A 71,801-nucleotide genomic window follows, 5' to 3' on the forward strand; every position below is an offset into this window, starting at 1 on the left:
CGGTTACCATCTCCATCACCGGTGCCGCCAATGCCGCTCGCTGAGTTGCAAGAACCGGGAGCTTGGAGTCCTGATGACGGCGGGGGAGGAGCAGGAGGCCGCCGACGACTCCATGGTCTCCGACGCGTCCTCCGGCCCGCCGCCGAGCCTGCGAGGCCGGTGTGATGATGATGAGGAGGAGGAGGAGCTGCGAGATCAGGCGAGGCAGCGGCAGCAACGCCTCCTGAACCGACGACGTCACCTCCATGGTTGCCACGGCAGCTATTGCGACGCCGGTAGCACCGGCGTGGGCTCCCGGTCGACGCCGTCGTCTCACAGCTTGGCCGAGGCGAAGTCATGGGGCCGCCGGAAGAGGAGCGCCGTTGACGTCGACGCGGCGGCGATAGTAGTCGTACTGCGCCACGGCGAGCACGACGCCCGCGGTGACGACGACCTCGACGACACGGCGAGCTCGTCCGCCGTCTCCAGCGGCCTGCAGCCGAGCTGTGTCTTCTCGGCGATACGCTTGCAGCAGTGGTCGTCGTCGCCGGCGGCGGTTCAGGGCACGAGCGTACTGCACGGCAGCTATGCAATGCTGCACCGTAACTGACACTGGACGATCGATCGAGCCCTACAGATTTTGTTAATGTTTTCCGTCTGATGATGGATCGACTCTCATGAACATCCATGGCTAGCTAGTTAATTAGTTTTTTGGTCTACTGAATTTTCTTTCGTTGTCTCCTCTCCCCCCATGTGTATGTGCATGCATGCAGATAAATACAGCACTTTGATCAGTGATAGTTTTGACTAGATGATATGCCTGCTCCAGTGCCTAACTCTCAGCGGCTATGTTTATCTCTGAACATTCTGAAAATGCACGAAATGAATATCTGAAAAAGTTCGTTAATTTAGTTATTAAGATTGTGTCTATTCTCTTCTCTGCTTTTGCTCAGAATCGTCCCTATAGCTACAAGACAATAGTGGCGCATAACTAAGTGTTACTGTAGAGAATATATATATGTTCTGTAGTCAGCTCGGATTCAGTAGTGCTTGCACTACGACGAAGTGAAATGTAGTACAATTTTTTACATAAAACTTTGTATTTAATAAGTGCAGTGCCTTAGAGACATCAGTCTACGCAGTGACACTGACACTCATGCATGTGTATTTCTTCGATAAAGTTATGTAACTCGTTTGATCAGTTTACTGAAATTATCTGTTCGAATTTCACAGAAGTTGTGCAACTCGTTTGAGCTGTTTATAAATTATAAATTGTGTAACTGGTGTTGCCACCTAGTACATTTTAGCGCATTTTTTTGTCTTAATTAATGGAAAACAATAACAGACACCACAATATTAATGGGGACGATTGTTTGGGTGTTTAATGGAAAAATCAAACGATAAATAAAAATTAATTTGTAGATAAAAGTTTTATATATGTATTCTTGACGATCTAATAGCCAAGGCTGAAAAATAAACTTTAGTAAAAAAAATCTGAAAATCAACTCCGAATTTATGGTTAATAATTTAAATTTTAGTTTATAGGTATAAGCATAAGTGAAAAGATTAAGGAAATGAAAGCTAGCCATCTCTCTGCGAGATATATACATGATGAAGCATGCATGTGTGGAAGCGTAGTAGTGTTGTTTTGTTTAAAAAAATAGATATTTTTTGAATTTTGTTAGTTATTTAGTATTCAGTATATGTTTTTGTATATGACACCGTTGACATTTTATATTAAACGTTCGTGTTATTCAAAAAATTTATTCAAATATGTAAAATTATAAATTACACCTAAAGTTCCTATAATAATAAATCAAATTATAACAAAATAATTATTAATTATATATTTCTTAAATAAAACAAATGGTTAAACGTAAACATAATAGACAATAACGTCATATAAAAAAATGTGTCTCGGGGGAGTAATATATAAAATGATAAAATTAGCTAGCGAAAAGTTAAAAATATAGTTTAGAAATATAAGACGATGGATAATAAAGACTTTTTTCTTACGAACACCATTTAGTTGTTAAAAAAAACAATGATCCAGGATAAAACTGACGACAACACGAAGGGCGAGAAGAAAAGGATGCACCCGTAGCGATGCGGAATCGGTGATCGCAGTGCGCGCGCGCAACTGCAAGGATGCTTCCTGCCCAGCGGCTATATATATGGCTGGGTTGACCAGGTCGTCGTCCTACCTCCTCCTCCTCCTCACTCGCGCGCGTAGGTGGGCATGTGCGCGCCCGCCCACGCCGCGCACATCGGCAACAGCGACGGCACGCCACGCCTCGCCATGCGCGCACGCACATGACAAAGCTAAGCTAAGGGCCGCGCCGCGAGATCGAAGATGCACGCATCATGCATGTGGCAAATTGGGCGGAGGATCACATGGCGACCCGCTCGCGTGCGTGCAGGCTGCGCACGCCGGCGCGCCGTCCGTCCAGCGAAACCTTGGCCGGCTCGCGCGCCCTGCCCGCCCCGAACGCCGTGCTGCTGCGCCTGCGCCTGCGCGTTGCGTGCGGTATCCCTCCCTCCCGGCCCGGTGCGCATGCATGCAATATGCAAGCACGTGAAGCGGGCGGCATGTACGTACGGCAAGCACCGACCGCTACTACCACCTGACCAGTCGGCCGGCGGGCCTCTCTCTCTCTCCGCACGCACGCACACTTAATATTGTGTCACTCGAGATGAGGAAGGAAAAGGAGGAAGGCGCGTCGTCGCGGGTGTCGATCATATGCACGGCCGGGTACGCCGGGACGGACGGGGGCTGTCGATCGATCGGCTGTACGTACTTCTGCGTGCTCGCTCCTCACGTGGATGCATGCCTGCCTACCAGCAACCATGCCTGCCACCCGCGCGAGAACTGGTTGAAGCTCATCGGCACAGGAGGGAGAATAGTCCGTCGTAGTGCTGTCAAAAAAAGCTCGAGAGATGCTCGAGCTCAGCTTGAGCTTCTAACCAGCCGAGCCCGAGCCTGATCGGAAGCTCGCGAGTTTTCTCGAGCCGAGCTCGAGCTTACCTATACATGTTATTTTTATTTTTTATTCGATAAAATAGTAGATTAATAATAAATTGTTATATTTAAATGATAAATTAATTTGTTTTAGTATTATATGTTAATTTTAAATTTTATTTATAATTTATTTAATATAGTTCACTTAAAACTATTATTTTTATTTACAAATATCATCAATATATATATATATATATATATCATATACTTAAATCGAGCTCGAGCCAAGTCTGTCTAAGAGCTCGAAGGTTTGCTAGGCTCGATTCGAGCTCGGCTCGAGCCTGGACAAACCAGCTCGCTCAAGTTCAGCTCGTTGACAGCCCTAGTCCGTCGCCTCAGAGCAGCTCCAATGTTGTTGTTAAGGAGGTGCATAGAGGAAAGAGAAACTAAAAGAAGAGGTGCTATACATTAGAGTATAGGTGCTAAGCTAGAAATTTTAAGCACCTGCTGGTTATTTGGGCAACTGGTGCTAAGGTTAAAAAATAATTTAGCATTTGGTTGGCTCATTGGCTCATGTTGAAAAAAGTTGAGGAATATACTATTTTTGTAACATAGTAGTACCCATCTTAGTATGAGTTAGTATGAGTTATATAAATTAAATATTAGAGCATATTTAGTCAAATTAAAATTTTACGACGTGTTAAGATTCGTATATTTTTAAGAAAATATATATTGATGTTGCATTTTGTCCCCAACTTTTTGACGCCTCGCTCGGCTGGACACACTGACTCGAGAGATCGCTCGGCTCGGCTCTAAGACCGCTGCTCGCGAAACGCTACTTGTCCCTACACTGGCTATTCTTTTTTTTTTAAGGTAATTTATAGAAATCCAGCCTCTATATCCATAAGTGTATATACACAACTAAAAATTTTATGAACGCATACAGTACTATAAATCTCATAACTGATATAAATATATAAAGACCTATGGAAAAACTAGAAGACATTCTACAAGCTTTTTTCTAGTTACTTTGAGGCATATATGCGATGTCGCCATGGTGGTGTTTTTTTTTTACTTTTCTTGTCTTGATTATAGGCTACATTCTAATTCAATTATAGATTTTGGATTTTTGGGAGCACAATTTTTAAACTCCTGAATGGTGTGTTCTGTATAAAAATTATATGAGTGATTGTTTGGCTTTTTATTTGCAAACAAAAAATAATTTATAAATAAAACTTTTATGTATATTTGAGCAGTTTAAATTATAAAATGTGTCACTGATGTAGTGATGTTGCCTCCTAGTACATATTAGCGCTTTTTTTTTGTCTTAATGGAAAACAAGAAAAGACACCACCGTATAATGGAAGCTGTCCATCGTTATGACGAGATATATACATGATGAAGCATGCATGCGCTGTTGCGTAGTAGCTTTGTTCTGTCGACAAAAGATTAAATATTTTCTGAATTTTTTATAGCTATTTAAGTAATATAAAATATACAATTATCTAGTAAAAGGTTAAAAAAGTACATCATGTGGCAAATTGGGGCGGATCACGTGGCGACCCGGCCGCTCGCGTGCGTCCAGCTAGCTGCGCACGCCGGCGCGTCCGTCCAGCAAAATCTCGGGCGGGTTCGGTTCTATTGCGTCGACCGGACCAATCTGGCCGGCTTGCCCCCCCCTCCCCCCCCCCCCCCCCCCCCCCCCCCCCGAACGCCGTGCTGCGCGCGTTGCGTTGCGTGCGGTGTCCCTCCCCGGCATGGCAAGCAACACCACTACTACCTGATCGGTTGGTCTCTCCACGCGCACGATTAATACGCATTTTATTATCTTTCATAAGTATTCTGAGGTTTTAAAATTTTAAGTACAAAATTCTTATATCTTACCCTATATTTTGGCTTAAAAATACTAAATTTTTATACCAAAAAAAATGTTATCATTAAGATATTTTTTAAAGAGGGTAAAAAATTCATGACTAATATTTATGTCACTAGAGATGATCAGATGGAATTAAGATCGTCTACAGTACTAACCTGCGATATTATAGACTGACATACGAACCCACAGTTCAAAACTTATTTATCAACGGATACAGTTCTACAGAGGATATACATCTCGCCAGATGAGGCATGCCGGTCAAATTGAACGAAGGAGAGTACGTGCAAGTGGTGCCGTGTCGTGGCGGCCGGGAGGGAATCCGGGTGTCATATGCACGGGCACGCCGGGACTGTCGGCTGCACTGGCGTGCTAGCTCCTCACTTGGATGCATGGCTAGCAGCAACCTGGCCTGCACCTGCGCGAGAAACAACTGAAACTCGCCAGCACAGCAGGGAGAACAGAATAGTCCGTCGCCTTCTTGTTGACGGCTCGCTCGAGCTTCTTTCGCTGCTAGCTCTCGGCTGGACACAATGACTCGACAGATCACTCGGCTCAAGACTGCTGCTCGCGAAACGCTACTTGTCTCTACACCAAAACATACCCTCAATTACAAGTTCCAATCCATCTTGTATTTCTGCCTAAACCTTACCTACCTTCAGCCCCTAAAGTCGGTATGTTAGCCCGTTTTAGTTCCTAAAAAAGTTTTTTTAAAAACATCGAATGAATGTTTGAACACCTAAATAAATCATTAAATAGATGAAATAAAAAACTACTAATTACACAGTTATAGAAAAAATTTTGAGATAAATCTTATGAGCCTAATTAGTCTATGATTAGTCATAAATACTATAGTAACCAACATGTGCTAATAACAAATTAATTAGACTCAAAAAGGATTCGTCTCACGGTTTTTAGACTGGCCGTAAACTTTTTTCTCATTCGTATCAAAAACCCATTCCAACATATGATAAAACATCAACATGACAATATTTTTTATCTAAACGGGCACCAAGTCATTTCTACTTGTCTCCTGCGATCCACTGCCTCGGCTCCTAAACATAGTTTTGTCCCAAAATATTGTCATAACTTAGGTCAAAATATCTGTCCGGGCATAAAGATTTCGTGTAAATACTCACACAAATGCTTTTAGCATTTAGCAGTAGAGACGAGAACAAACACCAGCAACAGTCCAAAATGTCGTTACGGTATATTTGCTCTTAACACCACAATAAAATCACAGCATCAGATGACGGCAACTACACCGCTGAGCAGATATGGGTGGAAAGTTGCGGCATTGCAACTAACAAGCAAAGGGCAAATTAACACCATAGTAAGTCCATTAATACTCATAAGACCAGTAGTAGTACACGGTAGGACAAGCAGTAACCAGGTTCAGAAAAGAAAGCAGAGCTATCCTTAGGCAGCGCTGTCAATGGCCATTGGCTGTGCCTCCTGCTTTCCCGGCACCTTCTGCAGTTGTTCAACAAATAACTGTGGTCAAGAAACAGTTGCATCTGAAGTAAAGAGTGACAGCAAAATACTCAAAGTTGGTAGTGATTTGATTAACCTACCTTGTTCTCCATGTGTTCCAGCTTCCTCCACTTCGCAAACATGTTGCCGTAGAACTTGGCATCTCTCTTGTTGTACTCCTTGATCTTCTCCTTCAGTGTCTTGTACACCATCTTCACATCCCTGAGGCGGAAAAATAGCAGCAACAGTGAGACACAAAATTATGGAAGTTAACATCTTCTGATTAAACATAAATTTCCGAGACTGATTGCTTTACCTATTGTCAGGATCAATCTCCAGTGCTTTCTTGACATCCAACTCTGCTAGTTCCAGATCGGCAAGCTGAATGTATGCCTGTGCCCTTCTGTACAAGGCTTTCACATTTGTGCACTCCAGTTCCAGAACCTGGACGCCATTGTTTGTACATTGTCAATTCAGCAAACTAGGCCATAGAGAACATCACTATTAACAAGACAACAAAAGAAGGTTTACAGTACCTTAGTGCAGAGTTTCTCTGCTTCCTTGTATTCCTTCAGCTTCAGTTTGCAAGCAGCATTGTTGAGCTTGGTGCTAACCTTGAGTGCTTTAGATTGCTTCTTCTCATCATCACTGAAGGAGCTATCATATTCAACGAACTTGGCCGCCTAATCAAGGGAAAATAGAGTATAAGCAAATAAATCAATGCCGGTGGTCAAGAGTTTCTTTTATAAATATTGAGAGCTTAAATTTCTTTACCTTTTCATATCTCTTGGATGCCTTAGCATACTTTCCCATCTTGAACCACACATTCCCTTCGTCTTTCTTCTTGGCAGCTGCTTCAATCTTCTCAGCATTGTCCTTCAAATCCCATGATTCTTTCTCCTGAGAGAAAGAAAGAATTTTTAATCCCTTTCAGGTCAAAAAAAATTTAAAATAAGAGTATTTTTTCCATCCTCGAAGAGATATAGATACCACTGTTTTCTATATAAAATTTGGTACCACTTAGATATTAGTACCAAATTTTACATAAAAAACGGTGATACCTCATGGTTCCTCCCTAAGATGGTAAAATTAGCCAAGCAGGGGTTAAGCTGACGGATTACCTTCTCGAAGGAGCCAAGCTCCACTTCATACCAGACAGTGGAGTTTGCAGGAACCACGGCAAGATCCTGCTTCGTTTCAGTGGATCCAAACGCATGTTGAGGTGGTACTCTCACCAATGCAACCTCTCCTTTCTTCATGGTGACAACCGTTCTGTCGAGCCCTTCGATGACTTGCTCCTCATCTGTCTTGAACTCAAATGGCTCATCACCATCATGGCCTCTCTTGGCAAACACGGTGCCGTCCTCCAACTTGCCGATAAATCTCACTGTAAAATGCACAGCACATGTTTTATACTTATCCTACATTGCAAGTTTTCAGGTTACAGCTATTTAGCAGGTAGGATAAACCAAATGCATGAATTAGCAGCAGAAAACACACACCTCTGACTATTGCTCCATCGTTAGGGCGCTCATAGCCTTCTCCTTCCTTGAGGACTTTCTTCAGGATTCGCTTATCGTCGCCGATCAGAGTGACAATCTTCCAGGACACCAACTCAAGATCAATGTGGAGGATAGCATTTGGGGGCACTGCACCTTCGTCTCCAGAAGCCGGTCTGCCTTGTTCACCGAAGCCATCTGCAGACCACAAAAGAAACACCATTTCTAAAGATAATCGAAAGAGCAATTTTATAATACTTGAGAAGGTACCTCAGGCACCTCAAAGAGAAATTTTGATACCTCTTGGTACCTAGGTACTAGAAGATATCAAATTTTACGCTAAAATTTTGGTACCTCTCAGTACATACTTAAGACTGTAAAATTACTCTAATCGGAATGTACCACCCAAGAACAGAGACTGGATGCAAATCTCTGAAGATAAATCGACAACTCACACTGTGGCTTGACAGTGAGGAGGGCCTTCTCGCCCTTTTTCATCGTCTTGACAGCCTTGGAAAGCGCCGGGCAGAAGTAGCCTGACGGTACAGAATTTTGTGCATTAGAGAGGTGACATTGTTTCAGAGGTAAATACTGATTGAATTGCAGAAGCTTAAAGCTGAAAGATGTACTAACCATCTTTGACTGCAAACTCGACACCATCTGATTTCGATACCACAGTTCCATCCTCGAGCCTCGCTTCGTATTTGACTGCGAGCACGAACAAATTCATCAACCGTGTCAGTAGGAGAATTCGCGCCTCATGTTACCAAACTATTCCCTCCCTCCTTTTCGTGTTATACCAAAGTCAAACTACCAAATTTATAGGAAAATGTTGTTATATCTATGACATTAAATTTTGAATTCTATTTGATGAAAAATATTTTTAAATATAAAACGGAGTAAGTACATAACAGAGTTTGCAAATTTAGAATTAACCCATTTCTGTATTGAATCTGGTACAGATTCCATGAAAATAAATTTCACCCCATATTTTGGCTGTTATATGCTTATAAGTCGAATTTTAAAATTTTAGCTTAAAATTAAAGTTAATTTTTATGTTTTTTTATGTTAGTTTATTTTCCAAACTATGTTTTTGGATCACTAAAAACACGTATATAAAAATTTTATTTACAAATTATTTTTATTTATAAATATACAATTTGGTTTTTCCACAGTATGCGAAAATATGACACTTTTAGAAACGGTCTTCATATCTGACAATTTTGAATTCCGTTTGAATTTGAAAATTGCTTGAACAATTTTGAAACGTACCGAGCACCTCATCGAGGTCCTTGGGGTTGTCCCATTTCTGGCCCTCGGCGAGCACCTTCTTGAAGACGCCGCCGTCCTTGCAGATGTCCTTGACGCTGGCCCACGACAGCAGCTCGACGTCGAACTGCAGCGTGGCGTTGGCCGGGATAGCCGGCGGGGAGCCCGCCTCGCCGTACGCCAGCTCTGGCGGGACGGTGAGCACCGCCTGCTCGCCCTTCCTCATCGTCTTGATGCCCTGATCCCACCCCTTGATCACCTCGCCTGCAGATTCATTCATTCAGGTTTCAGATCCAGAAGAAAATTCGAAAGCAACAACGAAATTATGTAATAAAAATTAATCTGACGAGATGAGGCGATCGATTGTTCTTGGTGGTGACTGGTGAGACTAATCCGGCTCACCTTGGCCGAGCTTGAACGTGAAGGGGGTTCCCCGATCGCGGCTGGAATCGAACTTGGTTCCGTCGAGGAGAGTGCCCGTGTAGTGAACTGCAAGACAACAAGAGGATTCAAACTCAGATCGTTTCCACGCTCTTCATCCGATTCGAACCAACGGGAGGGACGAATGATCGCATCGTCGCCGGCGGTGGTGGTGGGCGCGCGTCGCGAGCCGCGTCGTCGTACCTTGGACCTCGTCGCCGGTCTCCGGTCGGTCCCACCCCTCCCCCTCCCTGAGGAGCTTCTTCCTCAGCCCCTGCTTCCCGATCTCCTTCTCCTCCCCGACCTTCATCGCCGCGGGGGAGTAAACCGCCTCCTCCTCCTCGGCAAGGCCGCCATCGTCGTCGAGTCCCTCCATCACATCGCCCACCTCCTCGTCGCCGGCTACCGGAGGAAAGTCGTACGCGTCGTCCGCCGCCATTGCGAGCCGATCACCACCACCTCTCGCAGAGAGCAATTTGGGAGTAGGAGGCAGAATCGAAAGCCAGAAGAACTTAAGCTGGAGTCCGTCGATGTGCGCGAGCTTGGAGCGGGGCTGTTATAGCGGGAGCTCGGTATATAAGGAGGTTCTAGAGTGTTCGAGGAGGGTGGAGACGGCGGAGGATGGAGGGGAAGATGGTTCCGGAGAAGACGAGGATGGGGGGTGGCGGGAGGAGTTTGGAAGGCCGTCGATGGTTCCAGAACGTCTGGGGCTTTTTAAATTTAGAATAATATATATGCTGCCTACTCCCAAATTGCAATTTGGGAGTGTAATTAATGTTTATTATATTTAGAATAATATATATTTTATATTGGTTTTTGAGAACACGGTCGATTTTTGTGATGTGAATATAGTTGTGCATATTTGGAAATAAAGTATACTTTTGGAGAGGATTGGTTATTTATATTTTTTATGTATTCTTACAATTTATGTTTTAAAAATAGGACGAAATAAATTTTAAAATAGGGCTATTTTATGATTAACAGTCACGAGGAGCACGTGTAACTCCACAGTTGGACAAGGTTTAGATCAAAGTTCTAAAATTTTGATTAATAATAACTTTTAAAATATTTAGTTTGAATGCATTATGACAACATATATAGATAAGACTTAAAAAGTATTTTTTTAAAAAAATAAATATTTATTTTATTTATTGTATCTATTTTAACAGAGATTCATAATTAAAGATCTATTTTGGAGACCATGTTATTGTTCAAACGGCAATAATTATCTGGAAGGAGTATTTGATGAAGACCAGTTCTTAAAAACTTGGCCTAACAGTTGTGTCAATATACCTCGCAGGAAACGAAATCTATACAGTACTAATTGCATTCGACTTGCATGTAGCTGGAAAAAAAAGGTCATCAGAATAACCTATCGGTGACCCCTTTCTTCGGGAGAAGAGGAGCCTAATGATTCAGGCTCAATATGGGCCATATAAACCATCATCAGTTTCCGAACACAACGATATATTGTAAACTAAATCTTCTAGCATTAGGTAGATCTCTTCTCTCTCTGGATGAGTCTTGTCTTCCACAAGGAATACATGAACCATATCCTTCACCTCAATCCAACTACACCCTGGCTCCTTTTTTGCGTTGATACGCCTCAATCTTGTTCTTACCTTCACAACATCTTCCCATTTCCCCAGCTTAGCATAGATGTTTGACATAGCGATGTAGGCAGATTTGTGCTTTGTGCCCATGAGAAACAGCTTTTCAGCAACTTCCTCACCCATCTCCAAGTCCATGGAATACCAACAGGCAGTAAGCAACGCTCCCCACACGACGCCATCTGCTGGTATAGGCATTTTGGAGATGAAATTCTCAGCTTCTCTCACGCGGCTTGCTCGGCCAAGAAGATCAACAGCACATGTATAATGCTCGACAGTTGGAACTACTCCATTGCTTTCCATGGAATGGAAAAATCTCATCCCCTTATCAACCCAACCAGCGCGAGCACAAGCCATCATGAGGCCCAGAAAGGTGATTTCATTGGGATAAACATTGTGCTTCAGCATCCTCCCAAATTGTACTATAGCTTCCATCCAATGACCATTTTGTGCAAGCCCATTGATGAGTGATGTCCAAGAAGCAACATTGGGTGCTGTAATGCAACCAAATGCAGTCCGTGCATCACTCACACAACCACATTTTGAGTACATATCAACTAGAGCTGTCCCAACATAGCCATTGGACTCAAATGGAGTCTTGCATAGGTGAGCATGAACCATTTTGCCTTGCTCGATGGTACCAATAGTTGCACATGCATGCAGTAGAGCAGGGAATGTACAAGCACTGCATTCAATAGACGTTCGACACATGACTGCAAACAGTTTTAGAGCTTCTGAAAACTGATCATTTTGGACGTACCCTGAAATCATAGAATTCCATGTTACTGTGTTCTTTTCATCCTTTATCTGTTCAAACAACTTCTGCCCCTCCTCCAACTTCCCATTCTGGAGAAGCACTGACATCATGGAGTTCAAGGTTACCATATTCCTCCGAGGCATCATCTCAAACATTCTCTGACAATCTTCAAGCCTCCCCTCATTAGCATACGCTTTTATCATCAGATTATAGGAGCCTGAATCATGCTCCGCCATCCGTGAAAAAACCAACTTGGCATCCTCTGTCCTACCCATTGATATAAACCCTGCAATGAGTGTATTGGATGTGATCAGGGATGGCATTTGCAAGTCATTGTAAACCAGCAGAGCATCATCCACAGCACCAGACCTGCAGTAAAGATCAACAAGAGCGCTCGTGATTAACTGCTCCGACTCAAACCCATTTCGAACCAAACATCCGTGTACCGATCGCCCGAACACCAATGCTCCCAGCTTCACACAAGCCCTCAGAACACTGTCATAAGTGAACTCATTGGGCATGACGCTGTCGTCGGCCAGCAGCTGCACAAACAGCTCCAGTGCCTTGCAACAGTACTCAATTGCGCCCCGTGCGTAGCCCGAGATGACGGCGGTCCACGCAAACACATCACGAGGTGGTGGCATCCGACGAAGAAAATCCAGGGCGTCGCTCAGCAAGTTGAACCTCACGAGCGCGACGACCATGGGGCTCCAAAGCAGCGCATTCCTGGCATGGAGGGAGACGAAGAGCGCGCGAGACGCATTGAGATCAAGGCACGAGGAGTAGAAGTCGAGAAGGGAGGCCCCGACGATGGGGACGTCCTCGGACCCGGACTTCACCACCTGGCCGTGCACCTGCCGCCCCATGTGGAGGCAGCGGCCGCGGGCGCAGGCGCCGAGCGCCGACGCGAAGGCGGCCTCGTCGAACCCCGCCGCGGCGCGGTGCATCCGCGCGGCCGTCTCGAGCGCGTCGCGGACGCACCCGCGCCTGGCGTGGCCCGACACCACGGCGTTCCAGGACACCACCGCCCGGCGCCGCATTCCGTCGAACACCCGCGGTGTGTCGCCCCGGCCTCCGCCGGGCAACGCGCTGCGCCGCATGTCGAGGTGCCCCACGGACGCCGCCGCGGCGTCGTGGGATGCATCTTGGCCAGCCTCGGGCTCAGCCGCCGGAGACGGTAGCCGAGGTGGTGGCCGCGGCGAGAGCCTTCTTGCGTGGTGGGTGGGCGGCGGTGCGGGCTTCCAGAAGGCGGAAGGTCTTGCCCTGGAGAGCATGCAGCGGAGACGCGGGACGCGAGGGCGAGCCGCGGAGGACGGTTGTGCGGGGGCAAGGAAGGCGCCGGGCGCCGGCGACGAGTTCTTGGGGGAGAAATTCCCCGGCGGCCGACTGACTTGCGCGCGTAGTACCAAATTTTTATAAATATGGCATTATCAAAATTTGACAGTGTTAGATGCTTTTAGGTTAAACTGTTAAAAGGCTTTGCAAAATTTGTTATCGTTTTTGAAGAGCGAAACCTTCTAGGTCTTCAAAATATAGCATCGTCTGTGTTAGTGAAAGAATATCATATCTTAATATACAATCAAAAATATACAATCAAAAAAAGAGAAGGCCGGTTGATACAACATCGACGTGGGCTAAGGCAGGGGACCCAATATCCCCCTATCTCTTTATCCTAGCTATAGAACCTCTGCAGCGCATACTAGAAGTAGCTACTGAGCGAGGAAGGTTAGTCCCGATCAGATCCAGATTCACAAGGTTCAGAATCTCGCTTTATGCCGATGATGCAGCAGTTTTTCTGAAACCGACAAAGGAAGATGTACAATGCCTGTTACAGACCTTAGCAGATTTTGGAGAAACAACAGGATTAAAGGTCAACCTACAGAAAAGCACGGTGACACCCATACAATGTAACAACATAAATATTCAGGACATGTTACAATGTTTCAATGGAGAGATTGCCAACTTCCCGATAACATATCTGGGACTGCCTTTGCTGCCGGGTGCAATCAAGAAAATACACCTACAATACATAAAAGACAAAGTGAAAGCTAAGCTTGCAGGATGGAAAGGGAAGTGGATAACACAAGCTGGGAGAAGGCAATTAGTGGTGTCAGTCCTATCCTCAATACCAGTATACCTCCTAACAGCAATCAAAATACCAAAGGATTTCATCAGCGACTTGGATAAAATTAGAAGGAAATTTCTCTAGGCTGATGAAGGAGACCTAACAGGAGGGAAATGCAAGGTAAATTGAGAAGGGGTATGCTCACCCAAGAAGCTAGGGGGCTGGGTGTTGTGAACCTAGAAAAGTTTGCAAGAGCTCTACGGTTGCACTGGTACTGGTACCAATGGGTAGACCAGACAAGACCTTGGATGGGGATGACCTTGTCGGTAGATAGCAAAGATGCTAACCTGTTCAGTGCCCTAATAAGAGTGCAGATAGGTGACGGTAGGAGAGCAAGCTTCTGGACGGACAATTGGCTTAGCCACGCAATGCTCAGCCAAATAGCGCCCACGTTGTTTGCAAAATGTAAACACAAGCGCATGTCTGTCAGAGAAGTGTTGACACAGGATAGATGGGTACAAAGCATACAACACAGCATAAATATTGAGCTGGTCGAAGAGTATTACGGTATTTGGGAGAAACTAAGCACAACAAACACAGATGACCTCTTCAGAGATGACGTTCAAGACAACATCCATTGAAAAACAACTCCAGATGGACAATATTCAGCCAAAGCAGCTTGTTTGGCCCAATTCGCAGGAAGAATAGGGACGAGGCAAGCGCGATTGATCTAGAACACATGGGCACCTTCCAAATGCAAAATGATGATGTGGCTACTGTTACAAAATAAGATGTGAACTGCAGACCGGTTGCAAACAAGAGGCTGGCCAAACTGCTACGTTTGCCAGATGTGCTATAGGAACCTAGAAACAGCTGTGCATCTTTTCGAGGAATGCAACTCAACCAAATGGATCTGGGAGCAGATCATGATGAAGCTGAATCAACAAACCCGGGCACCTGGAAATGAGAACACGGATGGTGTGTTGGAATACTGGGAAAAATTCTCCTTCTCAAACACCGACAAGAACACAACAAAAGGCCTGAACTCACGGTTCCTTTTGGTAAACTGGGAAATTTGGACAGAGCAGAATAAGAAGGTGTTTCAGAGGAGAGAACAAACCCTAAATCAAATGGTAACAAAAATCATAGATGAGATCAGAACCGGGGAGGCCTGCGGGGCAAAACACCTTGCGAGAATACGAACTTAGAACACTGGGCAAGTATAGCGTGTCTGCAGGCTTATGTTAAATCTTGTACAAATCTCCTGCTTTTCTTCTTAATATATAGCACCAGCTCCTGCTGGCTTTGGTTTAAAAAAAAAAGAAAAGAGAGCTTTAACAATAAGTGGTTACAAAATATTAATAAAAAATATATATAATTATAATATAAATAAAAAATATATATAATATATAATATAAATATTCTGTTAGAGTGATAAGTGATATGAAGAGAATCTCTTTTATATAACCATCCAAATAGCAATATGAATAATCAAATTTACATGAGCTACTCGAAATGATCTAAGATACTCTAAACAAGAACAAATTTGGATAACTTTTTGAGCACATGAATTTGGACAACATGAAACACATGGTTCTTTATTATAGATTTTCTTTTAGACGCCCCAAATTCTAGACAATATGTTTCATACAAAATTTAACCAACTTACTTTATAGGAGTTAATTCATTTGTTTATCCTACTCCTTCCGCGTTCCAATATAAGTACATTTCTAACACAATAGAGGTAAATTAGTTATAAAAAGAAATGTCATAAATAAGAAGATTGTATAAAGTAAGATAACGGTAAAATGGATAGTGATTTAGATATAAGATGACTGATATAACAACCGGTACTCAAAAAATATACTTATTACGAGACAGTGGGAGTATTAAATATCATCAAAAAACAGATACTCCATCATTTTTGGAGAGCCATAATGTTGGTTTATTTCCTTTTTATGATAATGTGTGTTTTGCATTGGAAAGGACAAGACTATACTTCTCTGTGCTACAACAACAAAAGATATACATCTGGGACACTTGGAACACATGGGTTTTCTTCGAGTTCCAGACATCCCCGTCAGGTGTTGTACCATCTGTACAATGAAACTGTGAAGCTTTTCTGTCTGTGCAATTTTGTGTGATTAGCAAGTCTATTGCTGTTAGACTTCGAGCGTACATGTTCAGCGCTGTTTCATTGGCTACATAGCTCATGCACTTGGTAAGAGATACAGTTAGTGCAAAGCTACAGAATCTGAAAGCAGAGGCTGATAGTTAGCATCCCTGTTGCGACGCAAATCGGTCAGTAAATGAGTGAGATAACTCCCAGCAGACTTGATCCGTGACTCCAGATTTCTGTTAGTTTGGACATGTCTGCTGCTTTGCTCGATTTGCTGAAGTATGTTGATGGCATTAGGTCGGAACACGTTTCTGAAGTATCTCAAAGCCAACACTGGGCCCATTGCTACCGCAACAATCAGCTGCAGAAAGATGATTTCAACATGTGGTGGGAGGAAGCATAAGGTTAGGCTGCAGTCATAAAATTATGGTTTACGACGATCGCATCGTAAAAGAAGGGTAGACTTACAGCCATGGTTATCCAGTATGAAGGTTGGCTACACAGGCGGAACATTATTGTATACATTTGAAGTGTTGGTACCGTGCTGACTATTAAATTGATCATGTAGAAGGCAACGAAATTTCCCCATATGAGAATGATTTGCGGATAAGTGAATGAGCTGAGGAAGCAAAAGATAATGTCAGTGATTCCCGATTCAATCCACATGAAGGGTGCGAGCGAAAACTTACTTCGTGTCCAGGGTCACAACAAAAGCCTGCAACCAAATGCATCCAGATAGTGCAACCATGGAGAGTTCCTCCATCTCACTTTTCTCGTCAGCATATGCACCGATTGTAGTCAAGAATACAACAAGTGCCTGAAATTGCAAGACATTAGAATCTTGTGGAAGATTAAATTTCAAATGCATCTAGAGGGTTTAGTGGTGGAAGCTATCATCCATGGCTAATCTATGTGCCCAACAAATATGTAAATTCACATGCATTTGGCCCAAGAATCAAGATTCACAAAGTGAGGCATTTCTTATACTGATGAAGCAAATGGTATGAATACATCACTGACATGAAAATATATATCAGAAAGTGAAAAGCGTAGATTCCACCACCAGGTTGGCATCAGTTAAAATGCTTACCCTTCACACTTGTACGTTGTAATACATTGACTATTTATTTATATCGCATACGCTGCAATTGTGCAGCATACAAACATGCATGTATGTCACTTAATGCATCTCATGCCTACTGAGTTTCATGCACTATCCACTTCACCTAGAATCCTAACCTGACGAGGAAATGTAAGCTAACTGTTGACATGATGTCTGTGTTGTCCACAAAAATTGCAGTAATAGAACAGGAATCTGAGAAACTTCAACATATGTAAAACATGAAAAAATAATACTATCTTACATGGTAAACCGATCGTCCAAACCATCCAGCAAATGTACTGGGGTTCAAAAGCCTGTCAAGATATGGAAACTGCTTATATCATAGACCAAAGCAAACCAGCTTTATAGCATGTTTTGCGAAGTCATCCATGAATAAAAAGTAAAGAAAGGAAATAATCAATTTAACCTTCCAGACTGAGAATAGAGTAAAATCTGGGGATATTGCAGTACTGTTGCTTCAGAGATATCCTTGTCAAAAATTAAAGTCATTACTGGAAGACTTGTGTAGAAAACATTATAGGCCATCAGACTAATTGAGTTGAACAAACTAGTTCCAGAGAGTCCTGATAAAAACGAGAAACTAAAAGAGTAGTACCAGATCAGCATTGGCAGGTGGTGGTGGCCAGGAAAATACATGGGAAAAGCATAATAGTTGAAGAAGCTCATTAGTAGCTAAAGATACTGCTGATCTAAATAGGATTGGAATCAAGAGAGACTCACAGAATCTGTATAAAACATATCAAAAGTGACTTGTAGAAGGAGTACTGCGAAATAAATGCTGTCCGATTGTATGAATATCGACCATGGACAAGTATCAACCTTTTGAGAAACTTGAACTCTGAAAAACAATGAGAAAGCACATTCATAGTGCGATGGTTTTTTGGAGCATATAAAGAATGAGCAAAACTAAGTCTAGCTACACTGGTTTTAAAGATTGGCTGTTACTGCATGTTTCAACAAATGTCACCCCCACCTCCCCCCTCCAGCCCACCCAAAAATATCCAATACATCAATGTTTTAGCAGATGTTTTTCATTACTAATCCAAATTCATTTCCAAGTTGCTAGTGGCAACAACTGATGAATACTAGGGCCAACATAAAATGCACCACACTCGGCTGCTGTTTTGAACACGGAGTATTTGCATTCTCCTACAGGAATTGACCTGTTTCCAATAAAATTCCTACACTACAATGCTGACCGAAGTCCTTGTCTGGGAGCAAAAATCCTGGCTAAGTCATGAGCTACCAAACAAGGCTTAAAAACAATTTTATAAACCCTGGCCAGTGGCCACACATGAATCAGCTACCAGGAGTACAAACCATTACGATTAACCACATTAATTCCAAAAACAAATAAGACACTATGTGCTGCATATACCTTCAAAAATTTTAGATAATAATAGACCTTACAGTTACAGATCAATAAGGCTAACACCGCACAATATGCAAACTATAACGTTGACTACAAAATAGGAACTTCAAAATTAACAAAATATGCTTACTTCCAATGCTATAATCAGCAGCTCGTGCAGCTTGTAGTCCTTCCTTACCACTAATCCCTACTCCAATGTTTGCCTCTTGAATCATTCTTACATCATTACCACCATCACCAATTGCTAGAGTTAGGTAACCAACAGACTTCAAAAGCCCAACAAGCTGCACAAATGCAAATAATGTTATTTATTTTAATTGATAAAAAGATATATAGCAAATGCACGAGTTCTGAATTAATGATTTAGGTATAATCACAATAGCCACATCAAAAGAAACAGTCAAGAGGCCTTTTCCTACCCTCCAGAAAACATATTGAGTGGCATATACAACTGAATCTAATTACATCCCTGACATATTTTCAGTCAAGAGGCCTTTCAATGTTATAGTATGTAATCTCTTGCAGATTTGAATTACCCTTAAATATATCATGTGAGTCTCACTCATTTCTTAGTTGTACTAAATTAAGGAGATAATGAGGAAGACATAATAATGTTGGGCCAACACAAGGAAGTATGACTTAAAAATTATACACATACATTTAATTATATTAAGGTAAAATTCACATGACAAGAAGGCGGGTGACAGTAACAGCAAGAATAAAACCTGTGCTTTCTGCAAAGGTGTCATTCGGCAGCATATTGCTGTTCTTGACAACATTGCCAGCTTAGTAAAGGACTCCTTGGAATGCTTCAGAATTATTTCAAGTGCCCTTCCATCCACAACAAATGCACAATCCTGTATAATCAAATTTATCAATAGACAATCCAACTCAGCCTAAACAAGGAGTTAGTCTTCAAAATTATTAAAAAAATAACTACATGAGATTATTTTTCATGGCAAATATACTGATGTCATTTTCACATATCAAATCTTAATATCTTTTGTGTATACAGTGAGTTGAGATTTCAACATCTGACTACACATTCTACATGTAAAAGATCTAAAAAAAGAATGGAGGGAGTATTAACGAAAAGAAGCACATGATTACAAGAATGAAGAAAGGAAAGAATGTACAAACAGGAAAGATAGAAAGATAAGGATAGAGAAAAATATGTTCAGATAGCTCAAACAGAACATATAAAAAGGAGAATATTTTCACTATACAGTGATTAAGGAAAAATACATTCCAGGAAAAACAATTCGTTATTTCCTGATACTAAAGATGTATAATAAAAACAAGTCCATGGAAGAATAATGCTATGCACTGAAACTTAATAAATACTTGACTAAGGTGTAACACCTTTGTTACCGTCATAGACTTCATTGCTGATAATGCCTTCTCTAAGCTTCTTAATACATCATCTTCAGTTTTTCCATCGATAGACAACAATTGACCATTCGGCTCTGAAGTGAAAAAAGATTGAAGTGATGATTCTCTCACATTAAAATGTGTGATTCCCCACATGGCACAAAACAAGATATGTTTATTTATACTGTCGTTCTAGTTTTAACACAAATGTTTATTAGATGAGACCTGCTTATAGCACAGAGTTCTATGTGTGACCCTATAACAAAATATTGAATATAATAGCACTTTCCAACAAAATATAATAGACTTCATTGCTGATAATGCCTTCTCTAAGCTTCTTAATACATCATCTTCAGTTTTTCCATCGATAGACAACAATTGACCATTTGGCTCTGAAGTGAAAAAAAATTTGAAGTGATGATTCTCTCACATTAAAATGTGTGATTCCCCACATGGCACAAAACAGGATATGTTTATTATTACTGTCGTTCTAGTTTTAACACAAATGTTTATTAGATGAGACCTGCTTATAGCACAGACTTCTATGTGTGACCCTATAACAAAATATTGAATATAATAGCACTTTCCAACTTGTCAATTTTTCTTAGTTATTTTGACATATCTGAGCTCAACATTAGATCAACTCCCAGCAAGTATCCTCTAGATGTAACCCAAGATATTTGCACTTGGGCACCACAGAGTAGAAATGAAAATCATTTGATACTAAAAGGATATTAAGATAATGGACTAAGTGATTAAATAACAAATTTGTATTCACCCCTGCATGAAGCTCCAATGCTTGAACAGGTGAATACAGAACTAAAACATAATAACCTAAACAACAAAAGCATCATTCAAAACAAATGATGGAAGGATGGAAGCAAAGTAAGAAATCAGTCGTCCTGTCACAGAATATTGCATTTCAAATTTCCAATGGACAAGTAGCCTAAACAGCATGCCCAATTTTAACACGTCACAAATTTCTAATGATACTGCAGTACCTGGTGCTATGAGGTTACAAAGAAGTCCAATCTGAATTGCTGTGTTTTGCTTATCACCAGTTAGCATCCACACATTGATTCCCGCACTCTTTAGCAATTTAATGGTTTCTGGTACACCATCCTGCCAGCCACAAGAATCTATAAGAGGTGCACGAACAAAATGATAACATTTGCAACAGGTAATTCCACTGATTCTAAGAAAATGGAATAACAGGTCATCTATACCTGGAGACGATCTTCTATGGCAGTAACACCAAGAATGTGAAGATCTTGCTCTAAACTGTTACATACTTGGGCAATTTTAAACTACATATGATGGACAATTCAAATATTTAGCTAAGAATACAGTAGTAAGAGTTGATAAGATAACAATGTGAACAACAGAGGATAAAGAAAATAGTAAAACCAGAAATAACAGCCAAGGTCAGGCTTAACAACTTACCTCCCTGTTCTCCAAGGAGCAGCTAGCGTCTTGAAATGTTTTGGACCAATCTTTATATTCATATTCTTCTAACTCACGCCATCCCAAACATAATGTTCGCAAGCCCAACTGAGAATACATTTCTACTACCTCAAGGTAGGTTCTAATTTGCTGCCCTGTGAGATATCGAAAGATCTAACTAAATTGGCAGCACATTTTTAATTTCATTAGTACTGATCATTCTTATACTTGAAATCTAATGAGTGATGGTACATTACATAAATGACTGCCCCAAAAAAAATGGAACTTTTCGATTTAGTTTGACGCCCAAATTAAAAAAGTTGGCAACATTGCCCCTAGTCAAGATATGCATTAGATATTCCATGTTTGTTAACAGAATTGATCCACAAAAGGTGCCTTACATCCCAGGATCATTTGTCCTGTATGGACTATAATTTTTATAGTATCAGTAGAACTTTTAGGTCATTACTAATGAGATGATTTTTTTCTTGAGAGCGACATTTGTTTGACAAATTTGATCCAGCAGTATCAAAACAAGGAAATAGTTACATTTTTCTTGAGGTATCTTTATCTACTAGAAGACAAGTTTGGAGTTACAACAAGCATTATTACCCTTACCTTGTGATAACTAAATTGAAAAGGGCACCTAAGAATGTATTTAAATTCAAGCAAAATGGACTAGGTGCAATATTGAGGAGTACATGTATAATAGCACAAATACACAATGTGTTTTCCCTGCTGTACCATGTACCTCGATGAGAACGAGGAAGAATAGCTTCATCAGCTCCTTTGGAAAGAAGAAGGATCTTCCCACTTTGTACATCCTTTACCACAATAGACATCCTTTTGCGATCAGAAGTAAACTCCAAAATATCCAACAAATCGTAATGATACTTAGTATCGTTGAAAGAAATATCTGCAGAAACATGTAGAACTAGTGAGATGCAAACAAAAGTCAGCATGAAGATAAGTAAACGAAGCCTAATTAGGGTAAACATCATCTTAGTCTAACAAACATATACAAACCAGCAGTGCTGCTGTCTTTATTCATAAGCACCATATTCAGTTTTGATGCAGCAGTGACTAAAGCTTCCTCATCTTGTGATTGTGCTTTGTATGTGATGGTACCATCATTGCTGAAATTATGGAAGTTATAAGAAACAAGAAAACAGCAGCCATTCTCAAAGCACGGTATTAGAAATGAAGAAGGCCACGTTCGGCGGGCAAGATAAGTTATCTTATCTTTCTTGTTTTCCGCGCGCACGTTTCTCAAACTGCTAAACGGTGTATTTTTTGCAAAAATTTTCTATAGAAAAGTTGATTTAAAAATCATATTAGTCTATTTCATATTTTTTTAATAATTAATAATTAATTAATTATGTACTAATCTATTGCTACGTTTTCCGCGCCGGATAAGTTAACTTATCCACTAACATAACGAACGCGGCCGAAGTGGCTGTTTGGATCCAGGGACTTTTTTGTAGTCCCTTGTCACATCAGATGTTTAGACGTTAATTAGGAGTATTAAATATAGACTGATAACAAAACTAATTGCATAAATAAAGGCTATTTCATAGACAAATTTTTTAAGCCTAATTAATCCACGATTAGCAAATATTTACTGTAGCATCACATTCGCTAATCATGGACTAATTAGGCTCAATAGTTTCGTCTCGCGAAATAGTCCAGAGTATGGGGTGGGTTTTATTAATAGTCTATATTTAATACTTCTAATAAGGGTCCAAACATTCGATGTGACAGGGACTAAAAAAAGTTGGAGGGAAACAAACAGGGTCAAAGTCACTTGCCATTTTATAGGAATAACTGTATTGCAAAGAGCCATCACCATGAGGAATTTGATAACATCAGGATCACTACTTGAAACAGCATCTAGAAGCCTGCCATCTAATTAGCGAGGAAGAAACCATTTGTCAGAGACCAAAACACAATTATTCTTCAATTCATGTGACAAATTATTGACAGATAAATGATATTTATCAATATTTATAATATAATCGAACTGATCCATGAAAATATTTCTAGTGCAGTTCCTACAACTTAGAAAGAGGTCTCATGAGGTATAATATGAAAGATTAAAGGTTGCTCAAGTTTATGATGTATTTTGAGGACTTTACAAATGGAGAGCACCTACATTGCTACTTGCAAATTCATATTTAAATGCAGCACTAAGTCCACTAAGTCCATAGAAAAAAAAATCAAGAAACATAATTTGCATTATAGCCTGATATATTTCACATGCTACTGAAGTCAGACGGTTCAAGACCAGATGTGCAAACAAGTAACATGTATCACACTAAGTCCATAGAAAAGAGCATAAAAATTTCTCATGCTAGCTGGACATAACAAGTGGATAACCTTTTAAAGCATCACCATTGTTTTCCCCATAAAGAGTATCACTTATGCAACATCTTCTGAAAATCATTCTATTTTCTGTCAGCGTTCCAGTTTTGTCACTCAAAATGTACTCAACCTGTCCAAGGTCCTCACTGATAGCTGTGCTGAAAGAGAAACTAATGTAAGATGTAAAAATAAAAAGAATAAAAAAACTAGGTTGGATGAAAAATCCAGATTCACACATATGGATACAATATGCCACATACTTAGCTGAATGAGCAGGCGTACATGTTTCTGGATCAAACATTTGTTCATCCCAGTCAATGAACTTTGCATATACACCTTTAGCCAGATCAAGAGTTACCTACAATCAGTTCATAAAGAAAATTTTGAAAATTTCATGGATATCAGAAAATACTATCAACAAGATAACCGAACACCATTTGGAGCTGTTAAAGTGATAAAATAGTTTGATTTCACTCTGTTCTAACGTGGTACACATGGATAAATGGAGATAGCTTGGTATTATTCAAATCCAAGGATTAGACAGGGGAATAATAAAAATTGGACTATTGTTCAGTGTAGACATTCTGGCACGCATCATCCATATGATGCATTGGCAAGTGGGTGAAGATGTGACAAAAAAATTTTAAGCACCTTAAACTAATGATTAACAATAATCACTTCACAGTGATCATCATATAGTTAGTGAATATCTACATCAGTGCATAATACGCACAAAATCATGCCATCTCAATAGCTTGCTGATTTCTCCAGGCTGTAAGCATGTGAGATTTTCCAAACAAGGCTTCACGGCAAGCACAGAGCAAGATGTGGCTATACAGAGTTTAAGGGTTGGACATCTGGGACCTGAACTCTTTCACAGCTCTAGTCTAGAGGAGCAGGTCCCCAAAGCCAAAGACCTCAATGAAGTACTGGAGTTGCGCTAGGTAGATGATTATGTTAACCTCAGTCTGTTAGCTATATATGTTCAATCACATATTACAAACAGGGACTTCTACAGAAATATGTAGGTAATATTATTCTCTTTGTCATGCACTTGTCATATCATTATCTGTAAATTTGCAGGAAACACAAGCGAAACAAATTACAAACATACCTTTACTGAAATGGGAATCATTATTGAACATAGTAGCTCAAAGCGCAGTGGTATAATCAAGAAATCATACCATGGTCCTTCTGCAGGATACATTAGATACCATTGCTACACAAAGAAAAAAAAAAATAATCAGCTCAAGAACAAAGATAACATACCATTACAATATTGCATACAATGATACAATTCCTAACACTTCAACATTTTAAAATATAGGAGGTTGATTATTTTTTTTTCAATATTGCATACAACCCCCTGAAGTATGGAGGTTGGTTCACTTAACCCCCTGAAGTATGCAAGCGGGCATTCTACCACCTAAGTTCAGGGGGGTAGAATAGCCAGTTTCATACTTCAGGGGGTTAATTGGACCAACCCCAATACTTTAGGGGTATAGTAGACTTTGTCCTAAAATATAACAGAAGAGCCTTCAAGAAGCTACAAAACAAGAAGATAATATGAATGAAAGTAATAGTGATTTTTCCACTCCAGTAAACTGCTTATCCAAATTCAGGAAGAATTATCACCTTAAGACCCTGGTTCTCCTTCCAGATATTGCCAGCAAAACCCAGAATAAGAACAACAACAATTTGGAACACAAATATTGCAACAGTGAGTTTATCTATCATGGCATCAGCAGCAGTGAGCTTGGGCTCTGCAGTTCCCCTACTCATTCCGGATTTTGTTTCATTGCCTGGAGAATAATTTAGGAGGTAAACCATGTGTCACGTAGTATCTTCTTTACATAATGCTAAAACATATATTTTAGAGAAAGAAGTCATCAATTGTCTAGATAAAAGCATGGTATCATCAAGTTCTCGACTTCTAGTTATACCTGTGTAAACTGCAACGCCACATGCCCATTCTGTGTACCTTAAGTAACATGATTGAAGGAGAGTATTATTGATAGTTAAAGGACATTTCTCATTATCAATGACAGGAGGAAACAAGCACATGTTAGCATCAAATCTTGTTATGTCATTATCAGGGTTGGGGCACTCAACTACACCCTGCCAATTCAGAGAGGTGGTACAATCAGAAAGGCGTGAGAGAAAACGATGAATTAAAAATACAACAAAGATTCACCTTGACATTGCATAATTGATCTGATGGAAGGTTAGCACAGATAGAAGCAACAACTCTTGTTTTCAAGTCAGTTTCACCATCTAAAGCAGCAGTCTGGAGTAAAATATTGGAACAATAATTTGGCATTATCTTTATTTACAGCAGCCAGAGAAAATTTTATATGATCTGATAGCATTAGGTAGAACTAAGGATCCAAAAAAACACGCTGTTCATGACTTCATGTAAACTAACAAAAATCCACCACCTAAGTCAAGCAGGTGTGATCAAGGATTAAAATAAATGCAAATTAGTTCATTTATGCCAAGTTTCTCATGTACTAAAGAGTGGCAAGTGACAACACCCAAGAATTTTGCAGACAGTACATGTTTTCTGGGTTTGAGAAATTAGCATGATTTGTTGTTGAATGGTGTGACCAAAATATTAAATATACTAAGGTACTTGTAAAATATTGCTATAATGACTCCAGAAGAAATGTCGTCTGTTAATGAATGCATTCACATATAGAAGAAAATAGAAGTGCTTCTAAGAACCACAATATAGCCAAAAACTATTACAAGAATCATGAAGGTTAATTTATTCTAAGATATCGCACAGTATTAGGTCCCTAAAATTGCAGAACTGCACCAACTCACAGAGCAGTGAACATGTACAAAATAAAATCTCAGGTCTGTGATCTACTCCAGCTGCTGTTAGCACATCAGATCATTTTGCCTGTTATTGTAGACTACAGAATATGCCCCCATGTAAGGTCAGTATACGTAAAGTCTATATTCCACCATTTCTGATGTATTGCCATGTACAAGCATTGCAAATGAATCAAATGCACTAACAACGTGGGCTACGGCCATCCCAGTTCCCAGATGCTACCGTTATGCATCCCCTATAGGTCCAGTAAATAAACATTGGAAGAATATAAGTTACTTACTGCTAGTTGTGAACAACTTCATTTACCTCAACATAACAGATGCCCTGAGGATCAGAACTTCCTATAAGAACAAGATCACAAGGTATCTCCTCATTCTGATGAAGCCACACTATATTTCCAACATGTATATCTTGTGCTTGGATCTAAAAGATTGTAGATGTCGGATTATTAGACAATCAAATATTCAGTGTGTATCATGTATATTAAAACTCCTTACTGCTTACATGTTCAGTGTTTCTTAGTATCAATGACTCCTAGAGTCCTAGGTTTAATTACAATTTACAAGTCTTGATACTGCTTGGTACATAAAATTACACTCTCAAACGAGTTTTGCTTCCACAACCTCCAGAGAGCACAAAATTAAACAATGACATTCATGAGTTTCATTATCTTCCATGATATTTGTAATGCAACAATGAACAGTAACTAACATGTAGGATTTCCATCTTATCAATTTTACTATAACAACATCAAAAACATAAGCAAATAAGGAGTTATAGAATTTTTCTTTTCTTGTAGATCAATTACAAATTTACAATGCCTTTAGGCAATCTGAATAATGATGCAGAAGCAGATCTCACAAAGACAAGAGAAAACACATGGCTGACAAAATGACATTCCAGCAATGATTTAGCATAATGGATTCAGTGATGCAAACTTGCAATAGATTAGAGTTTTAAACTCTTTTTCCAATACAGTAACAAAAAGAAAATATCAGTGGAGAAAACAAACCTGTCTATGGCTGCCATCCTTTATCACCCACACTTCCCTTTCATTCGCTTTCTTGTCTGAAAGATATCTATTGTAATCATCCCAAGCCTCTTTTGAAGCAGAAACTATGAAGATGATGGCTAGTGGGCCCCATGTAGTTGCAGGACTAACAGGTGTGATACTTGACCACAACTGAAGGCAGGCAATTAGAAGAAAGTACTGATTCATGAAACGCCTGAATGTATAAAAGAAATAGATTACATGTGAAAATCAATATCTCTATGACATGCGTGAAGAAACATGGTTTAACATAGATACACCAATGGAATCACAGTTAATTAAACAAAACATAAACACTAAGGCCTTCCGGATATTTTGACAAAATGCTGAAGAAGAGCTAGCCAGCTGGGTCTCATGCTGCAGAGCAGTGATCTATAGTAAGAAGGTGATGAACTGCTAGGGAGGTAGGACATATTATGGTTAGTATGCTCACATACCTATGGACATACTCACATTTATATTGATAATCACCCTAACTAAATAAGCTGTTATTTCCATTTCCAGATAAACAAATTGCATGCACTACAACAGAGAGTAGCCTGGTTTGCCTCCCATCTTAAATATTACCACTGTTTCACATTATAAGATGTTCTAAGCCTCCTAGATTCATATGGATGCTAATGAATCTGAACACATATATAAAGCATATTGATTGATCCATGGATGAACCTATGTATGGCCAAAACATCTTATAATATAGAACAGAGAGGGAGTAATAAAGGCATACAATTTAGCAATAGCAGTGTGCAGGATGAACAATCATAAGCTGGCAGCATAGGCTTCACAAAAACACAGAAAAAAGCACAATCTTAAACTCCATTGGTTTTTTCTTTATCTACCGCATTAAGCAACGTGGCACTAACAAACAGATGTTACAGCAAGTTAACCCAGAAAAGAATACAAGTGTAACTTGCAATAAACTAAGAAAAAGTGTCACAGCTTTACGGACAAGCATACAGTTTGTGAAATAAAATGGCTACCCCATACAGCAGGGTAGCAAAACTATAGTATCTCCTTTTTGCCAAGAACAAGGAATGTATTTATAAGTCATCACATGAAATAAGTCCAAACCTGAATTGCTCCCATAAGTTCTTAGGGAGAAAATTCCATAGAGTATATTTGGTATTGGATATTCTATTGTCACAGTAGGAATCCTGGCGCGCCTCATCATTGATATAGACAAATCTTTTCATTTTGGCAAAGATATCACTTCCATGCCATTTGATTACTCCAATGGAAAGAGACAGTCAAAGATCTGAACACAAAAGACATGATAATTATACTAAGTACCACATTAAAAGAACAAATAACACTAGCAAACATTTCGAGTTTTTCTAGTTTCCTGTTGATCATGTTCTTTTGATGCATGTTCCTATTACTGTAAAATCTGAAGTTCAGATATTATTGCGCAATCTAATATGTATGCATGTAAGAATACAAAATACATGAATGTTACTCCAACAAACAAATGTGAAACAGGTACTCCTAGCTGCTAAGGAGAACAAAGTTATATATAGATACTCTTGTAATAAAAAGGAACTATTCATAAATGCAGTGCATAGCTAAAACTGCAAAGTCGTGGCCACCTGAACAAATGCTACTAAAAATACGCTCTAAGCTATACAATGGCTATAGGAATTGTTAGGAATGGGAACCCCCAAGCTCCCCCCACACCGATGAACGGAAATCGAATCGGCAAGAGAACCGCACCCCTCTTCCATTGCCTGGAGACGGCGGCGGTGGCCGGCGGGGTCCTCGTCAATCCGGGGCAACGGGAAGCGTGTTCCAGAAGGAATCGGGAGGTCCGCCCTCTCTCTCTCTCTCTTTCGGGTAGGTTGAATTGAACAGAGCGGTGCGAGCCGGCAGCGGGGTGGGGGTTGGGGGGGGGGATGAGGGCACGCGGCTAGCAGCGTACCGGGGAGCGCCTCGCCGGCAGCGAGAGCGGCGGCGGCGCGCGCGCGAGGAGCCCGGAGACGGAGGCGTCGGGTCCAAAGCGAATGGGGGTGTGTGTGGGGTTGCGTGGGGGTGGGTCTCGCCTTGCGGCCCGACCCGTTCCACCCGTCGATTCAACCGGTGGAACCGTCGGATCATCGGTAGAACAGTTGATTTTTATTATTTATTAATATACAATTTATTTTATATTATTTTTAATATACAACTATTACAAATTATAAATTAGTAAAATATGCATATATCTATTATTACATAACCACAGCATCAAAAGAAATAATTATAGTACGGTAATTAAAAAATTAATAATGCAATCCTGCTATAGGATAAATTAGAAAACCGGTCTGTTCAATAAAATCGCTCAGTTCAAAAAAACGTCAGTTTACGTGGTTTTTTACCGGTTGGGTGGTTTTTGAGCATAACGTATTGGTTCGGTTTTTTCGGTTGAACCACCGATTCGGTCTAGTTTTATTACCATGCTTGTGGTCATGGCAAGACGCCGCTGTCTGCCCTGGGTATGAGAATCACGTCTAAAATTTATAGGTGTTTCGTTACTTAATTAAAAGTACTTCTTTAACAATTGAAATGATGAAACGTAATTAAACTATTTAAGACATTTTTTCCTTAATGGTATGAAAAAATAGTTTGTAAGGATGAAACATTGATCTTCAATATTTTACCACTAATAGAAAATGTTTCAACCAGAGTATCAAAACTTATTTCAATATATTAAAATATTAAAACATATTGAATCATGGATTAAAGCATTTATCTTGTACATACGAAGCTCGTTCCTCAACTAATAGAACATCAATATATTTATAAGAAATCAAAGATAAAGGTGTGAATAATGCTAAAAAACCAGTGTAACGTTTCAAAATATCCAGGGAAACATCGTAAAATACTTATTGAAACATTCAAACAACATTTTACTTAACACTACAAAAAATCTGTTGCAGAAAATAGAAAATAATATTTTTCAAATGAATATAACAATACGAGACCATGAGATCATGTTGTAAAAAAATAATTATAAGAAACACAATGATATAATCGGATCCTAAATTGGATATATAAATTAGGAAAAAAAATGGTGTAAGATTGTTAGAGGAGAGGTATGCATACAGAATTAGACGTACGGTGGGAGGCACGGTGTCATACATGCAGTGGAGGGAAGGTGATATAGGCCTACGAATTTTCACCTAGAATTGGGTGTCTATGTAGTATCATTATCAGAAAGAGCACATAGAGATCGATCCATTCACATCCAATAGTAATGGCTGGGGGAACTTTGGTCCTTCGGGATGGTCAAAATAAATAAATACAATATAAAAGGTACCAATTGGTTCTGTATACTATTGGATATTTTCATCCACAAAAGTATATATCGAAGTTCTCTTACCAGTGTATATCTCCATCTAAGGTTTCAAGTTAAGGGGTGCATTCTTTTATCCCATATTATTACTCGGCTTTGCGTGCACTTCCAAAAAACTAAATGATGTATTTTGTTAAAAAAAATAAGATTACCATATGATCTTTATAGGGTAGATAGTTTTGACTCTATGTTTTCGAGGGCCATAGACGAAATTGACACTATAGTCCCTTAAGGCATATATAGTTATATAAATTATACGACATAATCATACAAAATAAACATTATTGATATAGTATAGAACCATTAAATATTAAAATAGTATTGGTACCTTAAACTGTTGATGAAAATACCCATTACCATTTATAAAAATAAACTTTTGTTAGCATTTCTTCCAACAAAATCATCAATGACATTTTGAACATCAATATTGATTGTCCGATAGGATTATCATAATCACTCCAATCAAATCCTCTGGGCTGGCTCTGCTCGTGACTAGGTCTAGGTCTCTAGAAGCGCCGGACAGGCACCCGAGAGTCCTAGGCACCTGTTGGACCGAATCACAAAGAAAAAATGGGCACGGAGCGACAAGTCCTAGCTACAGTAGATTGGAACAAAACAAAAGCTAGGCAGGATCCTGACATGAATCCTGAAGTACACTGCCCGATTTGGTAGCCCCCCACCCCCTTTGGCGTGGCCCTAGGCCATGGCCTCCACTGACCATATATATCCAGCGTAAGGCCTGAGAATAGATTTTCAATTTTATATTTAGTTAATTTCATATAGAAAAAGAATATAGCATTATAAGTTGGACTAACTAACCATGCACAATCTTTCCCTAACCTCCGTCGTCGCCCTCCCCTACACCTTCGTTCTCTCTCCCCTACCCTACTCGCTACTCCCTCCACCTCCACCATTTCCGTTGCAATATCCACCCTGCATCAATCAAGTAGGGCGGAGGTTGACACCGGCGGGGTGGGGTAACTACAACACGGCGGTAGTGGCCAAGTAGGAGCAGTGACGACTAAGGTACAAAGCTCATACAAGGAGCGACACCAGCAGGATCTCCCCCTTCCCCTCTCTTAAGTAGACCCCTGCACGGCTGCGCCATATCTCTGCGAATGGTGGTCGTCCCACAGACTCCTCGACCCGTTGCCAACTATAATCAGGCCACCTAACACCGTCCGACATCGTTAATCCTCGTGGTCATCAAGGACGTCTGATGGTGGCTCTGCATGGGGATTCAACACTGAGCTTGCAATGCCAGCACACCTCGCAACTGCTCCTCGAGGTGGTATTCACCTAGCTAGACCATTTCCTTGCGGAAATGGATATATGAATGTGGAGATATTGGATCAAAATTATAAGTTGGTGCTCTACGGAAAAAAAAAGAGTAAAGTGTGTGGACGAGGTTTTTCTAAATGTTACGTAAAGTTTTCCATTGGCATATTAATGTTGAGAAAGGAATCAACCTCACACATCCTAGAAAATCCAAAAAAAAATCAGGGATATATATCACTATCCATGACGTATATTGCGATAATCGTGACATATCGTGCGGTTTTCACACAAAACTGCGACTATTGATATCGCAAAAACTACCACGATTATCGTCTCAGATGTCTGCAATTATCATTTTCACCAACAAGCGCGATGATAATCGCTAAAACCATGCGATTATCGCGCCCTGCCGCGCATTATTCCCTTCAAATCCATGATAATTTTGTTTAAAAATTTGTAAATTCAAATTCATATATTTTTTGCATGATTATAACGATTATCGCCAATAATCATGCTATCATGGAGCAGCGGTTTCCGGCCCACTCCACTTTAAATGAAACTCTGGCGAGTAGCAGGCTGGCTACCAGCATGCATGCATGCATGGATGTGAAAGCGAGTGACATGACAGTACTCCCTCCGTCATAAAATAAGTTTATTTTTTATTTTTGCATATAATGTTTGACTCTTCGTCTTATTTGAATTTTTTTGTGATTAATATTTTTATTTTTATTAGATGATAAAACATGAAAGTATTTTACAAGCGATTATTTTTTTAAGTTTTTTTATAAATTTTTTAAATCATATGGATGGTCAAATGCTCGACATAAAAAATGATTTTTTTTTTGAGAAGGAGGAAGTAGATTAGAGTAATTAGATATTGGAATGGAAGTCAGGCGGTATCCTTTCATTTGCACATTAAACTCATGTACCGAGAACATAAGCACCTACATATCCATGATCACCGGTCACCACATGGGGTTCCCACACCAAATGCATTTTTGATTAGTTAGAACACATGCCACGTATGGTTAAATTTCGGACCAAATGCACTGAACATTTAGAATATAATCACACTGATCTATATGGATGCGCATGTGTTTCGATACTACAGTAGATCGATAAGTACAAGGCGACTTCTTGTACAGATTTGTGATGGGTCAACAACTACATTGAATTTCAAAGGAGCTATTGTTTTCGCTTTTTTAGTGAGGAAGGCTTTTGGTATATTTATAAATAAAAAATAACTTATAAATTATATATATATATATATATATATATGTTTTAGAGATATAAAAACAGAGGCTGAAAATAAATTACGATGAAAAACTGTTAAAATCAACTTTAACTTTAAGTTTGAAAATTCAAATCTGCACAAATGACCGTACCGTAGTCTTTGTGTTTTTTAATATACGTACAATAATATTCGCCCGTGTAAAAATAAGAGATTGTTGTAAAAAAATGGCTGTTTCTCATCAATTTATTGTTTAATTCTCGACTCAAATTCGCAAAATCATCGCTCATAAACTCTTATTATATATCATCAGATAACTAAGTGTGATATCTGCATTCGCCTGACAGCGATCGATTTTGTCTTGTGAACCATCTACGCAAAATGGAACCCCACGCAACACCATCGTGCGTGGCACGTTTTCCTGTTAATTATCCACATGATGATCTTTGCATGCATAGCTGTGTACGTAGTTGATCACGTTTTGCATCGGTGTGTACCTTAATTGCATGCTCGTCTAGCTAGCTGGTCCCAATTGGGTTATAAATAATGTGGAACAACCGTGTGCTTTCTTGCAAGCGATCGATGATAAGATTAAGCTAAGCTCTTTGTGGTCAAAGCCGGCATCAAATTGTGTGGATGGACACCACGGCGATTGTGGGGTGCTTCAGGAATAGGAGCATCCTCATCACTGGCTCCACAGGCTACCTTGGAAAATGTACACACACGCTATAAACTTCTGGTCTCTGTTTTGGTCGAAACTTTTTGGTTGCTTCCCTGATTTTTTTTAATAATTAACTTTTTATCACAATTACGAGTGATAACATATTTATTATTAGACTCACGTGTCAGAGATACATGAGGGACCACAAATCATATACAGCGGATGACAAATATGTTATCATCCGATCCTAAGAGTGGCAAATAGTTAAATGCCATATTTTTTAGTTGTCGAATTGGCCTTAAACTTTATAATTTGACTGAAACCTTAAACTTTATACTAGCAACAGATTACATATATAATTATTAAGCATACATTTGACGAGCAGCTAGCAAACAGGTTTTACTTTTGAAAGATATACACTGCATGAGTTTTTGATGCATATGTATGTGTATTTGTGGTGCAGTGCTGGTGGAGAAGATGCTACGGGTTCAGCCGGAGGTGAGGAAGCTCTACCTTCTGGTGCGTGCTCCCGACGCTGCAGCCGCTGAGCAGCGTGTTCTAGAGCCGCTCTATTTGGGGAGCTTCTGCTAGCTGCAGCTTTTTCCGAAAGCTGCTTTTGCCAGAAGCTGCCCCAAACGGCCCACAGGTTCTGAGAATCTACGGTTACAGATTCTGGAAAATAAACTAAGAATCCAGAATTTGGAGAAGCTGGGTTTAGAAGCTTTTCTAGATTCTCAGAAGCTGGTTACCAAGCAACAGATTACATATATAATTATTAAGCATACATTTGACGAGCAGCTAGCAAATAGGTTTTACTTTTGAAAGATAAACAGGTTTTGCAATCAGTGAGAAATAGTTCAAAAATTTAACAATTTATCATATTTTTTTCATGCGGTGTCAATACATAAAAGTGAAAAGTTTCCTAGAGTGATCAATATATTTTACATGTTTATTTAAATTTCACCGCATAATTCTTCACCTTATTGAAATCATTGATGACTTCATTGCAATATCTCTCAGTAGAGCACTAAACGATCTCTTAAAAATCCATCAACCATTTTGTTTCATAGTCTAGCATTACCAAACTTTATCGAAAAAAAAATGTGTGCTCTATAGTGGCAGTTGAAACCGGTAAAGTAACAAGAAGACAAATCAAACTAGTCCCTCCGTCCATCGAATAGTCCATATTTAAAAAAGTTTATAATTAGTATTTTTATTATTGTTAGATAATAAAATATAAATAATACTTTATGTATGATTATTTTATTAAAAATATAAATTTTTTAAATAAGATGAATGGTAAAAGCTGGAATAGAAATCTGCCAATGGGGTTAATTTGGAGCGGAGGTAGCAGTATAAATTAGCACACACAATTCCGGCATTGAATAAGAGAGAATCCACTGAGACAGTATAAAAGATGGATGCTGATCTAAATTTCTTGAGCAATGTAGGATTGTGTCAGGTGACTTTCAAAACTGTTTTGATTGCTGCTGTAGATTGTTGACAACGATCTCTTCGATGTTCTGCGAGAGCAACACGGGGCAGATTTCCAGTCCGTCAAGAACAAAATACGCCCTCTTGCCGGAGACATGAGCAAGGAAAACTTTGGGCTTGGGAGCTCTGAGATCGTGCACATGTCCCTGCAGGACGTCGACGCCATCGTCAATTCTGCAGCAACCACCAACTTCTACATCACATTATTTGCATGATAAACAACAATTTCCATAATGGCTTTCTTTTGAAATAGAAGCCGCTACTGTTTCGATCGACTAGGTATTACATCGTTTATTATATTATTAAAGTAACTCAAAAGGAGTCACCACATTTATATTTGTAGTGTGGAAGTTCCAAACACTAAATTGGAAATGGGAAACATTTGTACAATTACATATTTATGGGTTTAAATTATAACGGCGGAGCTTCGTCGAAATGGTTGTATATAGTAAAATTATATAGTTCATATAATTATGATCATTGAAGCCGAAATTCAAGCTATTTGGTTCTTTTTACGCTTTCTCACAAATGGATTAATTAATATATTGCATTATTTATTGATGTTTGATAAACCATCACTTCGTCTATGTCTATAGAAAATGAGCAATTTTATGGTCCTTGGTACTACTAGGTACCTCTTGGTACTTTCTCAAGGACCGTAAAATTGCTCACAGAAAATATGTTTGATTCATATAATACTAATTCTATTATTAGCCATAAATGATGAGCTATAAAAGGGTCTTTTTTTCATCTCACAGATGATTGCCTTTTTTCCATTTTAAAAAGTGGCATTCTATTTCAAATATCTTGATCAAAGTATTGACGTCAGAATAAATAGAATAACGATGAAGAGAAAACCTACCGGCTACAAAAATAGTATTTATATGAAAAAAATATTCATTTTGATTGGACCAATATACAGGTACGACGTTGCTTTGGCATCAAACACCACATCAGTCTCGCACATCTGTGAGTTTGCACACAAGTGTCCTCGGCTGAAAATGCTCCTTCATGTTTCCACTGGTAAGTCGAGTATACATATACACATTTCGTTCCTGAGCTCGACTATAATACTCTCTACTCTCTACTGATAGTATTCTACTCTCAGTACTATCTTCGATATACTTATGTATTGTTAACCGATTAAGTGAAAACTCGAGGGCACATAATGAACTTGATCTGTAGTGTTAAACAAAGTATATATCTTGAACAATTCTGACAAAATGAGTTAATTATGTTCTAATGTATGAACAGCTTATTTAACTGGTTATGAAGTAGGCCTATTGCCTGAGAATCTATTCCAAATTGGAGAAGCAAGAAGGGAAGGATGCCACTTAGACATTGAAGCTGAGGTTCAGTTGATGCACAAGGTCAAGTCACAACTGAGGATGAGCTCTTCTGATGACAAGTTAGAGAAGAAAACCATGAAAGATCTAGGGTTAGAAAGGTAATTTGCAATAGAAACACAACCTGCTTGCATGAACAGAAATTAATGACATGAGTATATATATTGATAAATTGAATTTATTAAAGGGCTAAGCACTTTGGATGGCAAAACACATATGTGTTTACTAAGGCCATGGGAGAGATGTTTCTGGGGCACTTGGGACAAGACCTTCCGGTTGTCATAGTTAGGCCAAGCATCGTAACAAGCACCATAAAGGATCCAATGCCTGGATGGATAGATGGATTAACTAGGTAATTATATCTAGCCTGTTAATTATACATTTTACTTGTATATACATACATGTATGAGTGGTAATGGGCTAAGATCCTTGGGTTCTTTCACAACCCTATTGAATTCTTAAAAAATTTTAGCTCAAAACTCTATGCAATTTTATTTTTAATCCGTTTTAAACCCGACCCTTAAATTTTAAGGCAAAATGATTGAGTCCATTACCACCTCTACATACATGTGTGCGAAATAGTTCAGTCGTGAGTTCAAGAATGGATATGTTTATAGCATACACTATCACCTTACATCATTTTCAGGGGATTGGACACCATAATTGTTGGCTACAACTACCAAAAGCTTCCATGTTTTGTTGTTGATGATGATGCATTCATCCATGCTGTGAGTATTTTTTTTGACCATATTATCCGGGAAATATGTTTTCTCACATATGAAAAATATGTTGTCTCACATACTTGAAACAGGTATATAGTCTCCTCATGCTTAAAATGCTCCCTCTGTGCCAATAAATGACCATTTTGATTAAAGATTTTGTCCAATTATAAATGCCTACTTTAAAACTTTAAAAAATAAACCATAGTAATTAAGGGCATGTACAATTATTGTACACTTTGGGCGGTGACGATAGAGCCACTAGTACAGATCCTCTTATCTGTGACGGCCCATCACGCTGAGCCAGCATTTTTTTTTATCACCAAAAGGGTTAATAATTAGGGGCATGGTCATTTTACTTGAGTACTAGCTCATCTTAAATAAACCAAATTAATTAATCACTTATTTTGGGGCATATGGTATCTTTTTTTGATAGGACACTAACAGACTAATCTTAAAAGTTCGAATAGTTTTAGAATCTTGATTCTCTCTCTATATATGTATGGCCTTTTTTTTCCTTTATTAAAGGCATAGGCATATGCGTTAGTCAGAGGTATACCTTCTACTATTACTATCACAGCTATAGGTAAATGAGTCTCTCTTCGATGCATTCTGCTAATAGGATTATAGTACTATTAGAATTAGTCTGAGCCATTCATTAATAATGGTAATTTAGTACTTTGTTAATTAATTGATTAGAATTGTTTTGTCATTTAGATATTTTTTGTCAACAAAAAAGAAAGGTATTACATGCTGGAGGTTGGATGCCTAGCAGAGTATATCGTTTTGGCCTCAAAGGCCGTGTCGGCGTTCGCTTCGTCCGTGTGCGCATCCGTCAAAATATAAAATATCTTAGGTTATTTAGGATTACAATAAAAAAGACGATATTACCCCTTTAAATTTCTAATATACTTATTATGGTTGGTAATACAATTTAATCACAATCATCCGATAAAAATAGATCAATTATGTCAATTAAATTCTACTGCCAGTAAAATGCACCGGAGAAGGACCGTAGGTAAATATACCTCTCTATACTTCAGAAATACCAGAGAAGTATTGGCATTTACCTCCTACTGCTACCGACACTACTAGGGCCGTGTTCGGTTGGAGGGGGAGGTGGGTTAGTTATCCTGCGCAAAAAATATAGTAATAGATTAGTACATGATTAATTAATTATTAATTATTAATAAATATAAAATATATTAATATGATTTTTCAAAACAACTTTCCTATAGAAAATTTTCATAAAAATACATCGTTTAACAATTCGGAAAGCATGTGCGTAAAAAATAAGAAAACTTGGGATTAGAAATGGGGGAACCGAACATGGCCTAGGAGGTAAATTTGCTTCTCTATACCTTAGGAATATCAAGAAAAATCTTGCCATTTACCTCCTACTACTACTGAAACTACTATGAGGTAAAATATACCTCTCTATACCCCGCAAATACCAGAAAATTAAGTCTCACCATTTGTAACCATAAACTTGCTGTCTAATAGGTTCAACCAGTTTAATCTTTTTATCTCTTAGATAATAATTAACATAGTAAGGTGGTATAGACCTCCTTAATTTTATCTTAAGCTTAATAAATTAATAGAGCACAACTAATAAGTTCTCTAATGTTAATTATAGATACCGGGAGACATGGTGATCAACGCAATGATGGTAGCCATGGCCACTCACTGGGGCAAGCCAGCTCATGTACTCTACAATGTCAGTTCACCACTGCACGCTTCTGTTGTGCTAGAATCAATGTATAGCTCTTTTCGCACTAATCCTCGTACAAGAGCCAATGGGAGGATCATTAAAAACAAAAGGATACCCATGTTCAAGAAATTTGCAGACTTCCGTGCATACATGATTCTACGGTACAAGCTACCACTCGAGGTATATATATACACACACATGTTCATTCCTGCAATTTCGACATTTTAGTCGTTTTTGAAAATTTATTTTACAAACCCCTAAAAAAACTTATTGCCTGGATAAACCTTTTTAACCACGCCAATATCACTAGCGTTGTCGTTGTATAGGACAGTCTGGGAGGACGGCACCAATATCATTGGCATCGTCCTATATAACGACGGCGCCAGCCAATAAAGTTGGCATGGTAAAAAAGATTCATTTGTGCAATAAGTTGTTTTAGGATATATTTATAAAATAAGTTTTTTAAAAGGACCGAAATGTCAAAATTTCAGCCTTCCTTCCGTATAGTTTAGATTGTTTTTCTATAAAACATTTGAACTTGATTATTTTTCTTCATCTGACACTATCAGTTTATTTAGTTTACCGGCTTAATTGGGAATTATCTTGTGAAAAGCACGCAGTTGCTGCATTCAGTGAATGTGTTGTTGGGAGGGGTGTTTGACCAGTACTACAGAAAGGCCCATAAGGGTTACAATAGCTTAATGCTTCTCGCCAAGTTGTATGCTCCGTTTAGCCTCTTCAAAGGATGGTGAGCTTCCAGACAAGTTCATATTAACATATACTTACTGCAGTAAAAAAATATCATTTGGAATAAAATTTGGTCAAACTTATAAAATTTTCACTGCCAACTTTGCGTTGGAATAAATTTATAAAATCAAATAAATTTGTAAAATCTGATATTATGAATCAAGATGCATTTATGTTATATTTAAGATAAGTATTTGAGAATTTATAGATGGGTATAATTTTTAAATGTTTGATCAAACCTTATCATAAAGAATAAATATATTTGACCGAAGCGAGTATATAGCTTGGTTAGGTATTTAATTTGAAGTTAATTTGATTTATTTCGTAATCTGCGTATATATAGCTTTGATAACACAAACTTGAAGAAGCTGTCCATGGCAATGGCTACCAGCTGCGAGAACGATGATGCGTCGTCCCTGTTTCATTTGGATACAAGCTGCATCAATTGGAGCTCGTACCTCATCAACATCCACATCCCGGCTGTCCTGGAGTTTGCCAATGCGAGCACTCAGGAGAAGAAAGCAGGCCGAAGCTAGCTAGAAGTACACTGCACACAACCTGGGCATATATATCTGGGGACCGTACAAAAAGTCCTAATATAAGGCGCGCACACATATATATATATATAAAAGAAATAAATAAATCCCATGAAGATAAAAAAAACTTTCGTTAATGATATGTGATGGTGATCTTTTAATCATTTTATAGGTTATGGTATTTTTAGCATGCTATTTTTATATTATTTTAAAGTTATATGTGTTGGAGCACCAAATTAGGATTATAGATGTGCAACATATTACTTCCAGGTCAGGCTACCTCCATTTTTTTTTTAAACTATGTTGATACTAGTGAACTATTTTTTTTCAAGACTAGCGATAAGGCCCAAGTTGCCCTAGACTTAGTTCTGCCCATGTATCTAGTACTCAACTTCTCTCGGTGGAGTTAGCCATAATGAAGCTGAGGTTCGAGATGGGCCGTCATAGAGTCCCATGATGACGTCTCCATGTAGCATCACATGGTGGTGAATGGTTCTATGAGCTTTCCAATACCCATACATAATTGTGAACCGTGTTTTTTTATTTTTTATTGGGATGTGATCTGCTAATCATATGATATAAGAACTAGCCTTCTCCCTTTAAGGGAGGATGACAAAAAAAACTTGAGCAAGAACACTATATAGTATCGATGCCACTGCAAGATCTTGTACAAACTTTTTCGTTGGCGAGTGAGCACATGAGTAAGGTTGTTATTCTTTGGCAGGTCCAAACTATGTAGATCGGCCCCTTGTTCTTTCTTGCTTTCGAGTGTACCTAAGCATAATCGTGGTGCCTGGATGGACCTATTTTTAAAACATGGTTCTTCACGTCTCTGCTAATGTTCAAGCGCACAATTTTCGCCAATGGATCCTTTACAAAACTACCCATAAAAACATGGTGGTTTTTAAGGACAATTCTCTTGAGATGCCACTGTGTCACAGTAGGACCGTGTTGTTTGAGGGGTGCTAAGTTAACTTAGCCTGATAAAAAAAACATAATAATAGATTAGTACATGATTAATTAATTATTAATTATTAAAAAATATATAAAATAGATTAATATGATTTTTTAAAACAACTTTTCTATAGAAAATTTTTGTAAAATATAAACCGTTTAGTGGTTTAGAAAGCGTGCGCGCGGAAAACAAGGGAGATTAGTTAACCTACTAGAACAGCCGGCCCATGTCATCTCAATAAATCATCCATACAAATAAAAATTACTCTATTTTACTTTAAAAAAGATCACAAATTTTTTAGACAAATTCAGATGATGACAATCTTGTGATAAAGAAAATATAGCTCTCAACAAGATCTACTACAAACTAACAAATTAGTTGAATGCCTTTTCATTTAGATCGTTTAGGTGCCCAAATATCCGTTGCGAGTTTGCGACCTCGGATATCTTTTTTCACTATTCCTTGCAAATGCTGAAATGAAATTATAAAAGAATTTATTTTTAGTTCGATTATAATAGTTTCATTTATACATCAAGGAAAGTTTTTTATTTTTAATATGGTTAGTTAGAGTCAAGTTACAGAGTGTTTCAACTCATACAGAGGTAAGTTGACATAAGAAAACCATCGTATTAAAAGAAATATTCGAAGCAAATATGGATATGACCATAGTAAAGGAAATATCACGAGGATCCCTAGGAACTTTGCTTGACCTCAATTGGAAATATTTTTTTAAAGTTTCATCATTTTCAAAGAATAAGGAGAAATGTTTTCAGGGTAGCTTTGTTAAGCGGTCGTTCGTAAAATCAATTTTAGAACTCACAACATTTTCATATGAAATTATATGAGGACAAGATTTTTTTGAAAGTTATTATTCTCAACAAAATATACAATTTTTTATTTGAATGTCTTTCATTTGAGATCTTTTTGGGACCCAAATATTTGTTACAAGCTCTCAAATAGTATTTTGTTTAAAAATATTTTTATACAGCCTTATATAGGAACATGCGGTATGAAAAAGATATAGAGATTTGCATGTGAACTACTAGTAACATTTTGAGAGGTTTGCATGTGATCTATACTAGATGCAACAAATAAACTTTTAGGTGCGCGGCAAAGCAAATGAATTTCCAGGGTGGTTGTTAACGTCGTCGATGAATTATGGTCTCGGAGATTCTACGCATACAATGTACATTTCATCTTGACAAAAGTTTGACCAATAATCACCCTGCTGCAATGTAATTTTGTTTGACAAAATTAATATAATTTATACTGATTAGACACGTTTGTGACACATAAGTGACATTTTTACATAATGGAATTGGAATATTCTTGTCTTTGCGTTAAAAATGTTATAGCCAATTATTGTGGAGATTATAGGGCAAGACAACAAATCATAGCAAATTACAAAACAACAACTTGATTGAAACAAGAAACGTACTTTGAACTTTGTGTAATCCTTGTTCCTGAAACTAGTAAAACAACAACGGTTCATCCCAAATTCATTGAATTCCGTTCCCATCACTGGTATCGACGGGCGTCTAATTAAAATAAAAGATAATACTGGTGAATAGTTGAGCTGTAAATCAATCATCTATCCAGATTGGGTCACTGCTGTTGCTATTGAATCCAGTCCATGGGGTTCCGTGACAAGTACCTCCAACGTAACACTTTTAAAAATATTGTAATATTTAAAATATCACCGTCATTAGCCTTAAACCAGAGATAGGAGATTTCATGACACTGTCTTTAAGAAGATGTGTGGCGCTGCCACGTGTCACCAATGTTGCTCCTAAAATGATGATGATGCCACCATAATCATCTTCACTGACATTTTTGGTGACCAACAAAAGATATTGATCCTACCCATCATCACATTTGGCCTTCACCGCATAAACCCGGGTAGCGTGGACAACGACAGTAATTAATGCGGAGGAGGCGACGGAGCTGGTCCGAGAAAGACAGGATTGGCCTAACTACAAATCGGTCCAATCTAAGGGCAGTCCCAACACTCCACCTCAGCTAATATCGATAGAATTTATTACGGTGCCACATAAGAAAAAATTAAGGAAGAGATTGGGGAAAAAGCAGAGAAAGGATGTCTCATGCACGAAACTAGATCGGCGCAGTTACCAAGACTCAGGAAACGAGTTATATCTGCGTTGGAGCAGCTCATCGTTTCTTCCATCCAAATCTCACTCCGCCTCCCGATCCGTTGTGCCCGTCCCCTCCCGCCACCATGGCCGCGCTCCATCCGCGGGCCAAATCTCATTCCCGCGCGCCAGCTTATTCTACCACGGGCTAAATCTCCGTGAAATTTCGGCGCGTCCCCAAATCTCAGAGCGCCAAGGTTTTGGTTGTCGTCCTTCTCATCCCCAATCAAATTTTGTTGGCAGCTAAATCGCCCAAATCCATCCGCAATCGCTCAACCGAGATCCAATCGAGCTGCAAGGTGAATCCTCCACCCTTGCTGCAATTGCTGTTGGTGCTCCAGATTCAAGTTCTATTGATGGTGGTGCTTCTCGAGTTGGCGGTCCAGTTGCCGGTTTTCCATGGTGAACAGAATCATCTCCTAGCAGGGCAGACCTATAAATTGCTTATTTTACTCCGTAGAAACCGATGTTAATCAGTATCATTAGTTAATTAGTAGGTAATATTGGACTGGGATTTTTTTTTTCACTTCAACGAACTCCAGCTTGTCTACTGATGCGTTACTGCTAGATCATTGATCCATTCCCTTTGTTTATTTGTATGGTTACCTATATTATAGTTGTGTGATTGATCTAATTTGGTACTATATCACTCTGTTCTTATGTTGATCAATCGTTGTGCCATTTTGATATGATGCGGGATTCCAGTTTGCTACATGGCTATACGGCCACGACATATCCTCCTTTATGCGTACTACATGCAAGTAGGCGTTAAATTTTCTTCTCTATAGAAACTGTGCATTGGAAAGGTTAGATCTAAATGGATAGTTATTGTTCTCTCTCCTATAGACATCATTCGTAGACGCTATGCGTTGGGATTATCCTAACAACACAAAATACACCTTATATTTTAACAAATGAGTAATTAATTACATCTTGACTTTAACAATTCGGCAACATTAGAAGCTTAATTTGTTACTCATACATATGATATTATTATTATCACTAGTAGAAACTGATATATATTTTGCTTATACATGTGCCATACGACTGCAGATATATAATATCATATATATTCTCACTGTAAGAAATTTAGTAGTCTTTTCCTCGCATCAAAAACGTAGTCATAGCAACCCCGCAACCTCCGTGAGCAGAAAGTCTAACGCGAGAAGAGACGCACACGATCATGTCGGAATGTTATTTCTTTTTTCCATACCATATGAGCTTCTATTTTGTGTTTTTAGTTGCCATATGGTTATAATTTGGGTCTTTTACCGAATCAGAATGGTCAATCTTTCTAATTTTTTTAAAGCAGTCTGTTTTTTTTCTAACAGCTCACTTTTCAAAGCACTCTGTTTCTATCAACTCCACATCATCAAGACACTCCTCCTCCAATACAAACACCACTATTACATACTTCAATTTAATGCTACTTATCTCACATGATATCTTGAATGTTGTATAGAAACCATGTCTCATACAAGACATGGTTTCATTCTGTTTCCTCATTTATCACTTATCACATCATCTTTAATCTTAGATGTTAACTTATCTAATGTTATGGACATCATCCTAGTCATTGGGTTGGGAATTCCCAACAGCCCATTTTTCAAAGCAGCCCATTTTATTTTTGCTAACAGCCCATATATTTGTTTGGACTTCTTTTGTCAATTATTTTTGAATTCGTTCTAAATACAAAATTTATATGTATAAAATTTATACATATAAAATTGACAAGTATAAATTTTTATACATATAAAGTTATGCTTACAATATGCTTTCAATGCGTATATCTATAAAGTATTTATGACTATTTTTTACAATAATTTCCATGTACCATATTTTGCGCGGATAAAGGTATAGATTATAGGTTGTCGATTTTGTTTCAAATTTATATGTTTATAATTAAAAGTATAAATCTTATATATGTATGTATAAGCATCTGCATATACAGCTGTTGTATGTGTAAAATCATGTATCAACGTGTGTTTATATATACATAAGGCTAGACATCCGTGTGATTGTTCGGCTCAATGGCTAAGAAACAGAGGCATCGGAGTATGAGTTTGGATTGCATGCATGTAGACACTGTTTGGAACTGGCTCACCCTCTTTTTGCTTATATTTTTGCTCCTGCGACGTAATTTAAATTTTCTATCTTGAATTTAAAGTTGATTTTGAGGTTTTTTCACTGAAGTTTATTTTCCAGCATTGGTTTTTAAATTGCTAATAATATATATATTAAAGTTTTATTTATAAATTATTTTCATTTGTAAATTTAACGTTTGATTTTTTTTTCAAAAAACAATCAAACCATGGGTTCGTGCGAGCCCACCCGCCCGCAACCGTTCACGTATTAGATATGCCCCTCAGGGCGTCAGCGAGGAGCTATGGACTAATCCCTCGGCAGAAAATTTAAAATATTTTAAAGTTCAGCAAAATTTGTTTAAATCTGAAATTTTTCCTGACGAAATCTTCGGAGATGCCAAAAATTAAGTCTGTTATACAGAGAACATCCATAGTTATAAGAAAAGAAAAAAAACAGTTGCCTCTGCAAATCGGTTTAAACGGCGCTCTATGATTTTTGGTACTTTCGTAGTAGTAGTTAGTTAGTTAGTAGTTGTCGAAAAGTTACATGAAGCAAAACCAACACCAGACTGGCCCCTTCGCTTTACAATAACTCACACTGTTTATAATAAGCTGGCGCTGACGCTTCAGGTAGCATATATGCATACGTGAAGCGTGAGCCGAGTATGGATGGGCGCGTGCACGTCGCCCTTCTGGCCGCCGTCGTCCTCGCCGTCGCCGTCACCGTGGCCGGAGCCGCCGCCGACGACGGCGCGAGGTCCAGCGCCGGCGCGGCGGCAGCTTCCGGCCGGGAGGAGGCGGTGGTGCACCGGCGCGTGCTGGCCAGCAGCATCCAGAACTCGGTGCTGAACCCCAACAAGCCGGCGTGCCTCCGGTCGTGCACGGCGGCGGGGCAGCCGTACACCGGCCGGGGCTGCACCAGCGGCTACCAGTGCAAAGGCTGAGCTGCGACGGCGCCGGCGGCTATAGCTGTGTGAGAATTAATAGTAGCGTCGATCGATTATATATATACATGTAATTCGTGTGTGTACTCCCACATTAGTTCTTGCCCTTGATTTTTCAGATGTGTGTACATGTTTTCCGCACTAATTTATTGATTTGCATATTACATACATCATGGTTCGCACGAAATTTTCAAATCTAGGGCTCAACAATTAAGTATATATTCTTTGAATAAATTTTACCTAAAATTTAGTACTTTCTAATACATTTTTTCAACCAGGCGTGAGGCTCAAACCCAAGTTGCCCCACGCCTGGTTCTGCCCATCTCACCGAGGGCACCAATCACGAGACATATGGTCGGAGGAGCAGCCGCGAATTGCACGAATCTTGATGTTGATTCTACGGTGGGAAACGTTACAAAAATCTCCCCAAAATATGGAGCATTCCCTGTTAACAGCTTGTCAGTAGTCTCTTAAGGGAAACTGATTTTATCTTACATCTCGAGTAAAATTTTTTCCTTTTCTTCCATGCCCTTGGGTGTATTTGGGAGAGAGGGTTCGGAACCTTCCCTTAATATTAACTATGTTTCGTATTATAAGAATTTATAGGTTTTGCTTAAATTCATCCATATATCAATGTATATATATCTAGATTTATTAACATACAGATAAATCTAGATAAAGCCAGAAATCTTACTCAGGTATTCAAATCCATTGCAACTTTGCAATAGCTTTCAGGATCTCCATCATCTTACACCCAGATATTCATGAAGTAGGATCTCTGTTTTCAGATTAGACCTGACCCAAGAATTCCAAAGCAACACTTCACAACCTTCTTCATCCTCTACTTCTGGGTCCTATGAAACCATCAACATGATGTCGTCTTCCGTGGCATGCCACCTTCACTTCCACACATGCTCCATATGCGTGTAGAGACAAATTAGAAAACTATATTCTTGGTCAATCCGGACACTCTAACTTTTTTTTACAAAAGTCATAAAAGTGAACACAAAAATAAGTTTGATGATATGAAGGTGAAGCCTCTTTTTATGCGGAGGACGGCTTGGATGGAGACTGAGGCTGGGGGGGGGGGGGATGAATGCTCCGGTGGGGAAGACTGTTTGGGTGGGGAGGGTGGCTTGGGTAAGGATTATGGCTTGGGCAGTGATGGCCGCTTCAGTGAGGATGGAGGCTTGGATGCGGAGGATGGCTTGTTTAATGGAGGACTTTGTGGCAGCGATGGTGGCCTAGGTGGAGATGGTGGAGCTGGTGTACAGCCCTTGCCGGTTGTTTTTGACTTACACATAATAAAATATGTAAATGTTCTATATATATATTTCATATAATCGTAACTACATTTAATCAAAAAGATTAAACCTATAGTCTGCATTGACTCGCATTGACTCTGAAGAACATATAATATCACGACGGTGCTCCAGTATGAACTGGTTGACCGCATTCTTTAGAAGTTCGACACCCTCCAGCGTTGCAATATCCAGCTCTAATTGAGCATGCTTAGAATGCACCTTATCTATTTGAACCTTAGCGTATTCGGTGAGGATGAAATATCTGGTCAGGATAGATTTCTGATTTCCTGGCATTTCTGGACCAATAACCTGTTCTTTGGTGGGTTAATTAACGAATCCAAAAAAACATAGACATATTAGTGCATGGTTAATTAATTATTAGCCTAAAAAATTTTAAAAAATAGATTCATATGATTTTTTAAAATAACTTTTCTATAGAAATTAAATTATCATCAAATACACATCATTCAATAATTTGAGAAGCGTGCATATAAAAAAAGGGAGAAAATCTGAGTTTACTCTCCCTTAGAAAGAAACAGGGCCGTCTTGTGATCTTGGTGTAGAGTTGTCGGTTTGAGCTTTAGCTAAACTGAGGTCCGAGCAACCATTGGCTTCCGACTAGCCTCCATGTATCCTACTTCATCTTTTCATGGAAAATTTATGGTCATCAGACCAATTTCTCTATCACCTAATTCTTAACCTGGCAAAAAATTAATAAGTCATTAAGTTGTATTATTTTGGCCTATCATTTGAGCATTTCTCAATCTTTGAAATTAATTATTAGATCGAATTAAGCACTAACTTATGCACACACCTTTTCTGTCCAAGCGGGTGTTTCTGCTATAGATGGTTTATATCATCCAGTGCTGAGATCAACCTCAAGTAGAACTAAACATGGAGGACCCTCTCAACCTGATTACTGCCTGTCTACATAGCCTCGATGTGTGTGCCCCATCCTCAAGAACCAACACTAATGATAAGTATCAGTGCTGATGATGACCAGAACCAACACTAATGTGATGGGTCTTATTAGTGTTGGTTCACTGGAACTGACACTGCTTAGTGCCTCATCAGTGCCAATTCATGGGCATTTTTAATATGGTAAAATTTTCAAATTTTTGTCAAGGTCATCGATGCCGGTTGGTAGTAAGCAATTACAAGTGTTCTTTATATGGGACTGACTTCGGTGTATTTTACTGGCAGTAAAATTTGATCTATATCAGTGATCTATTTTTATCGAATGACTGTGATTAAATTATAGTACCAATAATATTAGGTGTAGTAGAAATTTGAAAGGATAATATCGTCACTTTTATTGTGATCTTTATTGCAAAAAAACAAAATTACAAAATACTGCTAATCAATTAATTAACAAAGTACAAAAGTATAATTTTTAATCAATGATTGAGAATAGTTATACTAGTAGTATAATACTGCTGGTAGATAATACTACCAGTAAAATACACCGAAGAGTTGCCCTTTTTATATTGATCTTACTTTTTTTAATACGAAATCGGTTAGACACAAACTTTATATAAAATTTATAGATCTCGGGATCTGTAAATATAGTTGACAACTTTTCATTTAACATCATTTATATGCTGAAATGTATACTTCAAATCACGTATAGGAAGGGTCAAAAAGGAGAAATGTATATCATGCTTCAAATCATGTATAGGAAGGGTCAAAAGGAGAAATATATATATCCAAATGAATGTGATGTGTAGTTCATGAGTTAGTAAGGAGGAGAATATGTGACTGGGAGATTTAGAGTTCGAATACCACATTTGATAATTCACAAACTTAGTTTAAATAACTAGCAAATGAGAGAGGTCATATATACATGGTTATGAGTATTAGGATTTCACCAATAGGATCTTATTGGTGCCGATTTTAAAATCAAATCTGATGACAACCCCCCCCCCCTCCCCCAACCTTGCTTTGTTAACCGCCCTTGCTTGCTCCAAGTTAGAGTATTTAAAACTCCTCTTAGAATTAGATGTCTTATTATTCCTGCACGTGCATAGATTTGCTTTGAAAAAGGTGAGATTGTTTAGGTTCCCTATCCTATTAAGGTGTTGTTTGTTTCCATAAGTCCTAGGACTAAGGACTAAAACATAAGTCCATTTTAGTCATACCTTGTTTGTTTGGAAGGACTAAGAGCATCCTCAACAACTCATCTAAATTTGGTCATCCATATCTTCATTTAGATGAGCATCTAAACTAGTTTCATTCTTCATATCTCTCTGTACTCCACTAAATCATCCATATATGACATTCTCTCTTTGGAGGATGGAGAGAAATCATCCAAATATAAATGTTCTCTCTCCTAATATGGATGACATCTAAAATTAGATGATAGGATAGCCGTTCTGTTGAAGCTTAATTTGTAGTCTTCATCCTCTATTTCTAGGATAGATGAGCTATTGGGGATGCTCTAAAAGGGACTAAAACATCATTAAATGACCTACTCAATAGTACAGAGCACACACACATAGCTATAGTGCTAGAATAGTAGAGTAGGTGTACTGTAGGTTTTTAGTTTCTTTTAGCACCTCTCCCAGTGACTTATGGACCTAGATAGTTTTAGTCCCTTTTAGTCCCTCCTGTTTGGTATTTTAGGGGCTAAAAGGAACTAAAGTGGAGGGACTTATAGTTTAGACCTTCCAAACAAACAACCCCTAAACATATTGGCACAGTACAATGCTGGAGATTTATGTACTGTTTGTTTCCATAAGTCTTAGGACTAAAAATTAGTTCTAGAACTAAAACATAAGTCCCTTTTAATTAGTCCTACTTTATTTGTTTAAAATCTCATTAAATGACATACTCAATAGTACACAACACACACATAGCTATAGATCTAGAGTAGTAGAGTAGGTATACTATAGACCTTTAGTCCCTTTTAACATCTCTCATAATGACTTATGGACCTAAATAATTTTAGTATCTTTTAGTCTCTTTTGTTTGATATTTTAATGGCCTATGGATTAGCCCCTCTAAACAAACAACCCTTAGTTCTAGCTGGGTCCATACCCAACACTAGATGTGTGTTACATACATGCAAATATGGATGTTATGAACCAACTGAGTTGAATGTTTTGGTAGTACTGTTACCACCTTATTTTTCCTCCATTAAAAAATATAAGAACATGAGGTATATATGTCAATGGTAGAATACTATGAATATCCTACCAGTTGTACTTCCTATCTAGAAAAATAAGCATTAGTAGCATTTCAAATATATCTAAAATTTGAAACATTTCTTGAGTAATACTTCCTAATCCACCCAGTTTTAATAACATGCTGTATTTAATATGTTGTATATCTAATTCTACTGTGATCCAGTTGGATATAGAAAATAAACCCCTGCATATATAGGCCATGACATCAAATTATCTAAGTAAATTAACCTTATCTTAGAGCATTTTCCTATGCATTCTTAAGCAGGTATCATAAGGTACCAATGTTTTCTATATAAAATTTAATATCTTTTAAAGAATAGTAAAATTACTCGTATCCTTAACATCTGCAAAACCTTTCCGAAGAGCTGGTCAATGGGAGGGAACGTGAAATTTAATTAATTTGGTTGGTGTGTATTAATTATATGTTCGTGATATTTTTTGTAGGGCATGCACGCCCCACCGTTAGGGATAGATATACGTCACCTTCTGGCTGGTTGGACGGCTGCGTACGTTACCTACATACATATAGCCGTGGGCGCCCTATAAATTAATTAATGGGCAATCTTAGCTATATAGATATGCATATAAATACATGCTCATATATCGCCTTGACTTCATATCTTATTTATATATAAAGTAGTAAGACGGGAAAAGAAGAAGATCATGGCTGGCCGAAGCATAGCGGAGAGTTTCAGAGGCAGGACCCTACTCATCACCGGCTCCACTGGCTTCCTCGCAAAAAGTACGTTACCTTGTATGTATATATGCGTGTATGGGCCTCGGGTTTTTTCTATTTTGCTTACATTTATATATGATATTATATATTATTAATCTACTTGTCGTAATAATATCCGATAGTTAATTATTTTTCTAGACTTGCTGTGGAGACACCCGATACACCACCCGTCTACTGGAAAATATTTTTTAGCACACCGATAGATATCCACCCGTATACTTGTATGTCATCGAAATAGTTATTAAAAAATATAGAAAAATTTAACAAGATAGATTAATATGAGTTATATCAGTTCACAAACATACAAGTTTAAATTCAACTTCTACAAGTTATAACAAAAAAACAAAGTAAATTGAAACCAAGTATATGCATATTCATAATTATTTTTGTTATTTTTGCTACAACTTGTAGAAGTTGGATTTAAACTTGTATGTTTGTGAACTGATATAACTCATATTAATCTATCTTGTTAAATTTTTCTATATTTTTTAATAACTATTTCGATGACATGCAAACAACGGAACTTCTCCCCCATTACTTTGTAATACTAATTATTAAGAATAATCAAATTTGAATTGATCCAGGTAGTACATACAAAATCGTATTGAGTCGACTATTCCCTCTAGAAAAAAAGGTGAAACCCATATTATGAAAAATATATTTTTATTTAATTTTGGATATAACATATTATAATATATTACCTTTTATCCATGGCAAAGCACATACATTGAGCGAGTATAGTTTTTTTTATTAAACAGTCACTTGATGAACAGTGAGCAAGAGCAACTAACTTGGCGCAAGCACACCTAGCTTGCTGGATGCTAGATAGTTAGTTATATATGCATGCACAAACGACTCGACACGTACTAGATTTCCATGTGTTTTGGTGTTTTGTTCGTACTAATTATGTATTGTTTATGTACGAACTCATGCATTTTAAATTAAAATTATAATGATACGGTTGTAAATTTCTATATATCGATATATGACAGTGCTGGTGGAGAAGATACTGCGGGTTCAGCCGAATGTGAGGAAGCTCTACCTTCTGGTGCGTGCCCCGGACGCTGCAGCCGCCGAGCAGCGTGTTCTCAATGAGGTATAAACACTTATTACCTATGTTTTCGTATTATAAGATATTTTTGTCCTTCTCTAAATTTATTCTCTAAATTTATGTGAATACTAATATGTGCAGACACGTACGTATATAAAACATATATGTCAATGGAACGGTGGGAGTACATACACATAATCTATACGAATGTTATTGATATTCAACAAGATTTACATGTTTGTTTATAGTTGGTGGTGACCCTATCAATGAAATCATTTATAGGTGCAAAATAAGAATTATGTACAACACTCGTTTCAAAACGTAGCTATATAGGATGGAGTGTGCTCTATCATAGGACTACAAATTTTAACATGGAGTATATATGTTCTGGTTCATAGTTCTAGCATTGGTCAAATCTATAATCTCGTATGTTAGGACAGATAGAGTATAATTTTTGAATCGATGTAACCAAAAGAATAAATGTTAAATTCAAGCAACCGTTGATGGCAACCGTTGATGGCTAAGATGATTAGAACACTATTACCTCCGTTTCATATGGTAAGTTTTTCTAGCTTTGTCTAAGTTCATCAATTGATAAATGAATATAATATATATATATATATATGTCTATATTTATTAGCATCCATATGAATCTAGCCAAAGCTAAAAAGGTCTTACATTATAAAACGAAAGGAGTACGCATGAAAGGAGTACGCATGAAGAGAAATGTCCCGAGTTTGAACCCGACGTGCCAAACACATTTCGCATGACTTGCAACTGAGTAAAAATTAAAGATGCCTAGCTGGCTAGCTACTAAAATTCGAGATATTTTATATCGTCCAGAAATTCAAAAAGTTGAAAGCTAATTGAACACAGGCAGGCAGCGGTGTTAACAAGGTCATCCACAAAAAAATCCATAATTACTTGGGTGGAACAAATTAAGACAAATTAATCACAAGGATTTAACTGCTTGCTACAGGTTGTAGAGAAAAGTCTGTTTGATGTTCTGCGAGAGGAACACGGGGCAGCTGGCTTCCACTCCTTCATCAAGAACAAAATATGCCCTTTAGCTGGAGACGTCGTACATGAAAACTTTGGTCTTGGGAGCTCTGAGATCCAGCAGTTAAAGCAGGAGGTCGAAATCATCGTCAACGCAGCTGCAACAACCAATTTCATGGAGAGGTATTTATATACTCCATTTATTTTTTTTATTTGATGCATTTTCTTTTTGTCGTTAACGTTTAACCATTCGTCAATTCAAGAAACTTTAACTGTGACTCGCTACCTCCGTCCCTAAATATTATTTGATGCCGTTGACTTTTTTATACATGTTTGACCATTTGTCTTATTCAAAAAATTTACATAAATATTAATTATTTTTATATCATTTCATTTATCGTTAAATATACTTTTATGCATATATATATAGCTTTACATATTACATAAAAGAATTTGAATGAGACAAATGATCAAACGTATATAAAAAAGTCAATAGTATCAAACATTTAGGAACGGAGGGAGTATTATTTTACATATTGAAAAAAATTTGAATAAGATGAACAATAAAATTTAAAAATAAATTGCATCAAATAAAAAGTCGAAGCGATGATATATGGGGTGATTGATACATGAGTCTTTTTTCTTACAGTTGTTCGAAAAGTGTGAATTATACTTATATAAAATTCATATTTACATGATAGATATGTTTCGCTTGGCACAGATGAGATCTCTGAGAATTAAGAAGGCATCAGCCGATTTATATGAAAAAAAAATTATTTAAGCTGAAATCCTGCTGATAGTGATCACTCCACATAACAAAATTATCTAATAAAACCAGAGTATTTCATGACTTCAAACAGAGGAGTATTAGTGAAGCAATTTCGTTTTACCAGCACTGCAATGTTGGTCCAAATTAAGTAATCCTAGATATATGTCATTCTCACTGGGTCACTCCTATGCAGGTATGACGTTGCGTTGGAAACAAACACCCTAGGAGTCGTCCATTTATGCCAGTTTGCAAACCGGTGTGATAACCTCAAGATGCTCCTCCATGTTTCCACCGGTAAGCATACCAAATATTCAACAATAAAACAGTACACGAAAAACATATAATGTTCAATTACACCTCTCTTCTAAAATATAACAATTTATAGAGCTGGACAAAGTAGATAAAAATATTTGGAGAAAGTTTGTGATTTGTTGAGAAAAAAATGTAGGTGAGAAAATTAAAATAAAAAATGGTTGTGATTGGTTGAATGATGAGATAGGTGGAGAAATAATTTTAGTTTAGGACAAATGGTTTATAATAGAAATAGCTTCATTTTAGAATAAAATGGTGTATGACATAAATAATTTTATTTTAAGACAGAGCGAGTACTACTACCTATATCCCAAATATAATTATTCTAATGTCTAACTTTTGTCCCAAAATATAACTAGCTCACAATAAACATACTTATCTCAATGAACCACAACCATCTTATTTTATTTCATCACCAACTTTTTCATCTCAACTAATCATAGCTATCACTCGTTTAATTTCAACTCTTTTTGACCCTTGTGAAAAAAACTCAAAAAAAAGTCATTCAGGAGACTAGCACCTGAGCATCCAACACTTTGCAAAATGTGAAACGGTGTTGCACAATATTGTCAGGAAATGTTTTATATGATATATCACCCAGTGAAAAAGTAATTAAACAAAGATGTTTCATGATACAGCGAAAAAAATGTTTCATTACTGGAGCGAAAATATTTCAACTAGCTAGATCCAATCTTCAGAAAAGCATAGTAATTATATAAACACCTAGAAATCAATATATATGCAGAATCTGGTGTAACCGACGATCGAGCAAAACATTCGGATACAACCGACCTGCAACAAAGACAAACAATTAATGGATTGGAACAAAATCGTAAAAAGATCTACCATCTAGATTTGACTTCTTTCTCTACTCTAGTGACCAGATCCATCTCTTTTCTATACTCCAATGGCTGGATCGATCTTCTTCCTCCACTTCAAGGACCGGCCGGATCCATCAAAAAGCTAGCTAGTACTGCCATTTCTTCCAAATACACATGTTTCGGCTCCGGCCGATAACACCTCCCGTTAGCGGTAGGCCTGCGAATGGATTTGGATCCAATCCAAATTCACTCCGATCCATCTCTTTACTGGCTAGTTTACCAAACCAACCCATCTCAATTTAATCCATTTCTATCTGACCCATTAGCAGGCCTAGTTAGCAGCAGCCCGCCCCCTCCTGTCCTCTTTTTCACCATTTCCGACTGTCCTGACACTTGGATTAATTGAACAGTTCTCCATACGTAAAAATATTTTAAATTGCCTGCTATACAGATAGACTGTTGAGTATGCAGAAGTTGATTTAAAGATAGACAACTAATTTTGCTCCTTCAGTTGATTGCTTGTTCCAAGTGAAGTATACCATGAGTATAAATTTCTACTAACCATCACTATCTATATGCTGAAAACATCACACCCTACCGCTTTCCCCCGCAATATTCCAGCCAGGTTCCATATTTTCGAAGCCTCGGCTAGTTTTTATAGTTAGCAATATTTACTCAATTTCAGCGTTTTCTGAGTTTTACCTCATCTTTCCTTTTGCAACTCGAGGTACCAAATCGTTTCTCATTATTAGATCCTGTGCACTGTTGGATCCAACGATCAGAAACGATTTGGTATCACGAGTTACCGCTGCAAGCTTAAAATGTGCTACCTCAAAACTAGCCAATATAAAACGATGATTTGTATACATGAGCTAGCATCATATCATAAACATGACGAACATGGTGATGTTGTCAACTTGTTATGAACAGCTTATGTAGCTGGTGAGCAAGCGGGCCTGTTGCTTGAGAAACCGTTCCAGATGGGTGAAGCACTACGAAAAGGCTACCACTTGGACATAGAAGCTGAGCTGCAGCTAGTAGACTGGACCAAGTCAGAACTCAGAATGAAATCCTCCAGTGACAAAATCTCAGAAAAGACAACCATGAAGAAACTTGGGATTAAAAGGTTTGCAGGAATGAATCATTCACTCCTAGATGCTAATCTTTACATACCTTAACACCTTCAAAAAAACAATGCAGTGCACATGAATGAATTAATAACATGGTCAACTGATGAATGTTTTGAAGGGCCAATCACTTTGGCTGGCCAAATACATATGTGCTGACTAAGGCCATGGGGGAGATGTTGCTGGGACAATTGGGACGAGACCTTCCGGTTGTAATCGCTAGGCCAAGCATGATAACAAGCACTATTCAGGAGCCAATGCCAGGATGGATAGAAGGAACTAGGTAAATATATATATTCATTCCTACACCTAGTTAGCAGTAACAATAATTGTCATTTATTTGCTCACACCCTTGCGCCTTTCATATTAGCAGTAAATACTTACCATTAATTGTATTTTATGAACTTATGTATTATGTTCAAAAATGCATATATTGCTATAGTGCCACTATGTGCACTAGGAGTGGCTTGTCATAGAAATCTAATGTGGAATATTGATATGTCTAGATAACTTTTAATTTTTTCACACAATGGATATTTACATGGTATTTTTTTTACAGGACTGTAGATGCCATGTTTGTTGCCTACAATGACCAAACCGTTCCATGTTTTATCGCTGATGATAATGTTTTATTTGACCTGGTGAGTATTTCAAAACTACGGTATAGCTAAAATCCCACACAAACCTTCTAGTAATTACCATCCATCTTGAAAATAGGGGATATACTTTTAATAGACATCTGCAAGTTAATATCTTATACATTAGGTTACTCACAAATGTGAATATATCTATACTATTTAAAAGAGTAATCGCATGTCCTCTTCTCCATTCAATGTCTCTATTATTTAAAAGAAGAGTCGTTCATCCTCTTCCCATCGCATGTCAGGCAAAACCATCATTTCCAAGAAAAAACAGAAAAAATAAGGGGTTTCTTTAAGAAAACTGCTTTTTTCTTCGTAGGCTGTGCATGTCCACTAATAATTGTATAGACTATTTCTTTTCTCTATGGACCTATGGAATCCATCATCGGTTGCATGGACCTGTTGCAACGGACGGGTATATTACTAATATAACAAACAATCTGCAAAATTCACATATGGTTATTAATGAAAATCTGCAAATTGAATAGATACCTGGAGATATGGTGATTAACGCAATGATGGCAGCCATTGCCAGTCACTGGAATGAACGATCTCAAGTGATATACCATATGTCTTCGGCTCACCAAAATCCCCTGTCCAGCTCCTTCATCGAAGAATCTGCGTACATCTACTTTGACAAAAATCCCCGTACTGGCAAAGATGGGAAGATCGTAGAAAACAAAAAAATTCTAATGTTCAAGAGATTCTCGTACTTCCATGCCTACATGGTTCTACGGTACAAGCTGCCACTGGAGGTAACATTCTTTTTCTTTCTTTCTTAACTCTGCAATTTTTGCTTAATGAATGGGAGAGCGCCTGCCGATTGCCTCAAAAAAAAAAAAAACTCTGCAATTTGGAATCGGTTAATCGTGTATACAATTAATTTGATGATTTACTGACTTTGGCATGTCAACCTTGTGATGATAAGCAGATTATGCATGTAGTGAGTATGTTGCTGGGAGGACTGTACTCCAAGAATTACAGCAAGCTTAATCGAGGTTACAACTTTTTAATGACTGTGGCAAAGTTTTATGCTCCGTATGTCTTCTTCAGAGGATGGTGAGCTATATATGTTTTTTTTTGTCAAGCTAGCACTACTGTTTAGTAGATAGATTGGAAGAAGGGAAACAATGTGTTAATTTATAGTACGTTTTTAATTTGAGTTTCCTCTGCCACTCTTGTTTTCTAGGAGTGAAATAGCACATTCTGATCAACACAATGTCCCTAAACTTCTATAGAACACATAATATGCTGGTATACTTGACAATGTCCCTTGTAGAGTCCAAAGAAATTACCCACATATTTTTTCTAGACTGTTTTTTTTCTTACTTATCGACATGTAGTAAATAGAAATTTAAAAATTTAAAATACCTTTCATTCGCACGAAGACATAATTTCCACATGTACTAATGATTTTCACACAGACAAAACAAATTAATTCCATATATAATTCATAAACAAACATGCATTGCAAGTCTGCAAATCCTCAAAAACACATGTTGACATACAAAATAACAGGTAACAAATCAATAACTGAATTACTACCTCCGTCCCTAAATGTTTGTCGCCGTTGACTTTTTTACACACGTTTGACTATTCGTCTTATTCAAATTTTTTGTATCAAATATGTAAAGCTATATATATGCATAAAAGTATATTTAACAATAAATAAAATGATATAAAAATAATTAATAATTATGTAAATTTTTTGAATAAGACGAATAGTCAAACGTGTATAAAAAATTCAACGACGTCAAACATTTAGGGATGGATGGAGTACATACATTCTGATTTCACATTTGCATACTCAATTTTGATGAAGCTTTGACGACACCAACCTGAGGAAGCTGTGGAAGTGGACGGCCATGGACCAAAACGACGCATCCGCATTTAATTTCGACCCTAATTGCATCAACTGGAGCTCATACCTCATCAACACACACATTCCCGCGGCTCTAAAGTATGACGCCGAAAACCGCAAGGCGAAATCAGTGCAGTGAAGTGAATAAAACGGATTCAGATGAGCCGAAATGCAAGATCAAGATGTACAATTTGCATGCTGGATATTTTCATGACTGTGCAATGAAAGTGTAATACTAAGATTTGTGATAGCCACGTTGATAATTATGAATCATTCTGGTTGGGACTTTAATTACAACAAATTAATTAATTAACTATGTTGGCCTTAGTGTTTTGTTGTGGTATACTGCAGTTCCAGAGCACACACATATATAGCTTTCGTGTTTATAGAGATATATAAGTATTGGAGGTCAGCTACTGTCGTTGTTGCTATTTTCTACCAGAAAACAGAGTTTTCCAAAGGTTTTTAACCGTCAGGAATGGCATTGAGCCGTCAGGATTGGTGGTCGCTGATGGTCACTGTCGGCTGTCGCAAATACAACATCATGGTAAGGTTGAGCTATTATATTGGGACACCACTAGGACATTTCTCTCCAGCTTATTCTTATTTCTCCTCGGTTTTTAAGCGCATACTTTTCAATTACAAAAAGACCTCCATCCCTAAATGTTTGACGCCGTTAACTTTTTAATGCATGTTTGACCATTCGTCTTAGTCAAAAAATTTACATAATTACTATTTTTTATCATTTTATTTATAGTTAAGTATATTTTGATGCATATATATAACTTTACATATTTTAAAAAAAATGAATAAGACGAATGGTCAAACGTGTATAAAAAAATCAACGGCGTCAAACATTTAGGTACGGAGGGAGTATATAAGTTTATTATCTCACATTTCTATTTATACTATTAAATAGCATTAAAAAATTAAACAAGCTTTTAGCTTTCATCCTTCATAAAAAAAACACGGCCTAAGACACAAGGAATGCACTATGAAATGATATGAGAACATCACAAGCTCCAAAATTTACATTAGCTCCATTAGAGAAGCAAAAGACCGCAACTTCAATATTAAGACATCCATCTATTCGCAACTTAAATGGATAAATTTCATACATACAATTGATTCATTCAGGTTGCAACAGTTGTAGACTTTTGGCAGTGCCTAACAAAAGAAAATATTCCAAGATAATCCACAACGATTAATTATTTTGGGATGTGCAAGCTCAACAAACTAGAAGGCTCAAGAACATTCAACATCTAATTTAGCACGGTTTATAGGATGTGCGAGCTCAACGACACGAAAACTTCATGCACATTCATCATAATGGTACATATTTTCTCAGGTTGCTCACATCCGTTCCTACCCTTACCTCTGATTCTAGAGCTTCCTCTCGAACTACTGTATCAAACTATGGTGTGTTTATTAATTCGTCGTGTATTTAACCATACTATTTTCAGTTTCACTATACTTTGGTTCTTAAGTGATATTGGTGTAGGTTTGTCATGAAGATGTAGTATAATGACATGTTCTTTAGAATTACTACCCTCCATTTTATTTCTGAACTGCCAGCCCTCCCTCCAGTTGCCACTGCCCATCCTTGCTATAGTCGCTAGTGGGGATGGGCAGTGATGATAGAGTGGAATGGCAGCTACTGGTGAGTGGCCGACTCTTGTATAGGTCATGGACAACAACCCCTTCACGCTAGTGACTCTACCTAATTATTTTCACTTTTCTCCATTTTTCTGTGCAAAATTATTTCTTCAATATAACAATAACTATAAACTATTCTAGCAATTAAGAAAGACATAATTTTTCTAGCAATGAAGTCATAATTTTGTAATAAAAACTACTATGAATTATGACAATTGCATGCCAAATTAGTCAAAGTCTCACACGGTGAAATATACCAGGATGGTACTGGAAGCTTGTCAACCGTAGTCAAGCAATGTGCAAGGTACAAGGAACGTAAGGAACAAAGCAATTCAAAATACCCCACATTATAATAAGAAAAATTCTACTTTTACTTGAGTAGTCAGGGCTAATAAAGTGATAAAACTTTTCATTTTTCAACATGAAAATAGTTAAGACACGATAGAAGTTGGTTTCTTTTAGAACAATATTTAAACTCTAGGAGGTTTAATTCAGGACTGAGGGAGTACAACTTTCCATTTGCAGACGCTGAATAATTTTATACAATATAAATCCAACATCATTCAACAAAATGAAATCTATTCGATCCATGATGGCAATGCCTCATGAAGATCTGCCGTCACCAGTAATCGCAACCGAGTCATTCATAAGTGGGCACAAGCTAAGGTGGGATCTGTGTGCTGCCTGGAGCTGTGGTGGTTCCAATTTTTTTTATTTGAGGACGTGCAGGCACATGCCATGATTAGTGGCAGCATTAAAATTAAGATGGAGCAAGATTTACGAGTACAGTCGCATCGACGCGTACGGTCACACATTTAAAGTATTAAACGTAGTCTAATTATAAAATAAATTTTAGATTCCGTCTAGAAATCGCGAGACGAATTTTTTGAGTCTAATTAATCTGTCATTAGCACATGTTGGTTACTGTAGCACTTATGGCTAATCATATACTAATTAGACTCAAAAGATTCGCCTCGTGATTTCGTCCATAACTGTGTAATTAATTTTAATATTTATGTATATTTAATGCTTCATTTAGATGTCCAAGAATTCGATGTGATGTTTTTGGGAAAAGATTTTGGAAACTAAACAGGGCATAATACAACTGAATGCAACACATATTGGATCATATTTATATTGAAGTTGAACAAATAAGGTATAATAAATAAATTTATACTGAAAATAAATGATGGTAAACCTTATTAGGAAACGAAGCAACAAACTTTACACCAGATATAATTCATCACATATCAAAAGATAATGGCAAATCAGTCATTTTAAAAGATTAGTTAATTTGTAAAACATAAGTAATAGTTGACTAATGAATAATCTATAAAATTTTGGGTTAGTACATGAGAAGACATGCCACTAATAATTCACTAAACATGTCTAGGTCCTTACAATAAGTATGTCTCTAGGTTCTTTAGTAGACTTGGGAAAATCTATTCTTCAAGATACATCGTTTGAAACCCCTTCTTTACTTTATCAAAATCAAGTTTTCTAAGAATCTCATTCAGTGTAGTACAGTAAGTCAACGAGTTATTATTTATTCCATTGTATGATTGAGTTTTATTATAACCTAGCCAAGAAAACTCTTTCACTATATGTTATTGTTATGTATAAAAGCAGTGCTGACTATGAAATGATGTATCAATGGAAAAACAATATGAATTTGTGTTTCAATTTTAAAGTCAAACTACTACTTTTTTTTTGAAAATATAATAGAAGGAGGGGTCTAGGGGTGGGTCGTTGATGGGCCGGGCCGACCCACCCACCCTGCCCAATGGATGGGTTCTCCTGGTCATGATCAGTCGATTGGCGACAAAATTCTTTGAATAGTGGTTTCCATCGACTAGAAAAGCATGAAACTGGAGCAATCTCCTTAAAACCAAGCATGCTAAAAACGCGCACAAATCTAAATATGTGCGCTATGGAATCTGAGCAATACCAAACCTTATGATATAAATTGTTAGAGTATATAGTAGTTAGAGTTATATTAAAATATGATTGATTTGTATGGACTATTTTCATATATATAATCCTTCATGTCTTCTCAAACTATACTTCTGATCCCCGAGACTCAATACAATGTATCGAATATTTACCGTATTCTCTAGCTCCTCTGTTATTGAACCTATATAAGTTGGCCCATGTCGTTTTCAAGAGTGCCATGTTTTTATAGTCAGAGGGACACAAGTAGAGAGTGAGCATCGATCCTACGCTTGCACTCTCGCTTCCATGGGCGACATGACTCGCACATCCCAACCACCGTATCATCAGCACGGCGGTGCGGCAGCTCGTCATTGTGGTGTCATCATGACATCATCGGTGGCGGCGCCCGACGAGAGGCTAGGGGATGTCGCGCGCGTGAGAGCTCCGGTGTGGACCTGGGGTTTGTTTAGACTGCGTCTAGTTCGAAAATTTTTTGGAAGAGACGTTAAATCAATGAGTACCATCGCACATTTAAAGTAATATATAGTCTAATTAGTTCCGTCTATAAACTACGAGACGGACCTTTTAAGTCTAATTAATCCGTCATTAGCACATATATTGGTTAATATAGCACTTATAGCTAATTATGTACTAATTAGGCTAAAAAGATTTGTCTGATGATATCCCCATAACTATGTAATTAGTTTTAATGCCCATGTATATTTAATGCTTTACTTAGGTGTCCAAAGATTCGACGTAATGTTTTTGGAAAAAAAATTTGAGAACTAAACAAGCTTTAGTTTACGTCTTGTTCGAACCGGACTGGTTTCTGCCTATAATATAAATTACTCCCTTGCTTGTAGTTTGATAATTCTCGTCATTTTGAACAATGAAATGGTTTGCTAAATCTATTTTTATTGTATTTTTTATTAAAAATAGAAAAACAATAAATATTTACTTTTATTAACATATTCTCCATGACTCATCTCTACATGTTGTTACGTTATTTTCAAACTAAATATTATAAAAGTTATTAATAGTAAAAATTTTATTAATTTGACCGTATTTTGTCCAAAACAAGAAGAATTATGAATCTGTAGGAATTATGAAATATTCATAGAAAATAATAGTATATTATTTCTAAAGTTTGGAATATATAAGCTATTATTAAAACTAATCGAAGCTTCACATCGAGTGCAACTCGATATTTATTAATTACAAATTTCAGAATTATTAAATCATGAAAACGCTAAATTTTATAGGTTAATTATAAAATTAAATATTTTTAGTGTGCTTATATTTGCAAAGACCTCGTGAGATCAGCGATAGCCTCAGGGCTCAAACGGTGGGCCATTGACATATCACGGGTGGTAGCACGAATCTTGATCACAATTTTAGGACGAGAAGTGAAATGACCAGAAGAGCTGCTCCAAATCCCGCCTTCAGTTTCAGCCTACTCTGTTTGATCTAGCTAGTATTCGATCTGCTTCTTCACTGGCACATTTGTTACACGGCTCAAAATTTCAAATACCAACGACAGTGCCCGCCACGAATCAGCCTACAATCCACTAATAGACGGCAAGGCTTTAAAAATCATAGATGCTATAATACTGGAGAGATCGTGGACCCAGATATCATTTGTTGGCCTAAAACCGGGAGACGTTGGCCTAACCGGGAGAAAGCTTTTTCTACGGCCATAAACTAGCCCAAAAAATAAAGAACTCTCCCTATCTTTTAAGTTTGCTTAACTCTACGTAAAGTTCCGGTTTAAATATTTGTAGTGATGAGGGCGTAAAAGCGCAACCCGATCATTTGACGAACGATAAATTTAGACTTGCTAATGGCTTCTATGGTCCAGAAGAAAGGCATGCATAAACATGGTCCAGGAGAAAAGCATGCATAAACTAGTGCAGCAGTTGCAGGTGCAGCCTCCAACCAAGCATGCTAACACGCACAAATGGAGATGTGGCCAGGAAAACCAACATTACCAAACCCCTACTACGGCTTTATAAGCTGCTCCTTTTCATTTTGGTCAACCCGCTGTGGAAGCCTTTACTCGGGGAGGCGCCGCCGGTCTAGTGAATATCGTCTATTCTGGGGTTTATCGGTGGTGGTATACAATTGGATTATGGACCAACGAAGATCTTTATACAGAAGCTCTTTTTCTATTATTTCTTTGTACGCTATCCTTAATAGGGGGTTGGTTACATCTACAACCCAAATGAAAACCCAGCCTTTCGTGGTTCAAAAACGCGGAATCTCGTCTCAATCATCATTTGTCAGGACTTTTCGGGATCCTAGCTGCATTCACCGCCCCAGTGGCAGAGAGAGAGCGAGAGCATGGAGAGGGACAGCAAGGCGGTCGGGGGCTAGCTGCTGATCCTCCTCGGCGCGGCGCTCTCGCTCGCCGTCCCGGCCGCCGGCGACCTGAGGGCGGTGCTCGCCGGCGGCGGCAACGGGAGCCAGAGCCTCCGCCACGCCACCGTCGGCACGGCGGTGCGGCAGCTGATGACGACGGTGGAGGACGTGTCATCGGCGCCGGAGATGATCGGGACGGAGCTGGAGGAGCTGCAGCGGCGCATCCTCGGCGGAGGCGTCGGGGACGGGGCTCTCGTACCGAACCAGGCGAGATGCCTCAAGAAAGGATGCCCGGCACCCGGGGGCCCGTACGTAGGCAGAGGCTGCGACGCGTATAATCGTTGCCAAGGCGGAACGCCCTCCAAGCTGCGAAAGTAGCACTGTGCATGCAGGGGCGAAGTTAGACCAAAACAGAGGGGTGTCACGAGTGTCTGAATTTGAATCGAAGGAATGAATATATGGTGAAAATTTATAAACTTTAGTTAAAAAATTTTGCAGCTTCGCCACTGCGTGCACGCCGGAAATTTTATGGTTACTTAAATAAAAAAATATGGTACCTCGGACTTACCATATCAATTACGATAAATTTTTTTTATAATATATAAATATTTTTAGGATAATTTTTTTTATATCTAAAGGTACCTCGTACCTGCATATACTATGTTTTTTATGCTAAAATATGTACCGCTTGGTACATTGTAACAATGATAAAATAAATAATTTTATTATCTTTAAAATAATATCGAGAACTATCACAATTTATAGTGTTAATTTTGGTATCTTATACCAATGTACTAAAATATTGTATAAACTTTAGTATGTAGAAGTAATTAAGAATGGTAAAATTACCGAACAAACTCCATCGGAAAACTATAGTTGTTGTTCGGGTGTGTGTTACAGCAATACATGTGCTGCTAATTAATGAATTTTGGTGGCACCAACCAAGTGACTAAGCCCCCGTTATTGCGCATCTTCAGTTTCAACGAATTTTAAAAGAAAATTAGAGAAACCGAGCTGTTTCATTCCTGCGGGCCAAAGAGACCAGTGCTCCTTATGTGCCGATACTACCTTCAAATTATGTTAAAATAAAAATGTTAGGAAAATTGATCAAATCGAAGACACAATGAAACCATGAAATTTAATGTGAAAATACTCATGGAAAAAATAATATGGTTTATGTATTGTTCAACTAAATTGGCATGCTTATTTTCATAATTTTCTTGCTCATATCCAAATAAGAGCAGGGTAACTCCTCATGGGGATTCGGGACCAGGGTCCCGGTTTGGATCGGGGTGGGGACGGGGGAGGTTTTACACCCCGGGTACCCGAGGAGGTCTTTTTTGTGTCGAACCGATGCGTGCAGGATTGTCCCGTGTAATAATCCACATGTCCTTCCGCTCAGTCAGGGAGTACCAGAAGTGTTTTTCGTTGGGTTTCTGTAGTTTCAAGAAGAGCTAGCAGTGCAAGAGCGTATATTGTAAGATCAAGGAGTGATCTACATATTTTTGGATAAACAAATTGGTGATTTGCGAGTTAAATATTTTTTGATGAATGACCGGGTAGTCAGACCGCAGGTATCTGAGCGGTCAGACCGGCAGGTCAGCCTCGAAAGTTTCACCTTTCGGGTTTCTTTTTTGTTTCGGATTTGTTCTTCGTGAATTCGACTTCTAGTTGGTTTCTATACGTATGTGTACTGTTGTTTTACTAATCATGAGTCAAGTTGGAGATAGCTTGGTCTCGGAATATGGTTTCTTTGTTTGATTCATATGTATGTGACTTGATGTCTCGGGAGAGTTTTGCTGGTGATGGATCGGGAGTCAACTTGGAGATAAGTTGACGTCCGGCGGTCAAGATATCATGCGAATACTTAGGCTAGAATTTAATGCACGTGGTGGTGAAGATTTCATGTGACATACGATGGAGATATTGTGTGCGTATAGGATATGGAAGTTGAGTTCGGATAGAGTCCAGATTTGAGAAGATTTGTTGTATTAGAGATAGAGATATGGTTAGTTACAGATAAGGATATGTTTTCCATGAGATTGGGAGTCCTAATTCGTGCTAGATACGTGGGCGTTGCATACCCACGTCGAGGTTATAAATAGGTACCGAGGGGTATGCCCCTGGTGAGCTTTTGTGCCGTTTGAGAGAAAAGTTAGGGTTTCGACTCTATTTCGATATTAGATCGAATGTTTTGGTTAGGAGTGTTTTTATGCACTTTGTAAACACTGGTTGATCAATAAAAGTCTAGAGATTCAATCTACATCTTAAAGCTTTGTCGATCGGCGTTTTTTTAGGTTCCCGACGATCTAACCACAGGTAGACTGACGGTCTGACTGGCCACTCAACGTCGGTAAGACTGAGGTTATGCGAGCGGTCTGACCGGCCATATAATGGCGGTCTGACCGGTGACATAAACGAAGTGCGACCGGAAGCTTCGGTAAGGCTTTTGTGAAGGTAATCTTTTATTTCCGCGAAAAGATTTGGTTTTTTGATCTACCTACCATTCTTCCATACCATTCACCCTTCCTTTTGTAGGTGTTTTACTCCGTTGGTATTTTTTCCATATGTTTCTCTATTTCTTTATTTCCCCCGTATTTTCTCGTTTCCCCTTATTTCCTTTCCATATTTTTAAAGTTTGCTCACCCACTTATTTAATTATTTCCCTTTTTCTATCGGGCTACACATTGATTTTTTTAAAACATTTTAATAAATAATTTTATTACTAACCCAACGTATGAACCTTAATTTTTTATTTTTTAAATCTTTTTAATAAATAATGTTTTTACTAAATCTTAGAGAAAAATATTTTCACCGTATAAACCTTTTGGCCACGCCACCAATATTGACGTGGTAAGATAACACTGCCACGTAGAATATTTGGCGCGGCAGGCTTGCCACGCCATTGTCGTTAGCATGGTAAGACAACGCTGTCACGCCGGCTACAATAGCACGCCACCAACACTGGTGTGGTCAAAAGGTTCGTACGATGAAAATATTTTTCTTCGAGATTTAGTAACAAAATTATTTATTAAAAAGGTTTAAAAAATAAAAAAATTCATGAACCTTTTAGCCATACAAATAACATTTGCGTGGCAAAAAGGCGCTGTCACCCAGAGTATTAGGCGTGGTAATCTTGCACGCCACCAACACTGGCGTATCAAGTCTCTCACACTAACTAGCTTGCGTGGCACGGAGGCAGTGTTGTTTTGCTACGTGACCAACATAGGCATGGCCAAAAGGTTCATGTCGTGAAAATATTTTCTCTCGAAGTTTTGTAATAAAATTATTTATTATAAATGTTTAAAAAAATAAAAAAATCATACACAAGCTGATGGGTCACTTCTAGCCCATTCTCCACTTTCGGCCCCGGCCAGCCTCGGATAGCATGCCTTATTTTTGGGATGTGTTTGGCTCATGACGTAGCACGTGGGCTGGTACCGCTCGTTCCATTTGTTAACAACAAGATTTGACATGCTGTTAGGAAATTTTCATGGGAAAAAATGAGCACCATTAAGGAAAAACATGGCATTATGAAAATACTAAATTATCAAGCCGACGAAAGCCTATTGGATCTCAAAGAGGTTCTCATAAAGGATTAAAGCCAGGCTAGCCAGTGTACGAATAGATCTAGTATAGTTCGTTTGATAAATTAGATGCTTTCATTTTCCTTTTAGGAATAACCGTCGGTTCAGTGGCGGAGCCAGAATTTTATGAAACATAGGGCTCAATTAGTTGAATTTATATAATTTTCCTTTTATCTTCTGGTTTCTGAAGTTTTAAAATGGAATTTTAATGTATATTTAGGATCAGGAGTAGGGCTGCAGCCCTATCTGCCCTACTCCTATATCCGCCCCTTCGTCGGTTGATTGGTTGCTCGTAACTAAATCGAACTTTGGTAATGCTCGAGGGTACAAATATGCTTGCTCAAGGGCCTTGTGAAAAAACGATTGTTAAACACATAACTTTGGGCGCATCATCACTTTTAATAGTAGTTTTCGATGGAGCGAGCACTCGGCTAGTCTGCATCGGCTCTGATCTCTATCACTTGACGGGCTCAGATAATGCAATTTGGAGATGAGATAGGTTCCATTTAAACAGGATTTCAAAAACTTTCCATCAAGTACCCATTATCCCAAAACACACCCTATATGCAAATTCGACCTCGGTTTGAATTCATCCTTGTCTCCAGAGTTTAGAAAGGATTCCAGGACTTTGGGGACTTTATCTCTACTTCTTCATGTTGACTTATAATATGAGCATTTGTTGTATACCCATATACCATGGTTACATCATAACCTATTTAGGAACATTAGACATCTAATCTCGTATCAAGGGACAGTACGGGTGAGCTTTCAACTCATTCTGCCAGTTGAAGCATGTTGTATTGTCGTGGTCACAAGGTACAGTCGTAGGGATTGTGATGTGACCATGGCTAATACGGATACCATGGTTGCTCATATCATGGATAAATAAGATAATATGAAGATCAAGTCCTCGAAGTGCTAGATTCCGATTCGGCCACCCGTTACATTGCTGACTTCAAACGACCACCAAATCTTCATAGAAGCTTCGTTTTCAGCGTATGAGTATTTGATGGAAAGGTTTCAGAGTTCTCTTTTAGATGGGTCTGGCTTCATTGTCAAATTCCATTCGAGTCAATGGAAATCACAAAAACAACGTGCCATGCCACCCGTTATTAATGGGTCCATGGGCTTGTAACTTCGTCTGTGACCCTAGCCCAAGAGGGACCCAAGGGAGGCTGCGCCCCAACCACGGGGAGGACACCCCTAAGGCCTCCTCCACCCCTTTAAATAGTTAGCAACCTCTATAGGGTTATTCGGGTTCTGTTAGATTAAAGTTTAGCAATTGCTACTTGCTTGCAACACGCGTGTCAGCTAGACCGCACGTCTGCTTATTCTTCGGAACCCCAACTTATCATTTGTATTCAAATACTATTTGCAATATCAGATTACTTTTATATTATTGTTGCTTGTTACTTCGATTTGCTTGTAAAAATAAGGTTAACTTGTACCGGTAAGATCGACAACTCAAGGAAATGTGTATCAATCGTTAAGGCGCAACACAACGTTTTATACGATTGTAGTCGGATCGTCAACGTTTCTCTCAAATTATAGTTATCACAACTCACCGAAAGATCGTGCCACCCCCGTGCACATCAAATTGTAGGCTTGTAGCCACGCAAAAGATTTAATAGAATTCATGGTGTTTTCGTATAAGTGAAAACTAAATCGTACATGAACCAGTTTATTTATAAGTTATAACTATCAGAACCCACTCACAATTTATTTTGTTTCCATGCTCTGGATATGGGTTCATTTTAGTTATGTACTTGCTCTATTTTATTTTAGAACTAAATCAAATATCTTTAAAATTTATGAAGTTCATAGAAAAGTATACAAAAACATCTACAATACTTAATTGGTTTTATTAAATTCATCATTAAATATATTCTTACAATATGTTTATTATGTGCTGAAAATATCACTATATTTTTTATAAACTTGAATTGTTTGACTTACGACAAATCTAAAATTACTTGTAGTATGAAACAGGACGAGTATATTCTTCTCGGCTCCTGCAGGCAAAAAAAAACTATTTTCTTTTAAACATCTCTGAAATCCCTACTCCATTCATACACTGGCAAGGATACCTTATTACCTTAGGCAAAGGATTATTATTCGTTTATCTGAAAGTCAATCTTTTCAAGCCGTCATGGGTCTAGGAAAGGCACCACCATAATTGGCGGCAAAGCTCCGTAGTGGGGTCTTTCCACAAGCTGAAATACAAACGCAATCATGCGTTTGAACCAAGCAGCTGCCTACTCCCCCGGCCCGTTCGGCCGTTCCAAACTTTAATTAGCAGTTAATAAAGACAAAAGACTTTGGCATCACTAATTAAATATCAAATAAATAAAGGTGATGGGTACCTGAGGATAAGATGAGAAGAAATTGAAATAGCTGGTGACTAATTGGATAATATATAGTATTATATTAATATAAGAAATATTTATATTGTGGATATTTATATCATTGAGATAATATATTTGGGCATGGCTACCGTGCTCATTATTGGTATAATAATGTTCATGGTTGATTTAGAGTTCTATTACTAGTAAATAAAATATTCAGATGATGTGACAGTATAAATAAGTTTGATACATACTCAGATGATGTGACAGTATAAATAAGTTTGATACATACGCTTGAAATAAAATAAACTTATCTTAGTACAGTATCAACTGGCATAGAGCATTAATGTCAG

At 38.2% G+C, this 71,801-nt stretch overlaps 6 protein-coding genes across 8 annotated transcripts; 3 read left to right on the forward strand and 3 right to left on the reverse strand.

Moving 5' to 3' along the window:
* Window positions 1-6,000: 6,000 nt before the first annotated feature.
* LOC102704791 (70 kDa peptidyl-prolyl isomerase-like) lies at window positions 6,001-10,021 on the reverse strand. Its single transcript, XM_006652127.3, has 12 exons — window positions 9,677-10,021; window positions 9,455-9,541; window positions 9,056-9,316; window positions 8,417-8,491; window positions 8,239-8,319; window positions 7,787-7,981; window positions 7,406-7,671; window positions 7,059-7,184; window positions 6,821-6,967; window positions 6,601-6,728; window positions 6,386-6,506; window positions 6,001-6,284 (listed from the first exon to the last, which is right to left on the reverse strand). The coding sequence occupies exons 1-12, from the start codon at window positions 9,909-9,911 to the stop codon at window positions 6,231-6,233; spliced, it is 1,776 nt and encodes a 591-aa protein (XP_006652190.2). The 5' UTR covers window positions 9,912-10,021; the 3' UTR covers window positions 6,001-6,230.
* Window positions 10,022-10,893: 872 nt separating this feature from the next.
* On the reverse strand, window positions 10,894-13,113 carry LOC102703862 (pentatricopeptide repeat-containing protein At2g13600-like). The gene has a single exon (XM_040523051.1). The coding sequence runs from the start codon at window positions 13,111-13,113 to the stop codon at window positions 10,894-10,896; it is 2,220 nt and encodes a 739-aa protein (XP_040378985.1).
* Window positions 13,114-14,101: 988 nt separating this feature from the next.
* Window positions 14,102-14,545, forward strand: LOC107304000. The gene has a single exon (XM_015835924.1). It carries the CDS (start codon window positions 14,102-14,104, stop codon window positions 14,543-14,545), a length of 444 nt encoding a protein of 147 aa, XP_015691410.1.
* A 1,197-nt stretch (window positions 14,546-15,742) lies between these two features.
* Window positions 15,743-29,562, reverse strand: LOC102705063 (phospholipid-transporting ATPase 2-like). 3 transcript variants are annotated; one of them, XM_006652128.3, is made up of 25 exons: window positions 29,294-29,558; window positions 28,655-28,838; window positions 27,545-27,758; window positions 26,839-26,955; window positions 25,888-25,980; window positions 25,637-25,811; window positions 25,329-25,495; window positions 24,808-24,912; window positions 23,954-24,051; window positions 23,709-23,851; window positions 23,141-23,237; window positions 22,359-22,468; window positions 22,084-22,248; window positions 21,333-21,487; window positions 21,116-21,196; window positions 20,891-21,011; window positions 19,881-19,984; window positions 19,244-19,375; window positions 18,649-18,802; window positions 17,867-17,984; window positions 17,553-17,726; window positions 17,388-17,439; window positions 16,713-16,840; window positions 16,492-16,642; window positions 15,743-16,384 (listed from the first exon to the last, which is right to left on the reverse strand). In XM_006652128.3, the coding sequence occupies exons 2-25, from the start codon at window positions 28,774-28,776 to the stop codon at window positions 16,139-16,141; spliced, it is 3,222 nt and encodes a 1,073-aa protein (XP_006652191.1). In that variant the 5' UTR covers window positions 28,777-28,838; window positions 29,294-29,558; the 3' UTR covers window positions 15,743-16,138. The 3 variants fall into 3 exon arrangements, with proteins under 3 accessions (XP_006652191.1, XP_015692046.1, XP_015692047.1); XM_015836560.2 differs by lacking the exon at window positions 25,888-25,980; XM_015836561.2 differs by lacking the exons at window positions 15,743-16,384; window positions 16,492-16,642 and having other exon boundaries at window positions 16,802-16,840; window positions 17,553-17,614; window positions 29,294-29,562.
* Window positions 29,563-34,008: 4,446 nt separating this feature from the next.
* Window positions 34,009-40,631, forward strand: LOC102704142 (fatty acyl-CoA reductase 3-like). Its single transcript, XM_040523052.1, has 10 exons — window positions 34,009-34,132; window positions 34,542-34,633; window positions 35,575-35,770; window positions 36,491-36,595; window positions 36,827-37,019; window positions 37,106-37,270; window positions 37,565-37,646; window positions 39,274-39,528; window positions 39,969-40,096; window positions 40,439-40,631. The coding sequence occupies exons 1-10, from the start codon at window positions 34,054-34,056 to the stop codon at window positions 40,629-40,631; spliced, it is 1,488 nt and encodes a 495-aa protein (XP_040378986.1). The 5' UTR covers window positions 34,009-34,053.
* Window positions 40,632-51,910: 11,279 nt separating this feature from the next.
* Window positions 51,911-59,876, forward strand: LOC102704418 (fatty acyl-CoA reductase 1-like). Its single transcript, XM_015835926.2, has 10 exons — window positions 51,911-51,995; window positions 52,982-53,085; window positions 54,020-54,222; window positions 55,002-55,102; window positions 56,872-57,067; window positions 57,190-57,351; window positions 57,628-57,709; window positions 58,198-58,464; window positions 58,641-58,768; window positions 59,532-59,876. Exons 1-10 carry the CDS (start codon window positions 51,917-51,919, stop codon window positions 59,707-59,709), a joined length of 1,500 nt encoding a protein of 499 aa, XP_015691412.2. The 5' UTR covers window positions 51,911-51,916; the 3' UTR covers window positions 59,710-59,876.
* Window positions 59,877-71,801: the final 11,925 nt, after the last annotated feature.

Source organism: Oryza brachyantha, chromosome 4 (genome assembly GCF_000231095.2).
Source record: "Oryza brachyantha chromosome 4, ObraRS2, whole genome shotgun sequence".
NCBI classification, from domain to species: domain Eukaryota; kingdom Viridiplantae; phylum Streptophyta; class Magnoliopsida; order Poales; family Poaceae; genus Oryza; species Oryza brachyantha.

Bases quoted from the DNA above. Each gene is read 5' to 3' on its own strand.
- LOC102704791 (XM_006652127.3), bottom strand. From the start codon at position 9,911: ATGGCGGCGGACGACGCGTACGACTTTCCTCCGGTAGCCGGCGACGAG. The intron at 7,982-8,238 runs GTGAGTTGTCGA...TGTGGTCTGCAG, and splicing joins CCTCACTGTCAAGCCACAGT to ATGGCTTCGGTGAACAAGGC. The intron at 7,672-7,786 runs GTGTGTGTTTTC...TGCATTTTACAG, and splicing joins CGATGGAGCAATAGTCAGAG to TGAGATTTATCGGCAAGTTG.
- LOC102703862 (XM_040523051.1), bottom strand. From the start codon at position 13,113: ATGCTCTCCAGGGCAAGACCTTCCGCCTTCTGGAAGCCCGCACCGCCG.
- LOC107304000 (XM_015835924.1), top strand. From the start codon at position 14,102: ATGCTCACCCAAGAAGCTAGGGGGCTGGGTGTTGTGAACCTAGAAAAG.
- LOC102705063 (XM_006652128.3), bottom strand. From the start codon at position 28,776: ATGAAAAGATTTGTCTATATCAATGATGAGGCGCGCCAGGATTCCTAC. The intron at 24,913-25,328 runs GTGATAATTCTT...TTCTTTGTGTAG, and splicing joins AGGAGAACCAGGGTCTTAAG to CAATGGTATCTAATGTATCC. The intron at 21,012-21,115 runs GTATAGATGACC...TGTGGCTGGCAG, and splicing joins CCATAGAAGATCGTCTCCAG to GATGGTGTACCAGAAACCAT.
- LOC102704142 (XM_040523052.1), top strand. From the start codon at position 34,054: ATGGACACCACGGCGATTGTGGGGTGCTTCAGGAATAGGAGCATCCTC. The intron at 36,596-36,826 runs GTAAGTCGAGTA...ATGTATGAACAG, and splicing joins GCTCCTTCATGTTTCCACTG to CTTATTTAACTGGTTATGAA. The intron at 37,271-37,564 runs GTAATTATATCT...CATCATTTTCAG, and splicing joins TGGATAGATGGATTAACTAG to GGGATTGGACACCATAATTG.
- LOC102704418 (XM_015835926.2), top strand. From the start codon at position 51,917: ATGGCTGGCCGAAGCATAGCGGAGAGTTTCAGAGGCAGGACCCTACTC. The intron at 55,103-56,871 runs GTAAGCATACCA...TGTTATGAACAG, and splicing joins GCTCCTCCATGTTTCCACCG to CTTATGTAGCTGGTGAGCAA. The intron at 57,352-57,627 runs GTAAATATATAT...TTTTTTTTACAG, and splicing joins GGATGGATAGAAGGAACTAG to GACTGTAGATGCCATGTTTG.